General features: G+C 42.0%; 1 protein-coding gene across 1 annotated transcript; it reads right to left on the bottom strand.

The window, feature by feature from the left end:
• Positions 1-709: 709 nt before the first annotated feature.
• Positions 710-33,376, bottom strand: LOC117429031 (semaphorin-7A-like). The gene is made up of 14 exons (XM_034048146.3): positions 33,215-33,376; positions 19,020-19,162; positions 18,339-18,374; positions 15,251-15,343; positions 14,434-14,521; positions 14,227-14,337; positions 13,526-13,668; positions 11,699-11,877; positions 9,158-9,266; positions 8,598-8,793; positions 6,528-6,643; positions 5,519-5,664; positions 5,087-5,145; positions 710-3,479 (listed from the first exon to the last, which is right to left on the bottom strand). The coding sequence occupies exons 1-14, from the start codon at positions 33,333-33,335 to the stop codon at positions 3,127-3,129; spliced, it is 1,893 nt and encodes a 630-aa protein (XP_033904037.1). The 5' UTR covers positions 33,336-33,376; the 3' UTR covers positions 710-3,126.
• Positions 33,377-60,948: the final 27,572 nt, after the last annotated feature.

Here is a 60,948-nt window from a genome sequence, read left to right as displayed (position 1 = left end):
ATATATTGTGAGAAGTGTTGAATTTAAATCAAAGGAAGTAATGTTAAAACTTTACAATGCATTAGTAAGACCTCACCTAGAATATTGTGTTCGGTTCTGGTCACCTCGTTACAAAAAGTGGAGATTAGATTGTAATTCACGTTTTCAAAGTTAAAAGTTTGCAAATGTTTTATATCATAATTCCATATACTGGGACGTTGTTTCTTTTATGTCCAAAAGTAATTGGTGGAACATTTGTAATGTTTGACAATAGATTTAGTATGCTAATTATATAAATACATTTGTTGAGTTCATACCATTTGCTGTTTTTTTAATGTATTTATAACTTTGTAATGTCTATTTTAAAATCATGTTTCACAGTTGATACTTATTTTTCTCTTTCTTTCACCTTTCATCCATAATAATTTGATAATTGGTTAGTCTGTTATAACTCCACGGACATGAGGAAAGACAGTTTTCTTCATCTGTATTACACTGATCAACTACCAGATGTTTTGGGACCAAGTTATGGTGAACGATTTCTCAGTGTTATGTTCCTATGGCCAGTCTTTGGGGAGCATTTATCATGTGATTAGTTATGTCATCAGTGATGTCATTGCTGATGTCATATGTGATGTCATACATATTGTGGCAAAGTGGTAATTAGTAGCAGGTGTATAGCAGGTGCAGTGCGGGTGCAGTAATTCCAAATAACAGAGAGACAACAAAGTACGGGTGAAATGAGGGTTTTAATGATTAGAAATCCAACTGTCTGATGACCAGCCAGTAAATAATAAAGAGCTGGCAATACACAGCATTGTGTATTGCACAGTAATGAAAAAAAGGGTTGCAGTCCCGCAAACAATAAACACGGTACAAAACACACACAATCACAGGTCCAAAGTGAGTGCTCTCAGTGCTTGTGGTGAAGCACAATATAATACGTGCTATTGGTGAAAACAAGTGCTGTGGTGATCCGGCTTTGTGCTGGCCCCTGGCGACAGCTCCGGATTTGTTTAGCCGTCTAGTGCTATTTAACGAAACAAACAGACAGTTACTAAACAGAAAACATGAACAAAACACTCACAAACTCTGTTTCAGTTTGAGGATATCTCCCGGTCCTTCCAGTCTCCTCGTAACTCTGAAACCCAAGCGAAGGAAAAGATTTACAATTCTCCGGCCCCTTTTATGCGTTTATACATGACCCCTTGGTAAACGATTACAGCTGACTCTATTGCCTGCAGCTGCTAACTTGTTTACCTTCCAGGTCAATACTTTCCTTCAACGGAGTCTCGTCTTTTTCCAGGCTGACTGACCTCCCAACCCAGGGAATGAACTGTCAGACCAACCTGTCCAAAGCCTTTCCCTTTCGCTACTTCATACCCTCACAGGTCGAGAGGGAGATTTACAACTAGAGCTCATTATATTTCCGTCACAATACGCATAATGGTGCAGAGTTACCTTAACTCGCAATTTTCTCACTTTTTAGGGTTTTGATCGAATAACCTTAAGGTTACTTTAACGCAGTTTTTGCAATGAATTTCCTTAGGGTTTTTTATTTAGTTAAAAAAAAAAGAACAAATTAATTAATTCAAAAAAGGTAAGAAGGTTTCAGTTAACATTCCTTATTTAAATGACAGGTCAGGTTGAAACAAAGTCCTGCTGTGGAATGGATTGCAAGTGCCAGGATTGATTTTGTAAATTGAAAGTAGAAAAATGTTAGCATTCAGGAATAATTAAAAAACATATATGAAATGAAAAACTAATAATACATATCAAATAATTAACGCATTTCTAACAACATATATTTTGAAGAAATAACTATTCAAAAAGCTGTACAAAAATAATACTGTAATGATTTTGCAGAGCATTTTATACATTGCATGAGTGTGTTTCAACCAGACTTGTCCTAAAAGCTCAATTAAATAAGGACTTGTGTGGTTGAAACTGAAGTCCTGCAGTTGAATGGATTTGAAGTGGCAAGGTTACAACTGATATAAATAACAACACAGACATATACAATTCATAATCAATATATTTATAGCACAAACAATATTTAAAAAAAGCAACTCGCTACCCAAAATAACTTGTTTAAACTCAGTTCACAGCACACAGAACACGTCTTATTAGAAATATATTTTAAAGTGCATATAAATTACAACACAATTTATTTGTGTACTTATTAGTTTTTATGTAGCATTTTGATCAAAGTGTTTTACAATGCATTCAACAGATAAATCCTACTGTAATGTTTACATTACTGTATCTAGGCCTATAGGTTACTGCATTTTCTAAACAGGTGTCATTTTTAATAAAGAATATTTCAACATTAAAAACTTTAAAACATATATTTAAAATAAAAAGTCGGCGCAATGTGTAGTTATTTACCATGACACCGGTCGGTGCAGTCTTACAGATATCCTAGAGAGGCCTTCTCACAGACAAGCCAGGTGCTAGATTTTAAAACCTTTGCAACCACAGTTATCCCCACAGTTTTTCACTAAGTGGAGATGCAAAGCTCTGCAATCCCCCTCCCTCTACATGCTTATCACACAATAACACTGCTGTACTCACAATGTATTCAATGAATGTGTATTCACTTTATTGAAACACATTTTGAAACATACCTGAACAATGCAGTGTATGAAAAAGACCTAGGAGTTTATGTTGACTCAGAAATGTCTTCTTCTAGACAATGTGGGGAAGCCATAAAAAAGGCCAACAAGATGCTCTGATATATTGTGAGAAGTGTTGAATTTAAATCAAGGGAAGTAATGTTAAAGCTTTACAATGCATTAGTAAGACCTCACCTAGAATATTGTGTTCAGTTCCGGTCACCTCGTTACAAAAAGGATATTGGTGCTCTAGAAAGAGTGCAAAGAAGAGCAACCAGAATTATCCCGTGTTTAAAAGGCATGGCGTATGCAGACAGGCTAAAAAGAATTGAATCTATTCAGTCTTGAACAAAGAAGACTACGCGGGGATCTGAGTCAAGCATTCAAAATCTTAAAAGGTTTAGACAATGTTAGCCCAGGGGACTTTTGGGTAACTATGGAAAAGCACAATACAAGCAAAATATAAGCATGGGAAAAGCATGGTTAAATGCACATGGCTGTTCGACTACACCACAGTAAACTTGAACTGAGCTCAGAGAATGAGCCCCACCAGCAGGATGATACTCCCCAGGGCTTGCACCTTGGAGCTGAGTGCTGTGGTTCCTGAACTGGGCACCAGTGTGTATTCTGTCACCAGCCGCTGGTATCCCTTTTCTTCAGCAAAGCACTGATACTTTCCATAGAGGTCTGGTTTCATTCCCTCAATCAGGTGGAGGCAGTCCGATTTGCTGAACTGGCAGTCAATGGTCCTGTTGTTATGGTGCCAGAAGTGTGAGGCATGATGGGAGGTTATGGGGCAGGTTAGGAAGTAGGGGGCAGACAGGGGTGCAATGCTTTTCAGCTCCTGGTCTTCAGGGTTTCCCCTCTGGGATCGATAATGTTCAACTAAAACAGAAGAAAAAAGACAGAGTTAAAGTGTTACTGAACTGGCTGGAGGTTTAAAGCTCAACACATTACCTTCCCTAGCTTTCTGCTTTGTCTCAGGCATTCCTGCAATAGCGTTTTCAACATAATCACAGCTGTTTTTATATTTTTATAACATACCCCTAGTCATTAATCTGTTTTGTTATTTTCGTTTCACATCGGCTATGCAGCGGGTCTTCCTGTCTTTTTAATTCACAACATCAGCTGCTTCAATGAAACCAGTTAAATCAGAAGCATTTCATTGGTTCCCCACTCCTCTCACAAAGCATTTTGATTGGTTCATCTGTCCGTTCTACCGGCTCGCTCCGGCACAGGTTCAGAGAGGCAGGGACAGGTTTATGAATACGCATGACAAGCCCCATATCATGGCAATAAATCAATAAATCAATAAATCAGTTCATTTTGTGAGTTAGGGTGGTATAAGAACCAGTAATAAAGCCTTAAGTGAGATTTCACTGCCTAGGTTATACAGTGTCCTGTGTGTTAATATCTTAAGTATAAACATGACTATGAATATGTTTGGAGGTGCTCCCCCTGTACATCTTGCGTCTTCTCTTTACCCAGGCAGGGGTCTGTAAAGCAGCTGTTGTGATTATATGGGGCTTGTCATGAATATTCATAAACCTGTTCCCACCCCTCTGAACCGCAAAGAGGACAGAGAGTTGAGCCAATCGCAATGCTGCACTTTGTCAGAGGAGTCGGGAACAAATGCAATGCTTCTGATTGAACAGGTTGGATGAAGCAGCTGATTGTGAATTCAGAAGACATTGTGACAGGAAGCCCGATGCATTACCGATGTGAAACAAAAATAAGTGATGTCTGACCAGGGATATGTTAATATAGGTAACAAAACAATCGCAATATGTTGAAAAAGATATTGCATGAATATTTAGGATAAAGCAGGAAACTAGGATTAGCAATGCGTTGTGTTTTAAACCCTGCAGCTTTTTCTCTAGCACTTTAAGACTTATTCCAGAGCAGGTTGGTTCATAAAAGGGCTTTGCTCTGTACTTCACTTCTACCTGGGTCACACAATGGTTGTCTGAATATAATTAAATACTTTTTTCACCCTCAGTAACAACACGTTTTACCATTTGTCCAAAATAAAGAAGATAAAGAACATTTTTGATCATAATAGACACAATTCAGTGCATCTTTCTTCACATTTGGTATGGCCTGCTTCTCAACCCCTCACTATAGCTCACAACCAGGAACCAGGAAAACAACAGGAGAGTTCTGGAGTTACATTCTGACATGTGGGTTCTAGTGTTTTTTTTTATCACCTTTCAAAAAAACAAGATGTAAGGACTGGAGGAAACCCTTGAGCACATGCTCCAATATCGTAAGCCAGGATGTAACCCATGAGCCTGTGCAGACTGGTAGGAGTTTTGGCTGCCAGTATTAAGTTCTGTCGCCATCTAGATCTATTTACAGCAGTGTGGCACACTGCCTTGTTACACCAATCACAGCTGGGAGGACAGATTGTCTGTAGAACTGAATACCCAGAGCTAGACATTGCACAGAATACATCACTGAAACATGCATCTAATCACACAAGCAGGGCTTACATTTGGGAATCTGAGTACACTGGCTATGATCACCATCCTCCACATGCTGAACAGCGCCACTAAAAAGAGAGAAAAAACACTTTCATTAAAAGAACCTTTTAATTAAGTTTACATGTACTGATTTCCAAGACGTAGGGCTGGTGTCGGCAATAATCATATCCGACCCTCACAGCCTATAAAATACCTGCTTCAAAGCATTCCAGCACATCTTATCTTCTTAGAAGAACATAAGAAAATGTACGAATGAGGAGAAGGCCACTTGGGCCACCTGTTCTCAACCGGTTCCTAGCAGCAGATTTATCAAAACTTGCCGTTCGTGTAGTAATCTGTGACAGGCACAGACATATTTAGGGGGGGTGAGGTGAGGGGTGACTGTACAATTCTCGTGGATTACAAATTCAGTAGCGGATCTGTTGTCTGTGCTGCATGTACCGTTCTGCTTTAGCGCAATTTTTGTTCCTCCAGCCGCAGTAGGGGTCTCTAGATAAAATGCACTGCTCGCATCCATCGCCGTACTGCTCACAATTCTGCAGGTCAATCGCAACCACCTCGTAGTGAGAACCCACATACAGCTTTTTCTAGGAAACAAGGAATAAAAAGAAATCAGAAACTCTTGAAAGGCTTGTGTTCTTTTGTCTTCAGTCACATTTAGTTTGTTTCTTAACCCTTTGCGGTCCACTTATTCTGCACCTGTCAGGTTGTCAGGTCCAATGTATTTTATATAAAATAACATTACACAACACACACTGTTTAAATTGAACAAAGTCATTTTATTCACAGTAAAACAGGTTTAAAAGTCAATACATATCAACAGGACACCGCATCTCCAGCCCTGCCCCACCCCTTGTTCGCTGTATTTATCACATACCTCTTCAGAGTCGTACATACTGATAAATCATCTCCTGATCACTCAATTATTCACCAAACTCCTCTAATGTTATCCAAGTCACTATTTTATCCCTATAACATCTCAAAAAGCTTGACAAACGTCCGTGATTTTCTTTGAGTGCTGGATGCGGAAGCAGCCACCTGTGGTGAAGGTACTAGTGTGTATTGCTCAGATCCGCCTCCAGTTTTTTTTTCCGGCTTCTCTTGGTCATTCAAAGCTTTTTGCTTCTTTTTTTTGGAGAAAAACCGACTAGGGACCTATGATGCCTTTTTGATGATGTCAGACAGGGTCCAACATTTCAACCGGAAAGGGAATTTTGCAATAGGACCGCAAAGAGTTAAGCCGTACCTGTCGACACATTTCTATAAAAACCTGTGGTGGTGCTTTCTAAATCTAGCTATTCCTAAAAATATAAATCACCCGCTTTACAAATCTACACAGAGGATCTTTGAGCAAGCCATCCCACAAGTGCAGAGCTACTTTCTAGGAATGACATTTAAACCGAATGTTCACTGCTGACAGCCAGAGAAGTGATCCGCAGTGGAAACTCACCGTTGTGGAGTCCAGAATCATCGACTGGATGTGAGATTTGCTCTTGAAGGGATGAATCTCTGCAATAATGAAGGGACTGTGGTTCACCTCCAGCACCTTGTGGATCAAACCACTCTCTGGAAAGAAGATGAATGATTTATTACAAACACTTAATACAATAAATCACAGAACCGGCCAATCAAACTATATAGGCATTATCATTCATTCAAGATGGGATTGAAAACAGGGAAATACAGTCAATCTTGCACTTTGTCTACATTTAGCAGAGGAAGCTGGTTTAAGTATCTGTTATATACTCAGATACTGCGGTCCAGACTGTTAGATGCCACAGCAACAGAATGCTGCTCAGACATCATCCACTCTCGATAAATATATTGCTCATAGTTCCTTAGAAAAGTGTACTGTGCTTTTACCAGGGTACAGCATGGCACAGGATAGCACAGCTTAGTGAAAACATGGTAAGGCACATCTCAGATATGAATCGTCAAGCATTATAAAAAGAAGACTGAAAAATGACTGTGGTAAATGTTTCTAAAGGAGTGCCTTAACTCTTTCAGCCCTGCAATCCTGTATACAGGTCGAGGAATGATAACTCCACTCAAGCCATCCTAGTAGTGAAGAAATGTGTATTTATTTCCCTTTTTATTTTTCAGTACAAGACACTGAAACTATGAATTAGTTGTTTTAGTATTTCTGTAATGAGGAATACACAGCTTACAAACTACTGCTTGTCTAATTAAACCACTATGATGTTTTTAAAATAAATAGTTGACTTTGAATGTGTTTATTTGAAGTGTTTTGTTAACTTGACTAGTGTTATTAATATTGGAGTCTAATTTACTGCTCGCTATTCAAATTGAACCCACACCTGCATGAAGGGAAAGGAAACATCACAGGACCACATCTCTTTTATCAATAGAGATACTGCAGTATATGTGACTCAAGCAATAACTAAATTAAGCACTGGACTTTAAAAATATGTGGTTCATTATATATACCAATAAATATGTGGTACATTATATATACCAGTAAATATGTGGTTGATTATATATAGGACTTCTGATTTTCGGTTTTAACCGATAAAACCCGAAAAAACACCCAGATACAAAAAAATTAAAATCGGTGGATAGCCAATAAACACTGGAAAAACAGTAGAAATGGTTAATCAGTTCATGTTGACTTTGCCCTTTTCCCATTAAAAAATAAAACATACTACAAAATTAATAATAAATACATTTCCCAGTGCTGCTGGGCAATGTCACGCCTACCTGACTTGTATCTATCATTGATTCGTTCTCAATACTTTAAATCCACCCCAAATACTGAGTGACAGCACATTCCTACATTTCTATTGGAGACTCTGCTTGCGAGATTTAAAACGAGATTCCAATCAGGATGGAGGCTTGTTAGCGGGATTTAAAGCTGTATTACAGTTAGGATACGGCAGATTTAAAACAGAATTGTGGTGAAATGTACAAAAATGCCTACACACAAAAACCCCAGAAGAATGGGCCCGTGACCATAGGGATTTCATTGTGGAAGACAGCAAAGGAAAGAAGGTACAACTTAAGTGTGCAAGTACTGTCGAGTTACTGTACATATTTTGAGCACCGTGTAATACAGATCCCCTCCGCTCTGCAGACCCCAGCCTGAGCACCGTGTAACACAGATCCCCTCTGCTCTGCAGACTCCTCAGACCCCAGCCTGAGCACCGTGTAACACAGATCCCCTCCGCTCTGCAGATCCCCAGCCTGAGCATTGTGTAACACAGATCCCCTCCGCTCTGCAGACTCTTCAGACCCCAGACTGAGCACCATGTAACACAGACCCCCTCCGCTCTGCAGACTCCTCAGACCCCAGCCTGAGCACCGCGTAACACAGATCCCCTCCGCTCTGCAGACTCCTCACATCCCAGCCTGAGCACCGTGTAACACAGATCCCCTCCTCTCTGCAGACCCCAGCCTGAGCACCGTGTAACACTGATCCCCTCCTCTCTGCAGACTCCTCAGACCCCAGCCTGAGCACCGTGTAACACAGATCCCCTCTGTTCTGGTCTAAGTGGACACTCACCTGTGGCCAGCAGTAGAACATTGTGTGGTTTCTGACCGGGGACTGTGACTCTGTCCACTTGGATCTTCCTGTAGTGCCGGTCACTAATCATAAAGGGAGCTGCTCTGACAATGGGATGAATCCAATCTGACATCTCTGGGTGGTCTTTTGCCACCTTTAAAACATCGTCTTTCAACGCCTGACTATTATCAACACACTGAAACCAAAGGAGAGTCCAATTATACATTGCAATGTGCCTGCTCTTCAATAAGGGTGCAATGGTCTATGCTGTTGAAGAATTATTCGACATGCTTACTAACTATTCTATCAGAAATTGCTTCTAGAAAGACCAGGGATGATTGTGAGGGAGTGAGGTGGGGAAGCATATCTGGGTTGCACAGGTTTCAGGGCATGATGCTTCACCAAGGGGTTTCAGTGTATAGCGCAACATTAACACTCTTCCCCATCTCATCAGCATGGAGGAGTCTTTATAGAAGCATGGCACATTGTTAAAATGTGAGTAAGCTTTTTGTTAACAGGTAATGAACTACAGAAAAATAAAGATTGATTAAAGTACATACTGTTCCTGGCCTGGGGTTTGGAATTACCCCTGAATAACCTTGAAACTTGGAGTGGGTGAACACACTGTCAATCTCCTCCATAGAGTAGATACAGATGGCTGTCATGTTCCTGGAGCAGCAGGGAGAGAGAGAGATCATTAACATAGCCCTATATATATAGAGAGAGAGAATGAGAGAGAATCTAAAAGCATTGCAGTGACTCGCGAATATAAGGCGAAACCAGTACACACACATACAGACGGTCCTCATTATCATTAATAACTCATAGTACCTGCAGAGTTACAGTTTTGTAAATAACATTGAGAGTTTATTGGATTAGTGTCTAGGAATGTAGATAAACATTTGGTGCAAAATGAAGGTAGTTAAACATGCAGTGTGTGACAGACAGACAGGCAGACATGATCAGCGCATAAGGGTCTTTATGTTTTTAATGAGCTCCCTAAAAAAGTATATTCTGAATGGAACTTTAAAGGAGAGCTTTAGCTTTTAAAATACATCTTCTTACCTCTTAATAGCAATATTAACACAGGTCCTTTGTTCTTGAAGACCAAACAGTGCTGTGCTAGTATATAGTTGTGGCAGAGCAGGGCTCTGCCCTTAGAAATACTGGCAGGGAAGGAGTTAAATTCTCCTCCCTGCCCAGATTGATTGCTTCAGGTGGGAGCAATCAATTAATTAATTATTCAATTAAGGACTGAGCCACCTGGCATAAAAGGAGGCTTCAGCCTCCCATTAGAGGAGAGTTCTGGAAGGAGAAGGAGCCAGTGTTTTGTGTGTGCTGTTTTTCTGTTGGTTTGTGTTTGAATCCAGTGAAGGCAATGCCCAGCCTGGAAATCTTTATTTTTGTTTTGCTTTTTGTTTTGTGTTTATTTTATGTTTAAAACCTTTTTGTTTGGCCCTTGTGCCTATTTATTTGATTATTTTTGTTTATTAAAAAGCTTTATTTTGAACTTTATACTGTCTCTAATCCTGTCACATTTGGTGCTCAGAAGTGGGATAATGTCACCTGGAGGCTCAGGGCAGTATTTTTTGTTGTTGTTGTTTTTGAATTTTGTGAGGTTTTTTTGGAAAAAAAAAAGAAATGGAGCAGGCCCAGGAGGAGTTGGATGACAACTGGGAGCTGTTTTTAAAAGGGCTCGCGGCAGAGTTGTGCCCCGGCTGTGGGGCATATGGGCACACAGTGGCCATCTGCCCCACCCAGTATGAGGAGGAGGAGGAGCAGCTGCTGCTGCAAACAGAGGGGAGAAGGAGGCAGAGAGGAAGGAAGACATGGGAGGAAGAGGAGTGGTGCACCCAGTGCATGCAGTACGGGCACGAGGAGCATCACTGCCCGGAGCTGTTACAGGACACAGACCTGGAGTAGGAGGAGCCCGAATGTCCTGCGCCTGAGTGAGAGGAGCCCGAATGTCCTGCGCCTGAGTGAGAGGAGCCTGAATGTCCTGCGCCTGAGTGGGAGGAGTCCGAATGTCCTGCGCCTGAGTGGGAGGAGCCCGAATGTCCAGAGCCCAAGAGGGTGGAGTCGGTGCGTCCAGAGCCCAAGAGGGCGGAGTCGGTGCGTCCAGAGCCCAAGAGGGCGGAGTCGGTGCGTCCAGAGCCCAAGAGGGGGAAGGCCGAACGTCCACAGTCCAGGTATGCTGTTGCTGCCTCCGCCAGCAGAGGGAGTCGGGCCGCCGTTGCTGCCTCCGCCAGCAGAGGGAGTCGGGCCGCCGTTCCTGCCTCCGCCACCAGAGGGAGACGGGACGCTGTTCCTGCCTCCGCCACCAGAGGGAGACTTTCCAGGTTCCCTACCAGCGTTCAGGGGCTTTGAAGGTCCGGGGCTCCCACTATTGTAGGAAGCTTGGGGGATCCGGCATCAACCCCGCCCACCACCGCCCGTTGAAATAGCCCACCCAAGGGACATAAGGGGACTCTTTGGGGGAGGGCTTGGGTTCAAGGGGGGGGGGAGTTTGACCGATTTGCTGCCTCCGTACTTTGTAAGTGGAGGGAGGTGTGTGGCTGCTAATCCTGTCACAATAGTACATCAATTTTCAATGTTCATGTTTAAGGGATTTTAAAATCTTGGCTAGCACTCTATGTCCAGTGACTGCATTAGCTAATTGTTAATATTGTTGTGTTTCTGTGCAGGTCTACACACTCAAAGAGCAAACGAACAACAGCAGATAAGCAGCAGTATGCAGTCCCAAAGCATCTTGTTTTAAAGAAACACAAACTTTTAAAACAAGCCGCTATTGGAGGCATATTTAATGTCTTAGAAATAGTGCTGACATTCAAGTTTTCAAAACTGGGGGGCAAAGTTTGACCTAAGTGGGTCTCTCTGCCGGTCTGGGTCTCACATCTTTCTATGGCTGATCCTTGGATTTTTTTTGTTGAAATATTTTTTTGTCCTTATGAAATATATTGGTGAAGTATGTAGAAAATTAACCACACTAGACACTCCTCCACTCTGTATCCCCCCCATTCACCAGGCACTTGAGAAGACCCCATAGATAATACCGGCTTGTCCACACTAGACACACCTCCACTCTGTATCCCCCCACTCACCAGGCACTTGAGAAGACCCCATAGACCCTGCTGTCCGTCCAGTTCTCCGCATGCAGCACATACACCTCCTCGAGCCGATTATAGAACATGTTCTCAGAGGGAACCCCGCATGCCAGCCGTGCTTTCAGGAACGACGTCCACATGCTATGCAGTATACTCCTGCTGCCCCCCTGATCCACCTGGAGAGAACAGGGGAGGTCAGAGTCCATCTGGAGAAGTCTCACTAGCCAGTTGGACTAATTCAATACAGGATGTTCAGATTTTATAATGAGAACAGTGTACATTCAGGATGACCTTTGACAGCTGAAGCAGTGTAATCTCCCCTTTCTCCCATATAAAGGACAACATGCTCAAGGACATGGAGGAACTGTTTTGTATATCCAGACTTGTAAAAGTGTACAATCAAAACCGTTTCTCTGTTTGCTTGTATAAGCACATTTCTTTATTGGATGGGTGCAGAAACAGTGAAATCAGTGTGAAGAGTGTCTTGCTGGTATCACCTGGTGCAGGGTACTGTTAGAAATGTTCACTCGCACACATTCGGCCTTGTTTCAGGCCTCCAAGCACATGCTAGAAAATAAAACATGATGCCCCCAAAAATTCTGCAAAACTATTCCATTATTCACACATCACAACTAGTGCACACAGCATTCTATAGCATGCAAGTGAATAGGTTTCACATGTAATATTATTTAATGCTTGGCTATGAGATCCCAGGCACACAGTTCCATTAACACATATATCTAGTCTGATACAGTGTAGCAGTCCTATACGAGACTCAGTAGGAGCAGACCTATCCTGGGAAGAAGCGGCTCAGCCCAGCGTCTGGACTCACTCTTATATATTTATTCCCAACTGCCTGCTACTGCAGAGTCTACAGCTATGGCCAAAAGTTTTGCATCACCCTATAAAATAAACTCATTTTGCTTCATAAAGTCAAATGAAACCTGCTGAATAATGTTATATTAACATATTTAATTATATACCACTTTGTAGTTTTCCATATACTTAACAAAAAACAAACAAACAATGTGACATTAATGTACTACTATTATGGCTTCTGGTATCCTCTTGTAGTTGTTTTGATTACATGCTGTTAAATAAAAGCTCTAAATGGGGTCTCAATCCTAACACTCTAGGTGATGCAAAGCCTTTGGCCAGAACTGTAGACTGTGTTTTGCTTCTTTGCTATGTTGAACTCAGCTTCCTTTTAGCTCCTGCAAGCTTTGCAAAGTTGTTACAATTTTATCCTACTCTGCACTGGACTTGCCTGACCTCAGCACCATGTTACTGGACGCTCAGCTGATGCACTATACCTGCACTATTGCACTACTTTTATGTCATTGTAGATACAAATTGTTTTAATCCTAAATGTGTTACTTCTTATCTCATATTGTATTCTAGTAGTATGTGCACTTACTGTAAACTATACTGTATATAAACATTGTTTTTGCACTGTAACCTTCTATTGCCCTGTAACACCGGTAAGTCACCTTGGATAAAGGCGTCTGCCAAATGAACTAATAATAATAATAATAATAATAATAATAATAATAATAATAATAATATTCAGTCAAATTATAACTGCTTCTCTCTTGCTATTTTCTCCAGCTACAGCTCAGCGTCTGCACACTGTATTTGTGACTCTGCAGCTAACGCTCCTCTGCAGTGTGCAATGTATTTGTGACCTTGCAGCTAACTCTCCTCTGCAGTGTGCAATGTATTTGTGACCCTGCAGCTAACGCTCCTCTCCAGTGTGCAAAGTATTTGTGACCCTGCAGCTAACGCTCCTCTCCAGTGTGCAGTGTATTTGTGACTCTGCAGTACCTTGCAGACTTGAGCGACCCGGGAGATCCATGGATCAGCATCAGCACTGATATTTGGATTCTTCTCCTGGAAGAAGGTGTAGATTTTATCGTTCAACGGATCCTCCTTCCTTCTCACTGATGTTATGCCAATATATTTTGGATCTAAAATTATAAGCATTTTTTTAAAAGTGAGATTCTTAACATTTATAAACCTGTTGATTTTACTTAAAAAAGAAAGCAAGTACTATAATTCAAATTCTCCTTTGAATTAAAGACTGGAGAAAACTCTTTTAAAATAATACCCCAATGTGTATGCTATGGTGCAATTTATTATTTTATTTTAAACATTCACTGTCCAGAATCAAACCCTTGTGATGAATAATTTCTTCAGCAAGAGGGTCCTATGGGACAGCAAGCACATTCAGTCAACTTTAATTCACTATCTGAACAGTCAGCATAAGCATTCAAAACCTAAAACTGAAGTGAAGCAGCAACAGACTTCCTAAAAGCAAGGCAAGCAAACTGAGAAGTTTCTTTAGCCCAGCGTAGTGCTTGGTGTCGTGTTTTCATGTAAATGTGTTTGCTACAGCTTGTGTTTCTTTGAAAACTGCACATTTGAAACCTGTATTGTGAATCAAAGTACATGATGTGCAAGAGTTATGAAATTATTTTGCTAGCTACAGACACTTAAAAACAACAGAAGAAATGAAAGCAACTCACCTTTCTTTGATTTGTCATGCATCCAAACCTTTTTCTTTACCCCCCAACTTCTGCGTAGATCTTTGCCATTTCCTTCTTTGTAAAGCCTACTGGTGGTGTAAAGTTCTCCCTCTGAGAAAAGCACAGAAACACATTGATCTCAATGTTAGGAGCCGCTCTTTCACACTGTATGGTGGAGGTGGAAGACTCTTCAAAACAATGACTCACCTACAAACAGGGAAGGTGCTTTTTCATTTGTAGAAAATGGCGAAATTCCAGCTGGGTTAACCTTTTCAGATGAATTCCATGTGTCTGTCTGGTGAGGGATATGTATAAAACAATTAAAAAATGAAACAGTTTAGCCCGATTGACAAATTAGACAAAAGCAAGCATAAGCCACTTAAAATCTCCAATCATGCACTACATTAACATAATTCAATTCCATTCGTAGTTGATGATGATACATAAACCACATGTGATGGAGAAAGGGGTTCCAGGGTGGGTGTCGTGGGAATGTGAATGCAAAAGATGAGGTGTTTGTAGGTGAGCTTTGAACTAATTGTTTTCCATGTGTAGAGGCTGAGGAAGCCCCTTCATTCACCTGCTGAAAACTGTTCAAAGGACTCATTAGACCTATGGACTCCTACTACACCTTCTGCTGATCTGAGACCTGCTTCAATCTTCTGTGGGCTCCAGTAATGACCTGGGATGGATTTATAATGACTGTGGAAAATGTGTCTCCCAGGGTTTTCAATGTAGAGTGTCTGGAGAGTGTTTTGAAAGTAGCATCTATATACTTGTTCTAACCAGGGACTAAGTAAATACAAATTCATGCTATAAACTTGTGGGTTGTTTTTGTTTTATTTTATTTCATTGTCCACGATGTGTTAATTGAATCCAAATAAATATAGCTGCGCATGTGCTTCATTTATTGAATGAACTTAGCTGAACCCTGAGCTTCTTATACATTGATAAGGGTTAGGCAAAAATGCAAAGAGCAGGAAAGAACCCAACCCTATTAATAATGTGAGTCAGCAGCACTTACTATCATGTAGCACTGAGGGCTCTCACCGTCCGATCCACAGACAAACAGATGAGAGTCATCATATCTGTGCAGGACTGTAACGTCACACCTCCCCTGATTAAAACAAACAGACAAATAAACATGAGCCCTGCAGTGTAACAGCAGCTCCACGTCACCCCACCTCCCTGATTAAAACAAACAGACAAATAAACACGAGCCCTGCAGTGTAATAGCAGCTCCACGTCACCCCACCTCCCTGATTAAAACAAACAGACAAATAAACATGAGCCCTGCAGTGTAACAGCAGCTCCACGTCACCCCCCGATTAAAACAAACAGACAAATAAACACGAGCCCTGCAGTGTAACAGCAGCTCCACGTCACCCCACCTCCCTGATTAAAACAAACAGACAAATAAACATGAGCCCTGCAGTGTAACAGCAGCTCCACGTCACCCCCCGATTAAAACAAACAGACAAATAAACATGAGCCCTGCAGTGTAACAGCAGCTCCACGTCACCCCACCCTCCCTGATTAAAACAAACAGACAAATAAACATGAGCCCTGCAGTGTAACAGCAGCTCCACGTCACCCCACCCTCCCTGATTAAAACAAACAGACAAATAAACATGAGCCCTGCAGTGTAACAGCAGCTCCACGTCACCCCCCCCTCCCTGATTAAAACAAACAGACAAATAAACACGAGACCTGCAGTGTAACAGCAGCTCCACGTCACCCCCCCTCCCTGATTAAAACAAACAGACAAATAAACACGAGCCCTGCAGTGTAACAGCAGCTCCTCGTCACCCCCCTCCCTGATTAAAACAAACAGACAAATAAACACGAGCCCTGCAGTGTAACAGCAGCTCCACGTCACCCCACCTCCCTGATTAAAACAAACAGACAAATAAACACGAGCCCTGCAGTGTAATAGCAGCTCCACGTCACCCCACCTCCCTGATTAAAACAAACAGACAAATAAACATGAGCCCTGCAGTGTAACAGCAGCTCCACGTCACCCCCCGATTAAAACAAACAGACAAATAAACACGAGCCCTGCAGTGTAACAGCAGCTCCACGTCACCCCACCTCCCTGATTAAAACAAACAGACAAATAAACATGAGCCCTGCAGTGTAACAGCAGCTCCACGTCACCCCCCGATTAAAACAAACAGACAAATAAACATGAGCCCTGCAGTGTAACAGCAGCTCCACGTCACCCCACCCTCCCTGATTAAAACAAACAGACAAATAAACATGAGCCCTGCAGTGTAACAGCAGCTCCACGTCACCCCCCGATTAAAACAAACAGACAAATAAACATGAGCCCTGCGTGTAACAGCAGCTCCACGTCACCCCACCCTCCCTGATTAAAACAAACAGACAAATAAACATGAGCCCTGCAGTGTAACAGCAGCTCCACGTCACCCCACCCTCCCTGATTAAAACAAACAGACAAATAAACATGAGCCCTGCAGTGTAACAGCAGCTCCTCGTCACCCCCCTCCCTGATTAAAACAAACAGACAAATAAACACGAGCCCTGCAGTGTAACAGCAGCTCCACGTCACCCCACCTCCCTGATTAAAACAAACAGACAAATAAACACGAGCCCTGCAGTGTAATAGCAGCTCCACGTCACCCCACCTCCCTGATTAAAACAAACAGACAAATAAACATGAGCCCTGCGGTGTAACAGCAGCTCCACGTCACCCCCCGATTAAAACAAACAGACAAATAAACACGAGCCCTGCAGTGTAACAGCAGCTCCACGTCACCCCACCTCCCTGATTAAAACAAACAGACAAATAAACATGAGCCCTGCAGTGTAACAGCAGCTCCACGTCACCCCCCGATTAAAACAAACAGACAAATAAACATGAGCCCTGCAGTGTAACAGCAGCTCCACGTCACCCCACCCTCCCTGATTAAAACAAACAGACAAATAAACATGAGCCCTGCAGTGTAACAGCAGCTCCACGTCACCCCCCGATTAAAACAAACAGACAAATAAACATGAGCCCTGCAGTGTAACAGCAGCTCCACGTCACCCCCCCCTCCCTGATTAAAACAAACAGACAAATAAACACGAGACCTGCAGTGTAACAGCAGCTCCACGTCACCCCCCCTCCCTGATTAAAACAAACAGACAAATAAACACGAGCCCTGCAGTGTAACAGCAGCTCCTCGTCACCCCCCCCTCCCTGATTAAAACAAACAGACAAATAAACATGAGCCCTGCAGTGTAACAGCAGCTCCACGTCACCCCCCCCTCCCTGATTAAAACAAACAGACAAATAAACACGAGACCTGCAGTGTAACAGCAGCTCCACGTCACCCCCCCTCCCTGATTAAAACAAACAGACAAATAAACACGAGCCCTGCAGTGTAACAGCAGCTCCTCGTCACCCCCCTCCCTGATTAAAACAAACAGACAAATAAACACGAGCCCTGCAGTGTAACAGCAGCTCCACGTCACCCCACCTCCCTGATTAAAACAAACAGACAAATAAACACGAGCCCTGCAGTGTAATAGCAGCTCCACGTCACCCCACCTCCCTGATTAAAACAAACAGACAAATAAACACGAGCCCTGCAGTGTAACAGCAGCTCCACTCTGTCTGTTATCTGCTTCCTGTTTCTCTACAGAGGGGGCGCAGGGTGGACTAATCAGCTGCCAAATGTGATTGTAAGCATTAAGTTAATGTTTAACAGGAAGCCCTTGTTTCTGATAAGGAAAGTGCAACATCATATCACATTTACAAAAACAGAAACTACCAGCAACAGGGAAAAAGTGGAGTGGTGCCCTCAGGCTACTTGCCTACTAATATCTATAACCCTAATATTTATATAACCCTAATATCTATATTCTTTAATAGATACTAAGATACTCGTCTACTCTTCAAATATGTTCATTATTTTATTAAGCAAGCTGTCCCACAAGTGCAGTGGATGCCCACATGCTACCCCTCTCCGTCCCGTGCAGGGTCTCTGGGAGGGATATCTGTTCTTCATTTGCTGCAGTAGTGATGTCGCCACTCCTCTACACATTCAATGTGACTCCAGTCTTGACAGAAGCCCCCTCCCCAGCACTACACACAGTGAACATACCTCATAGCCTGTAGCGACTTCCAATGGGAAAGGAATCTATAGGAAAAAAAAACAAATCAGCTGCTATTCACTGTTATAACACATCTTCTTGGTTGCAGTGTCAAATTTGCTTTTAAATCAGTTTCCTTGCCCCATACACTCTTATTAGCATCAGCATCAGCAGCTATATACCCTGTTCTCCAAAGCAGCTTGATGACTTGCTTGTATTTTCCATTTCAAGTTGGAATATGTAGATATTTTAAAGGCAAATCTATAGAAATAGAAGTTCATGCTACTGCCTTGTAGCTGCTACCAGATCATGTCACCTTCCTCACCATACTATCTGAATACCCTGTATTACATCACTATGAAAAACAAGCAAAACAACTAAAGATCTTCAACAAAAGAGAGGCAGGCCAGTGATTGTGCTGATAAGGCTAATAAGAGAAACACATTTGTTTAATGGCATCATAGGTTTTATTAAATCTTAAGATTTTCCAGCAACTTGAAGCAGTCATAAGAAGCTCATAATGACAGTAATATCCTTCACAACAGGCACTATCTGCTAGACCATTTACCTTTACTAAAGAGACTACTGGTCATCTCCACACTGTCACTAGGAACTGTACGATTTACACATCACATGGGCTTCGGAAGTGATTAGCAGTAAGGAAAACCCTGAAGTGTTTAAAATGAATTTACCACTGTGGATTGATTCAGCGACTTGAAGTTAATGTTGAAAAGCTTGTTTTGGCCGCCAACATAAAGAGTTCCATCCTCTTGCCCATGGAGAAACACAATGTGTTCCTGTGGTCTAGGGAACTCGTAGCGAACATAACCTTCACCTGAGAACACAATGTGGAAGAAAGAAGATACAAGTCAGAAACACGTTACACATGGGTAGGCATCTCATTGGGAGCTGGCCTCAGGCTCAACCCACTGTTTCTGTGTCTGCATTCATTCTTGGAATTCTTATTTATTTTTGGCACCTGAGAAGTATAGCTAGACGGAGAGCTATGCTGTCCCAGGCTGACGCCGAGACACTGGCAGAGAGCTATGCTGTCCCAGGCTGACGCTGAGACACAGGCAGAGAGCTATGCTGTCCCAGGCTGACGCCGAGACACTGGCGGAGAGCTATGCTGTCCCAGGCTGACGCCGAGACACTGGCGGAGAGCTATGCTGCCCTAGGCTGACGCTGAGACACTGGCGGAGAGTTATGCTGTCCCAGGCTGACGTTGAGACACTGGCGCAAGTATTACAGGATCGGTTAAACGAGTGTTGGCTTGTTTTAGGTGAATAAAATGAGGTAATACTGTACATTATGCAAACACATATATTGAGTGACCATAGTGATAAACTAGCAACATTTTAATAAGATTAAATTAATTACATTTAAAATATGTTAGCTAGTATGTCTTTTAAGTCAATATTTGTAGATAAATGCTGTGAAAGGTGTGTTTGTGAGAAAACATAGAGAGAAGGACACAGACACTTTGCTGCTTTTTTTAGGTAGTGGTATGGTCAGATGTAATTTAGGACTTGTGTGTTAAATTGAAAAGCCTGCAGGTCTCTGCTTGAGCTGATCCTGCTCCTGGCCAGCAGGGTGCACTGCAGCACCATGAGGAGAAACATGCTCCCCAACTCGCAGGTGCGCCAGAGCCAATGTGCCACACCCTCTCGAATCCCCAGGGAACATCTGCACTCCCCTGACTGTATGACTCGCCCTGCACACTACACGGCCGCGTCTTTATAAGGTGAACCACTCAGCGAGAAGGGCTCGGGAAATAGGGGTGCAGCAGGTGCTGCAGCACCCCCAGGTTTGAAATGTTTGCTGGTGTTGTCAGAACGATACTTCAGTTGCTGTGCTGTGAAGCTGTTTTTAGACCCTGTGAAATATTAGCCAAAGGCCTTCAGAGTGTTAATGCAAGTGCACTTGGAGCACTGGAATGAGTCTTACTGACACAGCTCATTGTGAATGATACTCATTGTGGCAAGTCAGCAACTAAGCAGGGTTTCACACACTGCAGTTTCTCATCGGATACCATCTTTCACATCTTTGAGATACGATAGTGTTATGTTTGTACTTTTCAACATTGAGGAGGCGAGTGCAGCCAACCACTGCTTTGCACACTGGGATACACCCGAGTGGTGACGTGTACACTTTGTAATAAAGCTAGTTCACTCTTACAACGTGTTATAACAAGCAGACGATCTGACCACATTTAGAATACTTAGGCATGGAGGGGAATGTATTTTTCATTAAGAAACAGCATAATTGCCTTGTCGGTGTTATTACCGTACAGGCAGAAGGGTTTGAAACTAAACACATTGTTACTATAGCAACCTCCCATGTGGAACATATTCCTGCAATATCTTTTTCAACATCATTATATTTGTATTCACATATCCTGGGTCATAAGTATAGTACAGTTTTAAAAGTCATTATCTCAATTAATTGTATTTAATAAATCAATATCAAGATCAATATAAAGTTTGGATCTTATAATCTGTTAAAAGAGACAGTAGAATGAATTGCTGCTAGTTACTGTGCTCTTATATATAATATGATATTTCCATATTTGTTACTGCACCCTCCCTCATTTCATGTACTGTGGTTCCATGTCCTATAAATGCTTTGTGTCCCTCACAGTGTACACTTCGTGTTTAAAGACACATTGTCGTTTGTTTGTTATAATGCAAACACATATATATTTTTGAAGCCGTATTTTGAACTGTACTGAGGCATGTTTGGTAATTGTGTGATTAACAGAAGCACAACACAGGAAACATTTTTTCACACTGCATAGAATGGCTTGTACTGGTTGTTCAGTGGATTTTTGCCTATTTTACTAGCTATAGTATAAACTGCACCAAGTCCTGACTATAGGAATGGTTTGTTAATTTCAGCAATGGTGGTGTTGCTGGTTTTCATTACATTTTCGTAGTTGTTAGTCAGCTGTTTAAAATCAATTCCCAACCTTTTCAAAGAGATTTGCTTTTAAATGAGATTTAAAAACAGGGACAGACTCTGCTTGTTTGACCGAAGGTTATGAGGAAATGCAAAGGCCTGGGCGGGGTAAGAGAATGATTTCAGCCCTGGGACACATTGTAAACCTGGGAATTCACAACAAACTGCATCCTGAGCGTAGTGTTTGGCCAGGGATGTATGAGATAATTATTCAGTGAATTATTATCTCATACAGGAAAGTCTAGAAAATGAACATGCTTAACCCAGAATCATTACCTCTGTTTTATTAGTACTGTAACAATTACTATATTCACACAATTATTGTGTTGAGATTCAGCTTTTATTACAGAGCTCCCCTAAATCCCTTGTTTAGAAAGATACAGGGTATTAATGCTTGTGACGGTAGCCGTCTGCAGTGTGGGTGCGTGCATTCGCTGCTGAGTGACAGGCAGGAGATCGAGACAGAGGTTGAAGTTGATATGCCCCGCAGGCGAACAGGATTTATTTACATATCAACACACTGAACAGCTCACTTGACACTACCAGCAATGGCAGCGCACAGAGAACATACAACACAGTGTAAGAAAACTTTGGTGGGATCTCCAATCTCTGAACTAATCTTCTCTGTTCAATAATAAACTAACGTTGCTGAAGAGATTGGTCATGATGCATAAATGGATATGTGACGGATTACTTTATTCATAAGAACATAAGAAAGTTTAAAAACCATTCAGCCCATCTTGCTTGTTTGGTTGTTAGTAGCTTATTGATCCCAGAATCTCATCAAGCAGCTTCTTGAAGGATCCCAGGGTGTCAGCTTCAACAACATTACTGGGGAGTTGGTTCCAGACCCTCACAATTCTCTGTGTAAAAAAGTGCCTCCTGTTTTCTGTTCTGAATGCCCCTTTATCTAATCTCCACTTGTGACCCCTGGTCCTTGTTTCTTTTTTCAGAACTTTTTTTTTATGCACATTTAGTCCTCTTACTGTAAAATGTTTCTGTTTGTTTTTATGAGTGTACTGAAATATTAGATGTGTTTGTGTTGATTTTTCTGATCACAGTGTTTAATTGGCCATGCTGTTTTTATTCTATTCAAATTCTTGCTGCTTCTCTCCAGAGATCGGCGTGTGTTGTCCTCCCTGCAGGGTTGCCTGGAAGCTCAGTCATTTCCACAGAGTCCTTCCAGCTCCTGCTTACGGTGAGAGAGACACGATGATACTCTGAGGGACATGAAAGACGCTTGAGTTCCGCTGTGTGTACCACTATACAAGGAGTGAACACTCCCCGCTGTTTGAGAAACCGTTTTATAATAGAACCGAGTACTTGGTACAGTATTGTATAGTATTGCATAATTACTACTTTATGTGTGACTGTCTACCTGTAGTGTTGTGCTTTATTGTAGAACCAACTATACTTTACACAACATTACGTTTTACGCTTCACCAGTTCTATTTGAATTCGAGAGCTCTGGTCTTGAAATGTTATTGTCTTTACCAGTTCTATTTGAATTCTAGAGATCCAGTCTTGAAATGTTATTGTCTTTACCAGTTCTATTTGAATTCTAGAGATCCAGTCTTGAAATGTTATTGTCTTTACCAGTTCTATTTGAATTCTAGAGATCCAGTCTTGAAATGTTTTTGTCTTTACCAGTTCTATTTGAATAATCCTATCTATGCACCTCCAGGAAACAACATTTTACTCATATCTCAGCCATCCAATCACCAATCTTTTTTTTTCATAACCATGACAACGGTGCTGAGGTGGGTGGGACGGATATATTTTTTGAACCACAAGGATGAGCTAGACTCACCACAGCGGAGTACAGTCTGATATGGTTTGGCATGAAATGTTTTTAATTGTCAATCGCTCCATAACTGGGTGGGCCCATGAGCAAAATGGCAGGCCCCTGTGTTGAAATACCCCATTAGAATGAAGAAACTGAGCATTCACAGCATGTCTGATGAAAGGCTTTTTGTACACTGCGTTATGATGCAGAATACTCTGTGTTCACACAAGTACTGTTAGCAATGAGGAAGCAAGTATTACAGGATCAGTCAAACGAGTGTTTGCTTGTTTTAGGTGAATAAAATGAGGTAATACTGTACATTATGCAAACACATAGTTTGAGTGACCACAGTGATAAACTAGCAACATTTTAATAAGATTAAATTAATCACATGCAGAGCCATGAGGTGTCTTTAACCTGGTGCTTTTGAGTCTTCTAATAAGAACTTCATTGGTCCAATTAAATAATTGAGGGTACAGTTGGAACAAAAACCAGGAGGGACACCGGCCCTCAGGACCAGGATTGGAGACTCCTGGTGTAGTGATTCAGACAATAAACAGCCACCAGAAGCTAATGTATCACTAGCTGGGCTGAATCTCTGCTTTAACCCCATTGTGCATGATTTAAAAAAGTGCAGCCTTTTTCATTGTGACTTGTCATAATGAATGCTCAGTTCACATCTATTGGACAGCAAATACTAAACAAAGACACAATTGGTCCAAATTTATTTTATTATTCACCAAAACCAGCCAATCAATACTTTGCATCGACGAAAGCAATCAATCCTGTACCCACAGCTGCCGAATCAGCCAATCACAGCCTGTTGAACTGTATGTTTGAAGGATTGACAGGTTCCCATTCTTTACCCCATCCTCCTTTAAATGCAGTCACCCCCACTGTACTCCTGCTTCTGCGCCTCTTATCCAACCATGTGTCAAATATCAGCAATCAAATCAAAACATTTTGCTCATCTTTAGAAGCGTGCATTTTCTGAGAAGTAAAACATAGATATAGTTTCCAAATAAATAAATGAACAAATATTGTTATGTGATTAAATGTTCCGTCATATTAACAGATTCTGATTTAGTTTCCTAAAAAGTAGCTCTTATCAGAAAAAAGTAACACTTTACATTAAGTGTCTCTAATTACTGTGTATTTACAATACACGTGTACTTACACATAATTGAAATGTTATTATGCATAGTTACAAAGTACTTAATGTGTCATTTATTGCATGATATAACTCTAACCCTAACTCTAAACCTAAATCTTTTCTGATAAAATTGATTTCCATTACACGAGAGTAGCTGTTAAAACTTGAGGCTGTGTGGTCCAGTGGTTAAAGAAAAGGGCTTGTAACCAGGAGGTCGCCGGTTCAAATCCCACCTCAGCCACTGACTCACTGTGAGGTGAGAAGTAATTGTAAGTGACTCTGCAGCTGATGCATAGTTCACACACCCTAGTCTCTGTAAGTCGCCTTGGATAAAGGAGTCTGCTAAATAAACAAATAATAATAATAACTCGGCTCTCGCCAAAATAAGCACCAACTAAGACGTAGCTTTACAGTAAACTAATGTAATCCATCTGTGTCTCTATCCATTTGCGTTTCCTTCCATATGATGATGTAAATATCCTTCTGCCTAGTGTTGAAGGCTGAAGTGTAATGCTGGCTCCAGGGATCAGCTTATTTTGCCTCCCTAGCGCATCAGCACACACAACAATTGTGATGCTGGCTCTGGGGATCAATCACAGTGAGGTCTCCCCAGCGCATCAGCATGACAACCGATGACAACCGTCTGGATTGAGCTAAGTAGGGTACATCTCTGGGGTCTTCAAGTGGGCACCTTCCATCCTCTGTGTTTCGTCGACTAGCCCACGACACCTCAAGAGGGCTCGACGGTGATTCTGGCATCCCAGCATCACTCCCCTCCATCCCCCACTCAACTCAGCCCAGCTTACTTACCCGTACATCAGCGTTTCTTTCTTTCTATTGTGCTTGAGATCCTCAACCACAATCTTTCCATCTTAACCACAGCCAGTTGCTCCTCCTCTCTGCTGCTTCAGATAAGTTCTTCACTGTGCAACGCAACTCTTGGCCACTGAATCCGATGTCTCTGAGAAACCGGGTTGCAGAGTGTGCCACAAATCCTCAACAACCCACCTCCACTGGGTAAACCCGGACTCTCCATCTTTGCTGTTCCGCTTCATCGGGTAGTTGAGCATACCACAGTTTCTTCCTCTCATACGTCTCATCTACAGCATCCTCCCATGTCACTGTTAACTCTACCAGATGAACAAGGCGTGCTGATCCAGACCACAAGACAATATCTGGTCAAAGGTTAGTGGTGGCAATCTCAGATGGAAAAACAAGCCGTTGACCAACATCTGCAGCATTTTCCAGTCTCTAGCAGCTTCCAGTTGTCCTGGGCGAGGATTGGTTTTAACACCTTTTCTTGGTGGTTGCTCTCCTGGACAGAGGAATGTTGTCTTTTGTGTGTAATGTTTTGATGGACCTGGTGGCAACTTATGTTACGCTTGTCTTCCAATGCTAAGGCCAACCATCGCAGCACCTGGTCATGGCGCCAAGTAAACTGTCTAAGTAAATTGGCTAAGAGCTACCTTACATCCTGTCAAAATGTGCCTTAATGTTGCAGGTGATGAACACAAAGGACATGAGGGATCCTCTCCTATCCAGAGGTTTAGGTTCTGTGGTGATGGGAGAACATCATATGTTGACCTGATGAGGAAACTGATCCTGCTTTGTTCCATTGACCATAGGTCTTGCCAGCTGATCTTGCATTGTTCCACACTCTCCCATCTCATCCATTCTCCCTGCTTGGCCTGGGAAACGGCCTTTACGCACCTCATCCTCTACTGCTTTTGCACCTCGTTGACTATCAGCTTCCTCCGTTGAGCTGGGGCTGCCTTGTGCCATGTAGGAAGAGCTGAAATGAGACCAAGACCACCTCTTCCAATTCGAAGGGCAGCCTTTGCATCTTCCACAGCTTTCTTTGCCGTCCACTTTCTTCCAGTGTACTTACATATATCATGCAATAAGATTTACACCATGTTATAACTATGCATAATAACATTATAGTTATGCATTTACTATGTAACTACTATGCAAATACACAGTAGTTAGAGACATAATGTAAAGTGCTACCCAGTAAACTTATCAGAACACTCTTAACACAATTAACTCTTTAAAACAATAAAATAACTTCTTTTTAGCTCCTATTTAATTAAATAAAAATGAAATGTGAGTTATAAATATGTAAACCCCTGTTTCAAGTTGCATTATTGAAATCATTGCCAGTTGAAATCCATTCTTGTCTCCACCTCAGATTTATAATAACACGATAGCAGGGTAAGTAATGCAGGAGCCATGAACAATGACGCATGGCTGCACAGTAGTCAGTGCCTCCCCCAGGTGTCAAATCCACTACAAGGCACCGTGTGACTCATGGCTGCCCAGTAGTTAGTTCTTCCCCCAGGTGTCACTGCTTGTTCCACCACAGCTCACAAAGGGCATTGACATGGGTGTCTGGAATCTGGGACGTCATATTTTCAGTTAGGGCTGCCAGCTTTCAATTTTTTCAAAACCGGATGACATCATCACCACCTACTCCCCCAACACACAACGCAGGCACCGCTTCCTTCTATTTGGCTGCTAGCAACATCTATCTTTACAGCGATTTGCTGAAAATAACTGAATGGCAGCTTATATTAAATTATGTACCTATCAAAAGCTCAAATTGTGGTACTCATCGTGGTGACATTAATTTGTCCAGCTCGTTTGTTGTTTTAGAAACAGCAATTGATAATTAAAGGCACAGCAGTCTGTCCCAAGTTTGCACCACTTGGACAGAGCCAGTGGTCGTCTTTAGGCGACGATGGGAGTGTGAACGCGGTTTTCAAGCAAGTTTAAAAACCGGACTATCCAATCTAAAACCAGACAGCTGGCAACCCTCATCCAATACGCCTGCCAACTAGTAATGTAAAATGTATGTTTACAAGAACCAGGCTGCTCAAACACTTCCCCTTTCAAGTATATATTCAGTATCATGTAACTGATAATACTGTATTACTAAATTGAGGAAACAGTTACTAAAATTGTGAACAGTGGAAATTTGACTAAAATGTCTGGGTAAGTCCCCCAGAATTACACTGCCCCACTATACTGTATAACGTGGCATTTTGATTTACACTCCTATGTAGGTTCATGATGTTTTCTCACAAGGGAGGAAAGTCACCATGTTCATTGAGAGTTTCAGCAATGAGTAAGTAACAACACTCTGATAAGACAGAGAAACAGGCTATTCTGGGGAGACTGTAATTAGTGCAGCAAGCTGTTTCAAGACTGCAACTGGAATGAGTTTGATGGCCAGGGAACTTTAGAGTAATGCCCATCACTAAACAAGCACACAATTCAGCACAAAGTGTCAGTCTTCCTGGGAGAGAGGCCAGGGACTGAACGGCAGGTAGGGGGTGTGTGGGTCAGCACTGAGGTACGCATGCTTACAGGGATGGGAGTTCTCCTGGTTCCTACTGATTTCTTTCATCTTCTTACTGGTTCCCTTAACTTCTGTAAAATGTTTGACCTTTTGAATTTTTTGTGTCATACTGCATGGACTCCTCCTCTTTAGTGATTTTCCCACTGATTTATATACACTACAGCGTGGACTTTATTCCTTTCAAAGGACAATTGTTTATTACATACATGTAAGTCCCCTTCTAGATATAAATAAGAAAATTAAAAATGTTTTACAAGCTGCTGTACTCCCCCAGGGGATGATTTCAGTTTCGGGCATGTTTCACTTTGTATTTGAGGAATGTCCTAGTGTGTATTTCACTTTGTATTTGAGGAATGTCCTAGTGTGTATTTCACTTTGTATTTGGGGAATGTCTACTTTAGCACTGTATACTTTTATTTAAGGAACCAACTTACATGGCAGGAATGGGTCCAAAATAAATGAGCTAATTTTATATTATTTATTATTATTATTTGTTTTATTTAGCAGACGCCTTTATCCAAGGCGACTTACAGAGACTAGGGTGTGTGAACTATGCATCAGCTGCAGAGTCACTTACAACTACGTCTCACCCGAAAGATGGAGGACAAGGAGGTTCAGTGACTTGCTCAGGGTCACACAATGAGTCAGTGGCTGAGGTGGGATTTGAACCAGGGACCTCCTGGTTACAAGCCCTTTATATGGCTACTCGACAAGCTTGCACAATTAGTAAATACAGAATAACTAAAGCGCTCTCATTTTCATTCGTGTTTGAAACCAGAGCTCTGACATGAGGCATGCAATGTGTAGCACTTCCTAACAGGAACTCCCTCTGTTACACAATACAGACTCACTGTGACTGGGTGAGAACACTCATCAGTGGGTCTTGTTATGAGGTATGTGTGTGATCTGTAGACCCCTAGGTACTGAAACAAAAGAGCAAATGAGGACTGGCATTAATTAGGCTATGGAGAATGACCCTGACAGGAATTTTCACCAGTGGTGGCGCTGTAACAATGGGACATTGCCTTGTTAATGCCCTCGGGAACCCACTTTGCTGGAGCCAGGTTCAGTGTATGAGGTTTCCATTGTATCTACATTATAAGTTCCTGAGCATTCTTGATGTTACAGCACTTTTGTCCTAAAATCCTCATAGTTTAGTGTATTTACCTTTTTCCTTACACAAAGAATTATGGTAGTTTTTAAGTGTCTGCATGGTAAAGGACAAAGACGCTAGTTGTGTTGCGTGTTGTTATGGCGTGTTATTGTCATGGATCTCTGTGACAGAGATCAAATGATTCTTGGTGTTAGTTCTCCCTCTCGACCTGTGAGGGCACACTAGTTTCACGCACTAAAATAATACTGTGTCTTTGTGTTCTGTGTTACGTGTGGGTAAGGAAAGAACCTGGACTTTTTGTTATTGGTTTCGGGTCAAACCTGAGGATTACAAACAAAGTGATACACACACACCAGGTTGGACCATGTATTGGACCCCAGGGGCCACATTCAGAAAGCAGTGGAGTACCATGACTATATTGACAAACTAAAAATAATACAAAATAATCGTTTCTAGAGAAAAGTGAAGGCGATTTGCTTGATTCCAGGCCAGGCTGGGCCAGGGCAGCATTTAGCTGATAGTAATCTATGGATCCTCAGGGGGTGGGTGGGTTGAGTCGGGAGCACTCTTCATTAGCTGATAGTACTCTATGGACCCTCAGGGGGTTGGTAGGCTGAGTCGGGAGCACTCTTCTCTGGTCTAGAGCTCACCCAATGCCTCATGATGACAGAAGGCACCCAGCTTCCGAAGAGACATCTCCTCCATGGACACTGAAGATCCTGTGGAAGTCCTTTGAACTACAGCAGGGCCAGGGTTGGGGCTTGTTCCTTATTTTTCAAATCTGTTCCTTATTTAAAGAAACAAAACCACCTGTGTTCCTTATCATCTTGATTTTGTTCCCTATTTTCAGATGTCACCACAGTCACAGGCATGCATGCAGGGAAGTTATTTGCAAGGGTACTGACAGAGAGAGTGCTCGTCTTCCTCTCAGACAGCCCTGTAGCTTGTAGCCTTTAATGGCGATTCCCGTCAGCTTGGCAGTGGGAGGGCCCTCCCATTAGCAGAGTCCTCAGTCTGCCCCTCCTGCTTCAGTCTGGATGACAATGGACCTGGATTTCTGAAGGCTCTCTAAAAGTAGATTGCTAACATAATTTATAAACAGCGCTGTTTTCACATACTGGTGGGTTCTGTAATGTCCAAACAGCATTTTAATTATGTATCTTATTTTACAACTATAAACTAATTTGTACCATTGTGACAGAGATCGAATGATTCTTGGTGTTTGATCTCCCTCTCGCCCTGTGAGGGCGCTGTGTAAAAGGAACAGAGTACCCTTAACTAAATGGCACAACAATTTATTCCTTAGGGTAGGTGGAAGTCGGAAAGGAGCGGAGCTACGGTATCCAAACTCAATGACCCAGACGGTTAACGGTATGGCATCTGAGGATTGGAGGAGCAGATGCGCTCGTTAACCTAGGGGTCATGAGCGAGGATATAAAAAGGGGACATAGCATAAGTGATCTGTTCTTTTATAAATGGTTAGAACAACCTAGAAGGAGAACGCCGTAAATAAGTAAAAAGTGAGTGTTGTGTTTGTTTGTTTTGTCTTAGTAAAAACTGTTTGTTTTTGTTTCTAAAGACTCTAACACTATCCGGAGCTGCAGCCGCAGGCCAGCAACAAACTCGGACACCAGCACTTCTCTGTTTCACAACGTACTGTCTTTTCATCACGAGCACTAGTTTCACGCACTAAAATAACACTGTGTCTTTGTGTGGGTGAAGAAAGAACCTGGACTTTTTGTTATTGGTTTCGGGTCAAACCCGAGGATTACAAACGAAGTGATACACGCCGCTGCATCACTTCCAACATTTATTATTTACAGGTGTTTGTCTTAAGGCTCTGGACATTGTAAAACAATAAACACCCTTGCACCTGTTAATCATTGTCTGTGTATTTTGTATCCGTTCTGCACTGCACACATCTGTAACCATTTACCACTTTGCCACAGTCTCACACGTAACAGTACACGATCAATGCTTGACATGCATGTGTTCCAGTAAAAGTGTGATTCTGGTCAATCTTACCAGTTTTACCAGTAAATGTCAACATTTACCAAATAATGTGGTAAATGTCAAATGTCAAATGTATTATTAAAAAAGAAATCGATTGCTTTTCAGATATTTACCGGTTAATCTTATGATTTACCGAAGTTTATTGGTAAATGCAGGTATATCATCGACTAATTTATTTATTGACAAAGAATGTATTTCTGCATACACATTTTCCATTAACAAAAAACATTGATGTTGAAACAATATATGTATTTCTGCATACAAATGTTCCATTAACAAAAAAACATTCATATCAAACAATACATTTATTTCCGCACACACATTTCCATTAACAAAATAATCATGAATGAGCTTACATTAATGCACAATGAGCCATTTAAAATAGTTAAACATGGTACAGAACAGTATTGCGATCCACTTATATAGAACAACCCACATTCTACTAAATTTGAGTATAAAACAATTTGCATGGTGCTGAAGGATATTGAACTCCAAATAGTAGTTTGATGAAAAATAACATTATGTTAAATACAAATGAAATCATTAAGGATCTTTGTTTTTACTACAGAAAATCACACTATGGTTATGACACAAAATAGCACAGACAGGCAGTGAATAGATATATTTAATTACTGCAGCATGGTAGACTCTTGTGGCACTTGGAGTTACACAGGACTGCTGAAGCACTTTTGTACAATAGCAGCTTTTGTTGGAACACTTTTTATTGCACATATATCGTTTGAACCCTTGTCCACCAGAAAGAGGCTGCTTGAAAGTGATTAGAAAGATTCAGTCATTAGCCAAAGCCACTTAGTTATTCTTGAGATTTACCAGTAAATGCCAGAAGTAAAGTTTGACCATGTTTATTTCAGACATATACCTCTTTACTTGGTAAATGTCAACATTTACCAGTACATCTTAAGATTTGTCAATATTCTCACTTTTACCAACACGTACATTTGTGAAATTCAGAGACTCGTTCACTCGCCTTTGATTAAAATAATGGAATTGGCTTTTGTTAGTGCTAGCTTTAACAATAGGCTATTGTATGTGTGCTGTGAATGTCACAGAGATATTTGTTTAAATATACCAGGTTTCACTACCACACAGGTTTTAATGTTCTACTGTATGTGTGCTGTGAATGTCACAGAGATATTTGTTTAAATATACCAGGTTTCACTACCACACAGGTTTTAATCACTTTACTGCTTTACATCTATTAACCCTATGAAAGGTATAGGTTCAGATTGACCACCGATATGCAGGATCTATACAATTATCAGGATTTCTATACCGATACCCTGTAGCCTGACACTTTGTATTTATTGCATGTGTTTTCAGATTTAGGATGCGGTTTAATTTCACTTTATTGTATGTAGCTGATTTAAGCAATTTAAACAAAAGGCTACCAGCGTTAAACAATGCAAGCTAATACTTATATTGAATTATATGGCTGTTAAGAGACACAGAAGTCAAAATATAACCCCATCATGATCAGATGTGCCCCCGATGTTATGGGGTTCATTGTCAATGAGGGGTTCACTCTTAACGACCAGAGCTCCCCAGTCACCCGGCACCAGAACCCCAGTTTCAATTATTCGACTCATTTATACAGCTGGGTGGACTTTATTTGTTAGAATTGTAAATTGCAACAAAATATAATTAAGAAGTGTGCATGTGAGAAGATAAGTGGTGATCAGGGTTTGTTTCTAATCTACAGGGAGCACGTGCTGTCTTATTTTCACACACCTGGCACAAAAGATAAGCATATCACTCCCCACCATGGCAGTACATTTTAAATTAGAGCCAATTGAAAGAACTGATGATCACACATCAAAACCTATCCGTCTGAAAGAAATGATCGTCACAAATCCACACCTGTCCATCTGTCTGTTTGCCTAGTAAAATGGTTTTATATAGAGAGAGATGGACAGGTGCTTTCATATTATAAGTGTGTTCAGATCAAGTTTCATCATAATTAAATAAGCGCTGCTCTAAGTACAGTATATATAAAAACTTAAAGTGACATATAGAGAACGAGAGTCTCCATATCCTCCAATAGCTAAGAATATCCTTAACAAGTTTACCTGGATAAATGTTCAAATGTAAGTGTGATATAAAGACAGTCTCCAAATTGTTTGCGACAATTGGACAAGCGTGTCTCCAGATATTTTACAGTGCAACATGAATACATACATGCGCCTTCCTCATATAAACCCCCTGCAGAGACATGCACCCCAACAGGGTTCATAAAACTGTCCTCCTGTAGTCTAGACACAAGTACCGCTAATCATCTGCCATATCCGCAGTACACATCTCTATCAGGCAGCTGTAAAACATGATATACATTCATAATTGATATAAATGAATTTAATACCACATAGCAACAAGAAAATAAAGAGTAAATGACCAGGGTCATGCCAGCAGATTCCATACTGCAGCAATGCGACTCGAACGGAGCTGCTGGACCCTACAGTAACTGATTCTTCACAATGGTCCTACCTGTTGCAGGGAGAATCACTCTTGGGGTGTATTTACAGTCCAATGAATCCAGGGAGAGTAGGAACAAGCAAAGCAGCAATTCAGTCCTGATTGGAGAGCACATCTTAACCCCAGTTACCATGCTCCAGCACACACTGCTGCTGTCTGCTAACTCAATCAGTTGTGAAAGGAAGTGTGTATTTCTGCTTCAGATGATTATGAAGAGAGGGAGGGGCAACTGAATTCTGAGCAGAACCCTGTGACAGGATGGCAGAGGATACTGGCGTTCTCACGACTCAGAGACAGGGTATTTTAGTGTGTGATGATAAATCATTATTATTATTATGATTATTTTTATGGTTTGTAGCAGGGCAAAGTTGGGGGATTATATCATTCATTATTTAATTGGCCCAGCTGGCCAATATAAAGCCAGCCATGCTGCAGCATAGAGGGGAGAACAAAAGAGAAGCCGGGGCGGGGCGGGGCGGGGCGAGGTGGCGCTGTGTGTTTGCTGCTTTCCTGTTTTGTATGTTTTGTTTAAGATATTTCTGTTGTTTTGTTTAAATATTTGTTTTGGCCACTGTGCCCTTTATTTTGCCATGTGGCTGTGTCACAGGTGACTATAAAGTTTATTTGATATTTGTGTTTCTTTTTTTGTGTGATGATAAATCGTTTTCCTTTTGTATTATTATTATTATTATTATTATTATTATTATTATTATTATTATTATTATTATTATTATTATTATGGTTATTTTTGTCATGCACTATTATTATTATTATTGTCTCACTGTTTTGATTGTTCTAAGGGCACTATTTTGATTTGTATGAGCATGGTATGATTTGCTGTGTTTTGTTTTTCACCCAGAGTACGCACATATAATGTAGCGGTAGGAACCGGAACGCTAATAAATGAATGCAGATTGTTTGCAGGCGTGGCCAGTTGAAGTATTGCATATAAATGCTGCTTGTGGAGAGATTTGGGATGCAGAGATTTGGAGTATCTAGTTGTCACAGGTCCCGAAAGGAGGACCACGGCCCAACACCTTCAGGCACTATAAAATGTAATCCGACTACGCCAGTCCTGCGTGAATAGAAACAGGACAATGTTTATAATTCTATTTAACCCACTTTCTTTGGTCACACAGGTTCGAGGCATCCAGAGGGGACCAGCAGCAGAACACACCAGACAAGACAATCAGGTAAGTAAATCAATTATGTTTATTTGATATACAATAATGGCAAAAAGGAGTCTAAATAACTAAGAGACAGATAACTATAATTTCTACAACCAATCCTCCTAGCCAGGTCATTGGTATCGGACGTGGTTCCAATCTCCTGTTCCCCCAATTTGGAAATCAGTTCATTCAAATCAACCCCCCCCCCCCCCCCCACAACAGGGGGCGCCACTCCACCACCAAGCCCAACTTACAGACTAAGGCGGTCTTCTGTTGGTGCTGCTGATGCCCCTCCACCAGTCAACCTTCAACAAGGTAGGGCTTTGCATTACACACAGCACACCAGCAATGTTCCGATGTCGCCTCAAGTATTGGGGGATGGTTGTCCCACTCTGGCCCTCCAACTCGAAATAAAGAAAAAAACAGTTAGTGCTATTAAAATCCATGCTCTAATTAAGAGAGAGACTATATCTAGTAAACGCTAAACCAATTTATCATTACTAACCAAAAACCCATCAAACAGTATACATAACAATAAAATCCCCTGGAAATTATAAAAAAAAATCAGTCGACTGAATACAGTACATTCATAGATAAAACAATTAAAATGATATACTATTTCAAACCAATACTAATATAGCACAAGATCGGGTGCACATAAAAAGACCACGGGTCAAATTGTTTATAAAATCAGCGGCATGTAGCTAAAGTACAAGTTGCTTAAATTCCTTCACTAACAAATACTTCCACAGATATAAAGCCACTCGTATTGATGTAACAGTGTTTCCATCAACAGGGTACGTGAGACAGGCAGTGGGCTTCATGCATACGCAACAAACCACAGTATAATCAATGATCTCCTCAGCAATCTATCCAATGGACTAAAAAGTCTATAGGCTTGCGTAATAATACACAAACCGGCTGTCTTTAGCCGCTGTGACGTCCACTGCTGCCTTCCACCTCTCAGTTGTAGTTATAGTGCTCCTGCTCTCGTCTTTCTGGTGCGCCCCGCCTCTTGCTTTTGCTTACTGTTCCCAGCTGTTTCACGTTCGCTCTACTTCCACCCGGTTGGCTCTCTCCCTCTTGTTCTAATTGCTCTGTCTCGGTTTCCAGGCTCCCCTCAGTCTTTCTCTACTTCCAAATCTGCTTGCCAATCTGTCTCTGGAATCTCTAATTTTCTTCCTTCTGTGTGCCTTCCCGATCTCTGAATCTGTAAATCCGTCTCTCTCTGTCTCCGGGTTTGGGTTTGGGTTTGGGTCTGGGTCTGAGTCTGGGTCTGGGTCTGAGTCTGGGTCTGAGTCTGGGTCTAGGTCCGGGTCTGAGTCTGGGAATCTCTGCGTCCCAAATCTCTCCACAAGCAGCATTTATATGCAATAGTTCATTTGGCCGCGCATGTAAACAATCTGCATTAATTTATTAGCGTTCCGGTTCCTACCACTCCGTTCTATGTGCAAAAAACAAACCAAAACATAACAAATCATACCATGCTCATACAAATCAAAATAGTGTCCTAAAAAGTTAGAAATTCTAGTGAGGGAGGATGTTTTAAATTCTAATATAGGTTTGGTCCAGTGTTTTGTTTAACCACTCTATTATTTGTACCAGTGTAATGAACTATAAACTAAAATCTAAGAAATTGTAACATTAATTCACGTTTAATATAACCTGTTATTTACAGGTAACTTTACCAGCTCTATATGAAAACTTTATAATGTCTTCATGATGCCAGATAAATTTCAGCTGAGAACAATAGGTTCAAATAGTGCTCCTATCAGTGGTTAAAGCCTGGTTTCCAAACAAACTAATTATCTCTCTCTTTAATTTCACACTAATTGTAGTTCTGGTGCACCATAATGTTTAGTGCCCTTTCGTAAACTAGGCCCACTGTCTGCTACACATGCTTGTAAAACCAGTTAAGTGAAATACTGTAACTACCTTTGGGGTATGTTGGACACAGAGACCACAATTCTGGCACAGGAGGTGTAGAAGATGGAGCAGGATAGACTGCGGTTTCTGCATACACTGCGTTCATCATGCTGTAATTACAGTGAAACTTGCGAAATAGCAAGGCCTATTTGTTCACTGACGTGATGTAATTCCATTTAACACATTTCCTGGAGAGTCATGTTGGTTGAAACAGAGGATGTGCTCCTCATAGAGAAGGTGTGTCTACCTGAGGAGTGGCATTGCCTCAGTGAAGTGTGTCGCTGCCATTATGACATGCTGTCCTAATTGTTCCTGTGACTGATATTGAAAAGGAAATGAAAATGACCATAAATAAAATACATGAGTCATGTCAGGTTTTTTGAAAACCCCACTAAAGAGTGTCTCACCTGGGAGTTTTTATTTGAGACTGGCAAGGACCGGAATACAAGCTTAGTTTCTTACACTACAAGAGCAGGTCTTATATCGGAGCCAATGCAGTCCCTTCTTCCACTCCTGGTGATCCTTGCTTTTCCACATTGGCTCAAAACTTTAAAAAATTGCTTTTATTTAGTGAATCCTATTTAGATGCAGATTTGCTCTTTTTTTTTAACGTAACTTCTCCGACTTTAATTTATGTAATATGTCTTTTACATGTAAAAAGTATGTAAAAGTGTTTAGTATCTACAGCAATGTTCATGTGTAGTTGATTCATATTAGGCTTACTATCAACGTTTGATTGGGATAAAATGTTTACTTTTCCAAACCTGTGCAGAAATGTACAATGTAAAGTTTTTAATGATTATGATTTCCATTACACAAGAGTAGATGTTAAAACTTCATGCTGATTTGAACTCGGCTCTCGTCAAGATAAGCACCAACTAAGACATAGCTTTACATTAAACTAATGTGATCCATCTGTGTGTCTATACATTTGCGTTTCCTTCCATATGATGATGTAGATATCCTTCTGCCTGGTGTTGATGGCTGAAGTGCAGTGCTGGCTCCAGGGATCAGCTTATTTGCCTCCCTGGCATCAGCACACACAATGGCTGCGATGTTGACTCCAGGGATCAACCACAGTGCGGTCTCCCCAGCGCATCAGCATGACAACCGTCTGGATTGAGCGAAGTAGGGTACAAGTGGGCACCTTCATCCTCGGTGTTTCGTCGACTAGCCCACGACACCTCAAGAGGGCTCGACGGTGATTCTGGCGTCCCAGCATCACCCCCCTCCATCCCCCACTCAACTCAGCCCAGCTTACTTACCCGTACATCAGTGTTTCTTTTTTTCTATTGTGCTTGAGATCCCCAACCAGAATCTTTCCGTCTCAACCACAGCCAGTTGCTGCTCCTCTTTGCTGCTTCAGATAAGTTCTTTACTGTGCAACGCAACTCTTGGCCAATGAATCCGACGTCTCTGAGAAAACGGGTTGTAGAATGTGCCACAATCCTCGACAATCCACCCCCACTTGGCGAACCCGGACTCTCTATCCTTGCTGTTCCGCTTCAGAGGCTATTTGAGTATACCGCAGAATAAAAAATATGTTACAGTAACTATAATAATATAACTACTGGCTACATAATATGCTAATTGAGCGTGTTGCAGTCTATGCATTACTGAGCGCGTTGCAGTCTATGCATTACTGAGCGCGTTGCAGTCTATGCATTACTGAGCGCGTTGCAGTCTATGCATTACTGAGCATGTTGCAGTCTATGCATTACTGAGCGTGTTGCATTCTATGCATTACTGAGCTTGTTGCAGTCTATGCATTACTGAGCGTGTTGCATTCTATGCATTACTGAGCTTGTTGCAGTCTATGCATTACTGAGCGTGTTGCAGTCTATGCATTACTGAGCTTGTTGCAGTCTATGCATTACTGAGCTTGTTGCAGTCTATGCATTACTGAGCGTGTTGCATTCTATGCATTACTGAGTGCATTGCAGTCTATTCATTGCTACTGATCACAATGTGTGCATCCACTCCCTGACTTCTTCAGGCAGTCATGTGAAGGAGTGCTTATGTGCGGTACAACTCCACCCACTAATACACAGATAGTTTACCTGTAACATTGTAATCATTTTATATAAACACTCTATGTACTATTTTATATTTTCTACAAAAATACATTCTTAATAATAATAATTACAATAGCAAAATACATTATATTTATAAAACCCTTTAACCCATTTCCGGGTATGCAATAGATTGGTGTTATGACGTGCTACAGCCACTCAATGGATTGGTGGCATGACGTGCTACAGCCACTCAATGGATTGGTGGCATGACGTGCTACAGCCACTCAATGGATTGGTGGTATGACGTGCTACAGCCACTCAATGGATTGGTGGCATGACGTGTTACAGCCACTCAATGGATTGGTGGCATGACGTGCTACAGCCACTCAATGGATTGGTGGTATGACGTGCTACAGCCACTCAATGGATTGGTGGTATGACGTGCTACAGCCACTCAATGGATTGGTGGTATGACGTTGTGGCAATGCGCCCCGCCCCTGTGTGCATTTGTGTGTTTTGTGTGTATGTTGCGTGTGTAAATGTTGGTGTATAGTCATTGGTACACGGGATATAAACGGGTCTGTGTTTCACGTGTATTTAAATAGTGTATATTTGTATTTAGGCACGGGATTGCACATCACGCACGTGCATTTAAAATATAATATGTGAACACGGGGTTTCACGTAATGAATTCACGTGCTGGGATTCAAGTGAGTAATTAATTAGTAATTGAATCCCAGCACAACAGTATATATAGATGCACGTTTCTTGCACTAAGGGTTAGGTGTTCGGTGAGTGGAGAACGGGAGAGAGAGAGAGGAGTTAAAATAAATAAGAACGTAAATATTAGTGTTATCTGCTCACCGTGTTTTGTTCGTCTGTCTGTGCACTGTGTAGTCCGTTTTGTTTGTCGTTTTATTTTGGCTACAAGTGCCGTGTCCTGTGTTTTTGTGTTTCAAACCTTTTATTTTCTGTTCTGTTTATTAAATGCTGAACGCGATCACGCGTTCAGCCTCACCAAAACCCCATCTCTCTGTTTATTTATTTCCTCCATCTGGTCTGACGCCACCCACTCCGGCCGTCTTTGTGACACGTGGTGTCATCGTGGGATAGCCGCGCCTCCAAGCGTCAGACCAGGAGGGGTTTTGTTTAAAAAAAAAAAAAAAAAAAAAAAAAAAAGTCAATGGCAGAAGACGCCGTCAAACTGCGGGACTGGTTCCTAGAAAATGCTGGGCTGGAGGCCCAGTCTCTGCCCATAGTCGTCCGGGCCCTGTGGATGATGGACAGTGAGAGATGGGAGGCATATCAGGAGGAACACACCCCAAACACCTTGGAGGAAGGTGTGGAGTTTGTCCTCAGCTACCTGGAGGCAACCATAAATGGAACAGCAGCCCAGGTAGCAGGACCACCAGCAGAGGAGTACCTGCTGTCCCCATCTCCACCAGCAGAGGGTGAGTACCTGCTGTCCCCATCTCCACCAGCAGAGGGTGAATGCCTGCTGGTTTTGCCTCCACAGCCCAAAAGGGAGGAGTCGGTGCGTCCACAGCCCAAAAGGGAGGAGTCGGTGCGTCCACAGCCCAAAAGGGAGGAGTCGGTGCGTCCACAGCCCAAAAGGGAGGAGTCGGTGCGTCCACAGCCCAAAGGGAGGCAAGTCGGGGCTTCCACAGCTCTGGGACCCAAGCCACCAGCAGAGGGAAAATGCCTGCTGGTTCAGCCCCAAGAGCCAGAAGGGGAGGAGTTACAGGCTCAACCCCCTGAAAATCTTTTGGGGGGAGAAGGGCAGGATGCTGGTGTCCCCCAGCAGCCTCTCGCTATGCTGCTGAAGGCAGCACGGCGTGCACATGCCCAGCCACCACAGCAGAGGGAGCCAGCACCGCCAGGAGCAGAGGAGCTGGAGCTGCCTCTGCCTCCACCACCTCCAGGAGCAGAGGAGCAGGAGCTGCCTCTGCCTCCGCCACCACCACCGCAAGGAGCAGAGGAGCAGGAGCTGCCTCTGCCTCCGCCACCACCACCGCAAGGAGCAGAGGAGCTGGAGCTGCCTCTGCCTCCACCACCTCCAGGAGCAGAGGAGCAGAGGAGCAGGAGCTGCCTCTGCCTCCGCCACCACCACCTCCAGGAGCAGAGGAGCAGGAGCTGCCTCTGCCTCCGCCACCACCACCGCAAGGAGCAGAGGAGCTGGAGCTGCCTCTGCCTCCACCACCGCCAGGAGCAGAGGAGCTGGAGCTGCCTCTGCCTCCACCACCGCCCGGAGCAGAGGAGCAGGAGCTGCCTCTGCTGCCCGTACCTCCGCAGGGAGTACGGTGGCCGGAGCCCCAGAAAGGGGAGCTGCCGGCCACGAAGAAGGGGGAGGAGGTCTGGAGAACACTTTCCCCAGCAGCAGTTTCGCTGCAGGAGTTCTTGTGGCCGGAGCCCCACAGGAGGGAGCTGCCGGCTACGAAGAAGGGGGAGGTCGGGGGACCACCTGCCCCCGCAGCTTTTTCGCTGCAGGACGGGACCAACAGGCTGTCAGCCGTGCCACTACCGGCAGGGGTGCTGACAGCATGGCCAGCCATGGGCCCACTGAAGCCTCCCTTCCCAGCCCGAGACTTTGTCCTGGACTGCTGGGTTTTTAAGGGGGGAGGTGGCCGTTGAGGCCATGTGTGCTGCGCACAAGGGGGGGTATATGTGGCAATGCGCCCCGCCCCTGTGTGCATTTGTGTGTTTTGTGTGTATGTTGCGTGTGTAAATGTTGGTGTATAGTCATTGGTACACGGGATATAAACGGGTCTGTGTTTCACGTGTATTTAAATAGTGTATATTTGTATTTAGGCACGGGATTGCACATCACGCACGTGCATTTAAAATATAATATGTGAACACGGGGTTTCACGTAATGAATTCACGTGCTGGGATTCAAGTGAGTAATTAATTAGTAATTGAATCCCAGCACAACAGTATATATAGATGCACGTTTCTTGCACTAAGGGTTAGGTGTTCGGTGAGTGGAGAACGGGAGAGAGAGAGAGGAGTTAAAATAAATAAGAACGTAAATATTAGTGTTATCTGCTCACCGTGTTTTGTTCGTCTGTCTGTGCACTGTGTAGTCCGTTTTGTTTGTCGTTTTATTTTGGCTACAAGTGCCGTGTCCTGTGTTTTTGTGTTTCAAACCTTTTATTTTCTGTTCTGTTTATTAAATGCTGAACGCGATCACACGTTCAGCCTCACCAAAACCCCATCTCTCTGTTTATTTATTTCCTCCATCTGGTCTGACGCCACCCACTCCGGCCGTCTTTGTGACAGACGTGCTACAGCCACTCAATGGATTGGTGGTATGACGTGTTACAGCCACTCAATGGATTGGTGGCATGACGTGCTACAGCCACTCAATGGATTGGTGGTATGACGTGTTACAGCCATTCAATGGATTGGTGGTATGACGTGTTACAGCCACTCAATGGATTGGTGGTATGACGTGCTACAGCCACTCAATAGATTGGTGGTATGACGTGTTACAGCCACTCAATGGATTGGTGGTATGACGTGTTACAGCCACTCAATGGATTGGTGGTATGACGTGCTATAACCACTCAATAGATTGGTGGTATGACGTGTTACAGCCACTCAATGGATTGGTGGTATGACGTGTTACAGCCACTCAATGGATTGGTGGTATGACGTGTTACAGCCACTCAATGGATTGGTGGTATGACGTGCTACAGCCACTCAATGGATTGGTGGTATGACGTGCTATAACCACTCAATGGATTGGTGGTATGACGTGTTACAGCCACTTAATGGATTGGTGGTATGACGTGTTACAGCCACTCAATGGATTGGTGGTATGACGTGCTACAGCCACTCAATAGATTGGTGGTATGACGTGTTACAGCCACTCAATGGATTGGTGGTATGACGTGCTACAGCCACTCAATAGATTGGTGGTATGACGTGTTACAGCCACTCAATGGATTGGTGGTATGACGTGCTACAGCCACTCAATAGATTGGTGGTATGACGTGCTATAACCACTCAATGGATTGGTGGTATGACGTGTTACAGCCACTCAATGGATTGGTGGTATGACGTGTTACAGCCACTCAATGGATTGGTGGTATGACGTGTTACAGCCACTCAATGGATTGGTGGTATGACGTGCTACAGCCACTCAATAGATTGGTGGTATGACGTGCTATAACCACTCAATGAATTGGTGGTATGACGTGTTACAGCCACTCAATGAATTGGTGGTATGACGTGTTACAGCCACTCAATGGATTGGTGGTATGACGTGCTACAGCCACTCAATAGATTGGTGGTATGACGTGCTACAGCCACTCAATAGATTGGTGGTATGACGTGTTACAGCCACTCAATGGATTGGTGGTATGACGTGCTATAACCACTCAATAGATTGGTGGTATGACGTGTTACAGACACTCAGTAGATTGGTGGTATGACGTGTTACAGACAAAAGGCGAGTATGCTAATATTTATTTCTTAAAATAAATAAATATATATTTATTACAGTATTGCTATACCCTGAAATAGTTTCTTTGTATTATTATTACTGTATAGGAAAGACAGGAAGAACAGAAGAGGCAGAGGGGTAGCGCTATACATAACAAATAGTCTTGAAGCCCAGGTGTTAAATCTGGACAAAGAAAAGAACGGTGAATCAATATGGATCAGAATAATGGACAAAAATTCAAAGGGCATAATAATAGGAGCATGCTATAGACCCCCAAATTCAGACGCTGAGCAAACTAATCTGTTATACAATGACATTAGAAATGCGTGTAGAAAAGGAGAAGCCATAGTAATGGGGGATTTCAACTTCCCCCATATAAAATGGGAAAACCTCTTGGGGAGCACGATGGACGAAATCGAAATGGTGGAAATGACAAATGACTGCTTCTTAACGCAATTTGTCAAGGCATCAACTAGAGGGGAGGCATGCCTTGATTTAGTCTTTTCAAATAATGAAGACAGAATAACTAAAACAGAGGTCAGAGAGCCATTGGCAAACTCAGACCACAACATGGTCTCATTTGAAGTGTTTTTTAAAACCCAAAAAGTAATGACTAAAGCGAAGGTTTACAATTTTAGAAAAGCAAACTATGAAGGTATGAAACAGAGACTAACAGAAGTAGATTGCAGTAAAATATTCACAGAAAAAGGATGGCTGTTTTTTAAAAATGTAGTACTAGAGGCGCAAAATAATTACATCCCAAAAGTAGACACATCTAAATCTAAAACAAAATGGCCAAAATGGTTTAATAGTTCAATTAAAAAAAATATTCAGCGAAAAAAACGCACTTACAGAGCGTTTAAAAGGGACCAAAAACAAAGTACACAGAAAGAGTACTTGGAACTGCAAACACAAGTCAAAAAGGAAGTTAGAAAGGCCAAGAGAGAGATAGAAATCAATATTGCTAAGGGGGCTAAAACCAATTCCAAAATGTTTTTTTCCAATAATATAACAGCAAGAGAACATTCAAAGAGGAGGTTAAATGTCTAAGAGACACAAATGGCAAAATCATAGACGAAGAAAAAAAAATAGCAAATATATTAAATGATTACTTTTCACAACTTTTTACAAAGGAGGACACGGACAACATGCCCCACATGTCGACCTGTTCCTATACAGTTTTAAATAACTTTAGCATAACAGAGGCAGAAGTGTTAAGGGACTAGGAGCTCTTAAAATAAACAAATCCCCTTGGCCGGATGAGATCCTCCCAATAGTACTCAAAGAAATGAAAGAAGTTATTTACAAACCACTAACCAAGATCATGCAACAGTCTCTTGACACAGGGGTTGTACCGACAGACTGGAAAATTGCAAATGTAATACCGATCCACAAAAAGGGAGACAAAACCGAACCAGGTAACTACAGACCAATAAGCCTGACTTCTATTATATGTAAATTATTGGAAACTATAATAAGATCCAAAATGGAAAATTACCTATATGGTAACAATATCCTGGGAGACAGTCAGCATGGTTTTAGGAAAGGGAGATTGTGTCTAACTAACCTGCTTGGTTTTTTGGAGGATGCAACATTGACAATGGATAATTGCAAAGCATACAACATGGTTTATTTAGATTTCCAGAAAGCTTTTGACAAAGTCCCGCATAAAAGATTAATTCTCAAACTGAACGCAGTAGGGATTCAAGGAAATGCATGCACATGGATTAAGGAGTGGTTAACATGTAGAAAACAGAAAGTACTGATTAGAGGAGAATCCTCAAAATGGAGCGAGGTAACCAGTGGTGTCACACAGGGATCAATATTAGGTCCTCTGCTATTCCTAATCTACATTAATGATTTAGATTTTGGTATAGTAAGCAAACTTGTTAAATTTGCAGACGACACAAAAATAGGAGGAGTGGCAAACACTGTTGCAGCAGCAAAGGTCATTCAAAATGATCTAGACAGCATTCAGAACTGGGCAGACACATGGCAAATGACATTTAATAGAGAAAAGTGTAAAGTCCTGCACGCAGGCGATATGTGCATTATAAATATCATATGGGAAATACTGAAATTGAAGAAGGAATCTATGAAAAAGACCTAGGAGTTTATGTTGACTCAGAAATGTCTTCATCTAGACAATGTGGAGAAGCTATAAAAAAAGACCAACAAGATGCTCGGATATATTGTGAGAAGTGTTGAATTTAAATCAAGGGAAGTAATGTTAAAACTTTACAATGCATTAGTAAGACCTCACCTAGAATATTGTGTTCAGTTCTGGTCACCTCGTTACAAAAAGAATATTGCTGCTCTAGAAAGAGTGGAAAGAAGAGCAACCTTAATTATCCCAGGTTTAAAAGGCATGTCATATGCAGACAGGCTAAAAGAATTTAATCTATTCAGTCTTGAACAAAGAAGACTACGCGATGATCTGATTCAAGCATTCAAAACCCTAAAAGGTATAGACAATGTTGACCCAGGCCACGGGACTTTTTTGATCTGAAAAAAGAAACAAGGACCAGGGGTCACAAATGGAGATCAGATAAAGGGGCTGTGGGAGGTTAGTGGGTGGAGCTTTAGGGAAGGACTAGAAGCCGGAAATTATGTTTATTCCTTGGAGCCCTGTACCATCAATGGTATCGGAGCAGGATTTTATTTTAACAAACAATGAAAATAGAACAGTCCAGTATTGCAAAAAATAAACTTGATGAGATTCTGGGATTAATAAGATACTAACAACCAAACGAGCAAGATGGACTGAATGGCCTTCTCTCGTTTGTAAACTTTCTTATGTACTTATGTTCTTATAAGTTATTTATAATTATAATTGTCTAATATTTAAACTACAGCTCCGGCATGCCATGCCTGACAGGTGATCCTGATTTCCATTAGCTATGCATTAGGACTGCCTTTTAAATTTCCCTGTACATTATATTTGAATGGCAAGGTTGTGGAAAGCAGATCTCTCTCTCTCACTGATCACAATGTTAAAAATGCCTGCAAGCTTTTCCACTCGTGTGACGACATATTCATGTGACAGACATGGACCAATCAAAACGCGAGACTGTTATGCGGTTCCATCCCAAAAACTGGGCGTGTGTCATACCTACAGTCAGTGTCGCTGCCACCATTCAAGCATACAGATGTGTCGATTAAAGTGTCCAGCACCATCTAGATAATAAAATAAATACATAAAAAATAAAACCAATGATTTTCATTGGGTGCAGGGGCTACAGGGGAGGCTGAGGCACATTGTGGGGTAGCTTCAGCCCAGCAAGCCCCTTCTTACCACAGCCCCTGAATTTATAGGGTGGAAAAAACACCTGTTATACCAACTAGAACCAACGCACATTTATAATTCAGATCTGTTTGTTTCCTGTTTCGTTAAACACTAACAGTTATAGAAAGCTGAAGTTCTTGAAGCTATTTATCTAATCATACTGGAGCCAACATACCTGGGGTGCCTCCATATGAAGGCAAGTCAACAGATTATTTGCTCTCATCTGTCATATTTTTTAATGCAAATAATATCGAGGTTATGCGACTTTTTGATAAAGACAAAGGTATGTCATCCCATTGTGTCCAGTAAAGTCTTTTTGCAGACAAATCATTTTAAACCTCATCAGGCAATATCAACACATGACTTTTTACTTTCTGGATGATAGAGACCAAGAAAGGAAAACTCCAGTTTCACAACTCTGTCTGTCCTCGTGTATATGAACATCATTTGGAAACTCTGAGATGTTAAAATACTATCAGGATATCCGACAGAAGAAAGGTTCCCAATATTAACTGAAAACTGAAGACTGTTATTTCTGTGAGGCTTCCTCCATTGAGCAGATTTTGTCTGGCTACACCCCTGTGACAGGGTAGCGTTGCGGGCCCAGGTGGTATCGGCTGGCAAAGAGACTCGGAGACAAGGAAGCTGCAGTTTAAGCGCTGCTGCACATCTTCAATAAACAGAAAATAAAAAAGGTTGTACAAATAAAAACAATGCTCACAAAGCTAAATAAAAAGGTTTAACAAAACAAGTAACAAACACAATAAACTGGAACAAAATAACCGGCTCAAGGGCCCAAAAAAAAAGGTTTAAACAAAATACAAAAAACATAGCTGCGCCGCGCAGCGCAGCACAGCACCAAACAAAAGGCTTTTTCCCCCTTTTTTATACCATGTGGCTGGAGCCTAATTATCACCAATGACTCAATTAGCTCCAGCTACATTCTCACATGTATTTTGACAGGGATAGGAAATTAACCCCATCCCTGCCAACCACCACCAAATCATCACAAAACAATATTATTTACCCCATATTCATATCACCGTTGTAGTCTTGGACGCTGCACATTGGTTACAAGTAACATTTATAAAAGCAATGAGTACTCTCACATGTGCTGCTGTTGCAGGGTCTGTGGTCTAGCCTATAATGGTGTGTGCATCCCAGGTCTGGGCTATGGGTCAGGAAACAGTGTTTAGTACTGAGTCACATGAGTTTTGGTCCTGAATGATATGCAGTCTTCTACTGTGGGTCATATATTTTTCAAAAGCTTATTTCAATTACTGTCAGTGGAATATTCAAATGGGTTTGTTCAGTCTTTATATATCTAATGGTTACCATGCTGGGGTACGGGGCAGGTCTGATGAAACAAGCCTTTGTAGGGTTGTCTAATTATTCCGTAACAGTACAGTTGCTTCAGTGTTTAGATTCAGCCCCAGCACTTTGGGCCAGATTTTTGTTCTTTATTCAGTGCACTGTGTTCTATATTTAATTAATGTTCCAAATAATCAGACCCGTTGTGTGTTGGGCTAAACCAAGGCAATACGCTTAACTATTCTTATGGTTCCCTGATCCATTCCCTCTCACTGTATCCTTCACATCCTGATCCATTCCCTCTCACTGTATCCTTCACAGCCTGATCCATTCCCTCTCACTGTATCCTTCACATCCTGATCCATTCCCTCTCACTGTATCCTTCACATCCTGATCCATTCCCTCTCACTGTATCCTTCACAGCCTGATCCATTCCCTCTCACTGTATCCTTCACATCCTGATCCATTCCCTCTCACTGTATCCTTCACATCCTGATCCATTTCCTCTCACTGTATCCTTCACATCCTGATCCATTCCCTCTCACTGTATCCTTCACATCCTGATCCATCCCCTCTCACTGTATCCTTCACAGCCTGATCCATTCCCTCACTGTATCCTTCACAGCCTGATCCATTCCCTCTCACTGTATCCTTCACATCCTGATCCATTTCCTCTCACTGTATCCTTCACAGCCTGATCCATTCCCTCTCACTGTATCCTTCACAACCTGATCCATTCCCTCTCACTGTATCCTTCACATCCTGATCCATTCCCTCTCACTGTATCCTTCACAGCCTGATCAATTCTCTCTCACTGTATCCTTCACATCCTGATCCATTCCCTCTCACTGTATCCTTCACATCCTGATCCATTCCCTCTAACTGCATCCTTCACAGCCTGATCCATTCCCTCTCACTGTATCCTTCACATCCTGATCCATTCCCTTTCACTGTATCCTTCACATCCTGATCCATTCCCTCTCACTGTTTCCTTCACATCCTGATCCATTCCCTCTCACTGTATCCTTCACATCCTGATCCATTCCCTCTCACTGTATCCTTCACAGCCTGATCAATTCCCTCTCACTGTATCCTTCACTCAGTGAAGCAGGTAATAATGTGCCAGTGCCCCTCTTTGCATATTCCTACAGCCAAATTACTGTGTACATTAAACTACAATGTTAACATTTTAGGATTACAATACGTTATACACCACTCTTGATTGTACAGACAACCATTCATTTATTATGCAGAAACAGCACAAACCCAACTCAAACCATGTCAATATTCCTTCAACCATACAGCTATACTGCATATCGTGTAGCAGCAGTCACAAAGGGAGAACACTGTATGTAGATATCCAGGGATGTCCTGAGGGTGACAGCTCGTAATGGTCAGCTCTCTATTAGACTTATTTAACATTGATTTGAACAGCCAGCAAATCATTCTACCCGTGTCTAAGAGATAAACCTGCTTCATGAATATAGAGCTTCTTATTTAAGTTCACACACACACCAAACTGAACTGCCATGCTTTACAAACTTACCAAACCAGCTGGTAGGGAAAATGCCTAATTGCCTAATTTAGCAACATCAGGTGCTAATCTTTGAATTAAGAAAAACAAAAAAAATATCCATGTTCCTTGTAGTTGTGACCTTAAAGTTTTGAAGGAAATATACAAAATTTGAAATAATATTTCTACTGTCAATAAATATAAAAGTAGAATACACCAATTGAGCTGCTTCCTGGCCAAGTATTTAGTTATTTATCTGCTGATACTGCAGCACTATGGAATGTTTATGAAATAAATTAGGAGAAATTGAAAGACCTACTTCTGTTCACATAAGTACTGTCCACTTTTGGTTTCTCATCCTTAAATGCTGTGTCCCATATGTTTTATAAGCGCATGTTGAAACTATCTTCTCTGTTGGGGTTTCTTTGAAATGCTTTGCGATTTACTGTAAAGACTGGACTTCACTTTGGGTGGACAGTTGGGTTCCTTTTAACTCTTTAAGCCCCACATTTCTTCATCCCCTCCCTGCCAATGCACTACACAGCCCAGTCCTCAGGGACCTGCTCCAATGAGGGGTTCAGCTACATACTCAATGCTGGGGGTCTCTGAGACTGCACATGCTAATGGTGTTAATTTTATTAGTGGCAACTGGTATCTCTTATGATGTGAACCACTTGGAACTCTGCGGTGCTGACCAGAACTCATTTTAAAACAGTTTCTAAACAAACCCTACGGCTGCTCTAACGAAATAGAATTTATCATTAATCACAAAACACAGGGATTGTTACACATTAACAGTTTTGTTGTAGTATTCCATTCACTGTCATTTGTTTTCATAACTGTGATTGGTTGATCAATAATACAGTCTATAAAGAAGGATTAAACTGGGCAATAAGCATGAAACACAGCTTTCATGGAATATTCTCTGGCGGTTGTTGAAGTGAGTCCTTGTTTTCATGCTATCGCTCAAGCTCTTCACATGGGAGCCAGTGCTACCATTTGTGTCTGATCAGTTGCCAGAAACAATCTCGTGAAAAGTCATGATTCATGGATTTACACACAGTATGTGCTTTCAGGAGAGTTCTTTTTTTTAATGTATTTTCTAAAACTGACCAAGGAGCCTCAGAATCCAATTTCTAGCTGACGTGCTAGTAAAAGGTTTTGCAACTGCTGGATAAAGCATAAGACAGTCAAGTGACCAAGCGAAGAGATTCTGCAACATGACTGTGGGAATCACCATAGTCTTGACATACAAACAAAACAAAACAACAAAATGAAAAGCACCAGGAAGCATCAGGTATCTTCCAGGTGAACTCATCAAGCAACAATCGGGGACATTTTCAAGGAATACCCCTTCTAAAGTGTCATGGGTTTTATTTGAGCATACCTGGGAAATCTCCTCATCTGATTGGCTGTCTGCTGTACATTCAAACCTGTTTGGGTATTGGGGGTCAAGGTTGCCCCAATTGTTTTTACTAACTTGGCTTGTGTTTTTGATGCAAGTTCGAACAGCTTTCATTGTGCCTGAAAAATACAATCCAAGTTAGTAGAGACAATTGGGGCAACCTTCACCCTCACCACTTTTACTGTTGTGTCTATTTGCTTGGTGCTGGCCAAGGTTGACCAAATTGTTTCTTCTAACTTAGCTTGTATTTTGAATACAAGTTAGAAGAAACAATTGGGAGAACATTGGCCCCATGGTTTTTACAGTTGTGCCTATTTGCTTTGTGCTGGGCAAGGTTTCTCCAATTGTGTCTTGAAACTTGGCTTGTGTTTTTGATATCTCCACTTTAAATGGCTGGGCACTTTTGATAACTTGCCATTTTTTCACATTTCCAATGTGTTTTTGTTTCAGATATCACATCTTTTTTCACTTATAACACACACACACACACACATTATGGGAATAGCAAAATTGTTCAACCTATATTGAGGCAATGCATTGCCGTTTGGATAGGGTAAATGTAAATAGTAGCCTAGCCTGTTGAAAGGGTTAAGATGTGAATCTGTCTAACATAGCGGTTATGTAGTTAGAGTGAAAGTATAACTAGTTAGGGTTCAAATCCTGCCTTATATATATATATATATATATATATATATATATATATATATATATATATATATATATATATATATGCACATTAAAGTTATGTGTGCAGAAGTATGTATGTTCAATGAAAGTGTCACATTAAAAATGTGTTTGTTACATATAAATAAAATACATTTAATTTTGCAATATAAACCCTGTGTGGGAGTCAAACCCAAGACATGCTTCCAATGCAGAAGCCCTAGCTTTCACACCACAAAGTTTGTACTTCCATTTCACAACATTTCCAAGTAGTATGGCAGTATTATTATTATTATTATTAATTTCTTAGCAGACACCCTTATCCAGGGCGACTTACAATTGTTACAAGATGTCACATTATTTTTACATACAATTACCCATTTATAGAGTTGGGTTTTTTACTGGAGCAATCTAGGTAAAGTACCTTGCTCAAGGATACAGCAGCAATGTCCCCCACCTGGGATTGAACCCACAACCCTCAGGTCAAGAGTCCAGAGCCCTAACCACTACTCCACACTGCTCCCGTAAAGTTATAGTTTTTAACAAGCCAGCCACTGTCCGGCTCATCAACCAGTCACATCCATGCTCTGCAACCCCCGAAAACAGCAACACACATTCTCTGGGTCATTACAATCTGTTTTTTTAATTTGAAAGTAGAAATATATGAAAGTATGACAACCTTTATGTACAAAACTCTTCATCACTAATATACAGTATTAAATGGCAGTGCTTATATGATAGTTGAAAATAAATAAATGAATATCAAGATAGATAAAGAAAGAAAGAAATGTATTCATTTAATGTTTTACTTTTACCAAATATATAGGCTTCAGCATAGCTAATTCTCAGAAAAATGTATGTTCCTTTTTGTCCAGTGGGGACCACAAATGGCGTTACACTGACAGGAAGCCAAAATTGTTCTCAACATCTGAATCTGATGATGATGATGACGAAGATGAAAGATGACTTGAAAAATCTCAAAAATATAACAAAGTCCTGAGAATTCTCAGCTGACTGACTTCATCTTTCACTGCTTGTCTCAACTAGTGCATGCGACTAGTCCATTTTAAAATATCAAGAAATCATTTCATATAAATGATACAGACGTCAGAATAAATGTGCTCCCTAGTATATTTCCATGTTGACAAAACAAGCTGTCATTAAAGCTAGGATGTCCTGTAATATACATATGTGTGGATAAAAGTGTCTGGGGTCTGCAAAAACACGTGCAAAGAAATGCTGGGAGAAAAAGAAGAAGAAGAAGGAGAAGGAAGTACTTTGGTGACTTATTTCTCTTACTGTATGACAAGTTGTGGAAGGGTGGTGGTCAATTCACTGACACACACGGGAGACAGAAGTTTTATTTGAAAACACCGCACTAGTGCCCAGTTTTATTATTTTAGATGTTTTTTTCTTTTAGCCCACAGAGGGCGCTGTTGTCCGTGGCCTGAGTACCGCCAATGGTACACAGGACCACAGGAATACCAAAACAGTTAAAAGCTGGCGTACTCACAGGTGCTCAAAATAATAATGAAAACAAAAGGCAAAATGAAGAAGGAAAATAAAACTACAAAACAAAAAGTGCTGCTTACGCAGTGCCCCCACTACCACTAAGCCGGTCAGTACGGGCCTCCGACCTACGCTCAGCTATTTATTTCTCTACACTGGGGTGGCCAGAGTTCCCCGTATAACTACACACATCCCCTCGGGTATGTAATGATTTCTTTTACTTTTTAGTTTCTTTCAAGGCAGGCGGTCTCACTCAGCCGTGCATGCCTGCTCTTTGTTTACACTGACGTCTTCCGCCAGCGTCACTGGGTATCCTCTCTCCGGCCACTGAAATGCACAACCAAGCACAGTTCTTATGGGCCAAGCAATCCCCCAAGGCCCGCCTCTCAGCCACTCAGAGAGAGGGAAAGCCAACACACCCTCTTCCCCACCTCTCCGTGTCATGACTGACAGGCGGATCTTAGAAGACTGCTGCCCTCTTCCTGCAGAACCACGGATACACCAGATAGTCAGCACAGATCTCCCCTGTTACACAAGTATTGACTTTTATCTACATTTCACCTCAGAGTGTTGGGAATTGCAAATTAAAAGTAAACTATCCTTGCTGTATAGAGAGCCATAACTTGGCGTGAGGAACTACCTTTCATCTCAATTTAAAATCAACTCTAACCTGTCCTACTGTAATCACACTCCATAATTAATGCACAATCATCACATTCTGAAAATGTTATTGTGAATAAATGAATGACGATCATGATTGGGTATTAGGAGCGAAAGAGTCCAGATCCAGTTTTTCAGCTCACCTCTGCCTGCATTCTGTGTCAAGAGGTCACATTAAGACACAGAGGCGTTGAAAACACTTGTATTTGAGCGGAAAGCAGATTGGTTACGGGACTGAGAAGCAGAGGCAAAGCATGATGCTTCCAGGTTCAAACTCCCAAAGGTAAATGATTGATGCTTTTCCAGTGATTCACATGTTTCAATGCCCATGTAAAGTGTGTTCCTAATAGCTGCAAAAATCAAATACACTTTTACCTAATGTCATTATCTTTTATAAATGAAAATGTCAGCTCTAGGAAGTGATGGCAATGCAGAGGTGAAATGTGCAGGAATTGTTTTGTTGGCTCTTCAAGGTGTGTCGTGTGGGTATCACATGGTTCGATACAGTGGAGGTGAGGCACACAGAACACACTCTGTGCTACCTTAATGCTTAATTGATGGATGTGATCGTCGCAAGAAATAATCCTGCGCCAGAGAGGGTGTGTCCTTCTGAACAAAATTGAACTACTGAGAGGCCATTCACAATCACTTTAAACAGTTTCAGAAAGTCACTTCATTTGAGGTTTAGAGGCTTAAAGTGTCCTGGGATTTGGGGCCAAGTGGCAACTCAACCCACCCCCTCACATACCCCCTCAGTACATACATACCCCTCAACCCTCAACCCACCCCCTCACATACCCCCTCAGTACATACCTACCCCTCAACCCTCAACCCAACCCCTCACATACCCCCTCAGTACATACATACCCCTCAACCCTCAACCCACTCCCTCACATACCCCCTCAGTACATACATACCCCTCAACCCTCAACCCACCCCCTCACATACCACCTCAGTACATACCTACCCCTCAACCCTCAACCCAACCCCTCACATACCCCCTCAATACATACATACCCCTCAACCCTCAACCCACCCCCTCACATACCCCCCTCAGTACATACATACCCCTCAACTCACCCCCTCACATACCCCCTCAGTACATACATACACCTCAACGCACCCCCTCACATACCCCCTCAGTACATACACACCCCCAACCTTCAACCCACCCCCTCACATACCCCCCTCATTACATACATACCCCTCAACCCTCAACCCACCCCCTCACATACCCCCCTCATTACATACATACACCTCAACGCACCCCCTTACATACCCCCTCAGTACATACACACCCCCAACCCTCAACTCACCCCCTCACATACCCCCCTCAGTACATACACACCCCCAACCCTCAACTCACCCCCTCACATACCCCCCTCATTACATACATACACCTCAACTCACCCCCTCACCTACCCCCTCAGTACATACATGTATATGACTTTTTGAGATATCATTTTGTATTTTCTTTTGATTCCATAATGTCAAATAAAGACCTAAATTATGTTCATACAAATATATATATCATTAAAGTGTACTATATATAAGAGATATATATATAAATGATGCCTCAATCTTAAAACACTAGGTGATGCAAAGCGTTTGGCCATAGCTGTACATACGCACATTATTATTTAAATAATACCCCCTATTTCAATAATAATGTAAGCTTTGTGAAATTCTTCTTGCCTTTACATATGGGTACAGTCCTGTAAAAGCTCATGCAGCTGTCTGGGAGACCTGACCCTGTTCTCTCAGGACAGCCTGACTGAGCCTCAGTAGCTCATGTTGTGTGGGGTCCTGTCTGTTAGAATACATTTTGTTTGCTGTTTGAACCACAGCACAAGACAGTCAAATGACTTTCTAGAGGACCGTTGCAGTACCCACCAGACCAAACCAGCCAACCCTGCTGTGCCTTTCATGTGCCTATCCCTGTGATAAGAGACCGGACAGTACCAGCCCCTCTGAATAAGCTCATGCTCATATCCCTTCTATCTGCAAAGGCAGGTATGTTTGTACATTTTGCAATGAGGTTTGTGAGTTAGTTAGTGAGTCTGTTGAACTGTCAGGAGTTTCTTCCTGAATACACACACCTTACTTCAGGAGTAATTGTGTATCACTGTTTCTTTGAATGAACTTGTATTTGCAGATTTACTGTAGCATTTCTTATGAGAAGTTCTTCAAATAAAAAAAAAGCGGCAGTACTCACAGTACTCTCTATCTCCCTGTCCAGCTCTCTCTCTCTGACTCTGTCTCCCTGTCCAGCTCTCTCTCTCTGACACTGTCTCCCTGTCCAGCTCTCTCTCTCTTTGACTCTGTATCACTGTCCAGCTCTCTCTCTGTCTCCTGTTCCACCTCTAACTCTGTCTCCCTGTCCAGCTGTCTCTCTCTCAGGCATCCTGTCCAGCTGTCTCTTTTTCCCCTTCCCTGTCCAGCTCTCTCTCTCTGACTCTGTCTCCCTGTCCAGCTCTCTCTCTCTGACACTGTCTCCCTGTCCAGCTCTCTCTCTCTTTGACTCTGTATCACTGTCCAGCTCTCTCTCTGTCTCCTGTTCCACCTCTAACTCAGTCTCCCTGTCCAGCTGTCTCTCTCTCAGGCATCCTGTCCAGCTGTCTCTTTTTCCCCTTCCCTGTCCAGCTCATCTAGTGTAATCAGTACTGGGTCTAATTGCGACTTGACCTGGACCATTCAAAATAAATTCCCCCACTCTGTTTTGTAATGCACTCTGGGAGTTGCAGTTGTTTTGTATTGCACTCTGGGAGTTGCAGTTGTTTTGTATTGCACTCTGGGAGTTGCAGTTGTTTTGTAATGCACTCTGGGAGTTGCAGTTGTTTTGTATTGCACTCTGGGAGTTGCAGTTGTTTTGTAATGCACTCTGGGAGTTGCAGTTGTTTTGTATTGCACTCTGGGAGTTGCAGTTGTTTTGTAATGCACTCTGGGAGTTGCAGTTGTTTTGTAATGCACTCTGGGAGTTGCAGTTGTTTTGTAATGCACTCTGGGAGTTGCAGTTGTTTTGTATTGCACTCTGGGAGCTGCAGTTGTTTTGTAATGCACTCTGGGAGTTGCTGTTGTTTTGTAATGCACTGAGGTAATTGCTTGATTGATGGGTAGTTAAGGCTCCAGCCACAGTATAAAAGGACCCATTCTGGACTCATTAAGGGGGTGGTTGGAGACAGAGACAGAAACAGAGACAGAGACAGAGACAGAGACAGAGACAGAGACAGGCGATTGCTACCAGTTTTATGAAGTTTTTACAAAGGTACTCGTTTGGTTAGAATTGTTGCATTTTGTTTTGTGAACCTTTTTGTTTTGGCCTGCGTGCCCTTTTGTTTTGAGTTTTCAAGAGTGTTTTGTTTGAAAAGTCTTTTGTTTTTATTTAAACAACATGCTGCTGCAGAGTTGTGTACTGCTTCCTGGTCTTGTCACACACCACACTGCCCATCCTGCCACAGGTACAAACTCAGCACATCCATGTAAATCTAAATGAATGCAGTCTGTATATTAAAGAAAGCCTCTAAGTTGGTAAACTTCTCTATTCTGATGCATTTGTTCTTCTGTCTTTTTTTCGAATTTATAATTCTCTATGACCTTTGTGACAAAATTGTAGCCTTACTTATAATAGATACCAAGGGTTCTGGTAGGAATCTTTATATGCAATCCATTGCTGACCTGTCAGATCTGAGCTTGTAACAAGACATTTATTGATGATAGCAGACAAGGGGGTGGCTTATTTGTTTTGTTTGGTTAACACAGATGTGAAAGCCATGACAGGGGCCTCTGCCTACAGTACCAGGCTCCTGAGCTCAACTCTGCCTCTGCCTGTGTGCCCACCCACCACCCAAGAAGTGTTGTGCGCCCCTTCAGAGACGCCGTCTACTCATGTGCACAGCGACAGAGACAAGCTGCTACCATCGCCTCTGCCAGACCACATCCAAACAATGATATCACAAACCACCACCTTCAAATCACCCAATACATCTGTACCATTCATTAAACACACCTAGGGTTGCCACCTGTCAGACCCGGACAGTCCGGGAATTGGCATCTGTGTCCTAAATAACAAGCCCAGACACCCTAATGTCCGGTTTTAAGTGAAACACATAAGAAACAGCAACATTCCTTTAATATTTTATTTGACATACCGTATAACGGGACATTTTGGAGTGGAATTTATTTTGGCTTTATTGGTGGTTTGGACTGGATCATCAATAATACTTCCACCAATTAGAGTGCAGCATACAGTGTGCGATCCAGCCCTCTGACAGACTGGTGGTATGCAGCACAGGTTAAAGAAGCACGCTGGACAAGGGAAAGAATGTGTGGGATGTCAAAGTGAATATGAGAATGGCAGTGAGTGATGAAGCCAATTTGCTCAAAAAAAATTAAAGCAGATTTCCATCAATGGATTTAGGAAACCTGGAATTTATGATGCGATCAGAAACTCGGAGGCAGTGTAAACTGTGGCTGCTACTGGGGTACCTGCAGGACTGCTCTTCTTCAGGTTAAGCAATTTGTTTTGTTTTTTTTTAGAAGGGGTTAATTAAGTAACAGCCAAACTTGTTTATGCCAGACTTGTTAGAACGTCTGAAACAATGGTGCAAATTTGCTTTGGATTGTTATTGTCGATTCGTGTAGCTACTACCATTAAAGTAGTGTGGAGCAGTGTGCAGTAATGGTTAGGACTCTGGACTCTTGACTGGAGGGTCATGGGTTCAATCCCAGGTGGGGGACACTGCTGCTGTACCCTTGAGCAAGGTACTTTACCTAGATTGCTTCAGTAAAAACCCAACTGTATAAATGGGTAATTGTATGTAAAAATAATGTGATATCTTGTAACAATTGTAAGTTGCCCTGGATAAGGGCGTCTGCTAAGAAATAAATAATACTAATTAAAACACACACCTTAGCAAATCCCTATTATTAAAGTGTACTGCAATTACTGGTATCGTAAAATTGAAGGGCCATGTAAGAACGATACATATTGTAACTCAGTTTTAGAAGGCCTTATTTGTTGTTCTCCAAGTTGCTGCAGTGATATTGTAGATGTTATAACGAGTTACTGTAAATGAGATACTGTTTTAGCAGACACATTTCATTAAGTAAACATGTATTTGAATGTTTTTGAAATTAGAAGTAGAAATACAAAACGGTGTGGAATTCTTCTTTGTGAAAGTGAAAAATGCCAATTAAAAAACCGTCAAAATCTACGTACCATGATATAGCTACTACTGTCACAAGTGACGGTTTTTAACTGACTGTATTTTTGTTGTGTGTTCTATTAGTGAATCTATTAGTGTTCTATTAGTGTTCTTTTTAAACCATGCCAATGCTCCTGTGCACTGTGACTGACGTTTGGGTTAAGCACTTTCCCCACAGTCGATAGGATGTCCCGCCTTACCTGTCAGTCCAGCCAATGATAGTTATGGGCTGACTATAAAAAGGGAGGAACAGGGACCAGGAGGGGAGAGGAGTGTTTTGGGAAGAAGCACACAGTGTGTCTGGAAGAATAGCGAAGAGACAGCAGCACGGAGAACACTCTTGGGAGCAGTCTAAGGTTGACTGCAGGAACAAAAAAACGGGTTTGGAGTTTTTGTTTTTTCTATTTGGGACTTTGTTGCAGCGGGACTTGGTTTGGTTATTTTTATTTTGGGTAACTGCCTTGCTGTGTCTGGTTGCCACTCCATTCCCCAGTAGAGTCAAGGTTATGGTCCCGGGAGAAGGCCAAGGGTCTGAGGGCGAGAAGAGATAACATTATTTCATTTGCACTTCAATCATTTTCAGAAGTGCTCTAACATTTTTAATATTTTTGTACTTTGTACTTACCTACGCTGAGCGATCTCTTTGTAGTCCTGCCAGGACACGCTCAAGGTCCGCCAGCATTCTACTTAGCGTTCGAGGTCCAGCATCCAGGTCCGGAGATACTTACCAGTCAGCGTGGAGGGTCGAGGTCCAGCGCCGGTCTCCAACGTGCCACATCGGGGTTCCAGGAATGGCAGTGAGAGAGAAAGGAGACACGCAGGGTTTAAAGTAACCATGGGGAAGTAACCAGAACCCCTGGGTAGAGGTGGTAATTCTACTTACCTGAGTGTGCGTTTCCTGATGGCCATTTTCTTTGCCCCGCTCCTTTCCAGGTTAGTTGAAGGTGTTGGCTGGTCAGCAGTTGGAGGTCTGGGCGGTGGGCGTGGTGAGGTCCGCGGCAGGTTCAGGCTGCAAGGGAAGCAGGCGTCGGGGAGAGGGGTATCTTGGGACTCCCCGGAGCTATCAGAGGCTGATTCCTTCTTTTTGGCTTATCCACCATATTGGACAGTAACCTTTCCTTTTTTTAGAGAACTACCAACAGGAGGGGACTGCCTGGTATGGTTTTTATTTTGTGTGGCTTTCCCTATCTTTAGTTTTTTTGTTGCTGTGTGGTTTTTAGTATTCTATTTTAACCCTGTTGAGAAACAATGAAAATTGTTTTTACCTATCCAAGCATCCACTGTGTGCATATTGGAACCTGGGGATAAAAAGAACCTGCAAAGGGGAAATTACTATCTACTCGGTCATCAAGGTTCTTGTCCATGCCAAACCCATGTGGCGTAGTCATTACAAATTCTAAAATCAGGTTTACTACAGTTACCCCTGGTCACCCTACCTGTGACACTATTTTTATGGCTTGCAAGTTCAATTACTAGAAATAGAGCACAATACTGTGTATACTGCATGATTATTGATTTATACAGAGATCTGGTGGTACAGTATTGTGTTGCAATGTGTTACAGTATACTGCAGTTTTGATAGACCTAGGCTGACTGAGAAATATGTCCAGGCTTGGTCTGTGGCAACCCTAAATACACCGATTCTAAAAACAATACAGTATTTAAAATACATTCACCCATGCTAAATAAACACAACACATTACATACAAGCACAGCTTTGCCCTGCCCCCTAATTGTGTGCATTGCTCTGTTCTGCCACAGGCCTCTTTGGTAGCATAACTGATCTTGGCTGAGGCTTTTTCAAATAATTCAATTTCATGCTGAGTGATCTCAGCCATAAGGACTCGCAGCTGCTCCTCAGAAAACTTTTCTTTTGTTTTCTGTGCTCCAAGAGGACTTTGCTGCCCTTCCTCCAGATTTTTTTTCTTTGGTTTGGTTTTCATGCTCCACAAATCTCATCCAGCACTGACTGCTCTCTGTATTTCTAACTCACCTCACCTCTGGGCTGTAAGTGTGGCTGATAAATACCCCGATGCACAGGCGGCGCTCATTGCAACCCTCACTATCATGATTGCAGCTCATTCATTATTTGTGCATGTTGAGTATTTTGCATTGTTCTTAAGCTTACATAGGCTGCAGTGCAAAATAATTGCCTGGCTGCTAGGCAATTTGGGTCTTGCAGCCGCAATTGTTCGCACTGCGCCTATCCTTACAGCAGCTCCTTTGTACTTTAAAGAATCTAAGTGTCAGCTAGAGGGCCATTCAGGATCTGTGCTGTTATTAGCCTTCAGTCTTGTGACCAAATCATCTGGCTTCCAGCTGACAAGCTTTACTGTTGTTAAAGAAAAAAGGGTGAAAGGTAAATCCTTCAGTAACAATATTGACAGAGAAGGTGTATTTGATTTGCACAAGCAGCACAATGAAATAATACTTAGAAGTTGTAACCATTCATTACGCATTGTAGTTTACATATTTTTGTATTTAAGTGTTTTAATTATGTATAATTGGTGTTTACCTGTATAAGTGATCGTACTTATATGTGCTACTTGAGCAAATAGGCCATGTACAGTTTGGCCACGACAGTAGGGATGGTGCGACTGAGAGACTCATATTGTCTTTGTCTGTGTGTGACAGAAAT

This window comes from Acipenser ruthenus, chromosome 24 (genome assembly GCF_902713425.1).
Source record: "Acipenser ruthenus chromosome 24, fAciRut3.2 maternal haplotype, whole genome shotgun sequence".
NCBI lineage: Eukaryota > Metazoa > Chordata > Actinopteri > Acipenseriformes > Acipenseridae > Acipenser > Acipenser ruthenus.
Note: the sequence above shows the minus strand (reverse complement) of the source record. Positions and strands in the feature narration are given on the sequence as shown.

Bases quoted from the DNA above. Each gene is read 5' to 3' on its own strand.
- LOC117429031 (XM_034048146.3), bottom strand. From the start codon at position 33,335: ATGGTAACTGGGGTTAAGATGTGCTCTCCAATCAGGACTGAATTGCTG. The intron at 15,344-18,338 runs GTATGTTCACTG...TGTTTTAATCAG, and splicing joins AAGTCGCTACAGGCTATGAG to GGGAGGTGTGACGTTACAGT. The intron at 5,665-6,527 runs GTGAGTTTCCAC...CTTGTTTCCTAG, and splicing joins TGATTCTGGACTCCACAACG to AAAAAGCTGTATGTGGGTTC.